Source organism: Balaenoptera borealis, assembly GCF_965194805.1.
Source record: "Balaenoptera borealis genome assembly, contig: HAP1_SCAFFOLD_477, whole genome shotgun sequence".
NCBI lineage: Eukaryota > Metazoa > Chordata > Mammalia > Artiodactyla > Balaenopteridae > Balaenoptera > Balaenoptera borealis.
Genome location: NW_028123720.1, coordinates 1 through 55559, shown reverse-complemented (window position 1 = coordinate 55559; position 55559 = coordinate 1). Strand labels below are relative to the sequence as shown.

At 47.5% G+C, this 55559-nt stretch overlaps 1 long non-coding RNA gene and 1 pseudogene across 2 annotated transcripts; one reads left to right on the top strand and one right to left on the bottom strand.

Moving 5' to 3' along the window:
- Positions 1-23923: 23923 nt before the first annotated feature.
- On the bottom strand, positions 23924-48938 carry LOC309621460 (thimet oligopeptidase-like; annotated as a pseudogene). Its single transcript has 8 exons — positions 48915-48938; positions 27209-27344; positions 26633-27008; positions 26358-26553; positions 25303-25360; positions 25068-25196; positions 24293-24431; positions 23924-24079 (listed from the first exon to the last, which is right to left on the bottom strand). The product of its transcript is annotated as a thimet oligopeptidase-like (transcript).
- A 1787-nt stretch (positions 48939-50725) lies between these two features.
- On the top strand, positions 50726-54837 carry LOC309621457. The gene is made up of 3 exons (XR_014240037.1): positions 50726-51364; positions 52138-52474; positions 53673-54837. It is a non-coding gene; the product is annotated as an uncharacterized lncRNA (long non-coding RNA).
- The last annotated feature ends 722 nt before the right edge of the window (positions 54838-55559 follow it).

Below are 55559 nucleotides of genomic sequence, written 5' to 3'. Positions count from 1 at the left end.
CCACTCCCCCCACCCCTCCAGTCACACGTTGCAAACCCCAGACCCGTTTTTTCCGTTGTGATTAAACCGTCACCTGAAGCCGCCTCCAGGAGCCTCTGATCTGAACCCCCTAGTGGCATTAACGTGGCCCTCGTGCTATTAACTTCAGCCTCACAGACTTTCCCCGCTGAGAACAGCTTTGCTGGGCACTGAGGGTCTGTGACTTTTATCTCAGTTAGGCCGTTAAAAAACTGAAACATGGTTTAGATAAATAAATAACTCCTCCTTCCCTTCCTCCTGACTCTGAGCTTGGAGCTGGTGAACTGTCTGGGGAGAAGGTCACGGGATGGGGGCTGGGGGATGGGGAGAGAGGACAAGGTAACCGTGCCTGACACGGATCTGTAACTACACGTGGACAGAGCTCTATACTGAACGTGTCTGGTCCCTCCTTTGCTCCGAGGCGTTCCCGTTTTCTGGTTGGTGTGAGGGGTGGGGCAGAGTGGAAGGTGGACCAAGGTTGCAGTAGCTTTGTCTGACTCTAGGTCTGTGACATCCCCCTTCAAGCACATCCCTCTTCCCCACTGTCTCCCCATCTCTTCCCTCCACCCCTTTCCGTGACTGTCTCCCTGTGTTTCCACCTTGTTGCTTTTCTGTGGTCCCTCTGTTTCTCTTTCACCCTCTACCTGTCTCCGCCTTTTGTCTCCTTCCGAACCTTCCAGCATCCCCTGTGCTGCGGTTGGCGCATGGTTTGGGGGATCGCCCTCCAACGCGGGCTGCAGGCGACTTGTCAGACTGCTTTGTGAAACCAAAAAATGTAGAAATCTTTCATTTCCTTGGCCTCTGAGGCTTCGCTGGGGTGGCGGGCAATTGGCAGGCCTGTCGGCTACACCCCACACTGGTCGTTGTTTCATATTCTTAGCTATAAAAGTGGGGATACAAATGGTACCTGCTTCATAAGGCCGTAGTGAGGATCCAGCAGGAAGTGGATGCGAAGCCCTGAGCACAGTGATTGATTCTCAGCAGATGCTCAATGAATGAAATCTCTTAAATGAAATCGTTTATTATAAAAATGTTTAGTCCGGGGTAAAAGTGGACCAGAACAATGAGCCCCCATGCATATACATCAGCCAGATTCGGTATGTTTCAACATTTTGTGTACCTGCTTTGTCCATCCCCTCTTCTTGTGGTTGCCGGAATATTTTAAAGCAATTAGCAAACCCCTCGTAGCATTTCAGCCCTATGTGCGTCTCTTAAAAATCTGAATGTTTTCTCATACAACCTTAAGACCTTTATGCCAACCAATGAAAATGATGATTCTTACTTTAATACTGAGTCCATATTCAGGTTTTTCTGATTAACTTTAAAATGTCCTTTTACTCTTGTGTTTTTTGAATCAGGATCCAAATATTGTTCTTGTATTGTAATTGGTAATAACATCCCATTAATCCAGAACAGCCCCCCACCCCACCCCCACCCCCACCCCCAGGTAATTGACGTATTGAAGAAACTGGGCCGGCTGTAGAGTGTTCCACATTCTGGATTTCTCTGTTTGCTTTTTCGTGGTGTCATTTAAATTGCACTTCTGCTTCCTAAATTTCCTATGAGCTGAAAGCCAGCTCCAACAGCTGGATTAGCCTGTTAGGTTCGGACTTTGTAGCAAGAGGCACATGACACGTAGGGGCCGCTCTGCCGTCCGTCACTTCTCTAAAGTGGGCTCAGGTGCGCTCAGCTCTCCTGCTCCTCATTCAGCTGTCATCTGCCATTCGTTTCATTTTCACTGACGATCTCTGCATAAATCGATTATTTTATTAGGAAGTTAGGAAGCGGTGAGTTTGCTAATCATGCCATTCCTTCCACGTTGACTGCTTTTTACTCATCCACTTGCGCTATATATTTGCCTGTAAAGACAGTCAGGTGCGGTTGGCAGATTTCTGCGACGTCTCCCGTGACTTTTAAAAGCCTCCAGGGGTTACTCCCAGGGGTAACCCGCTGAAAGAGATTTTGCAGATATAATTAAGGTTGTGTTCTGGGTGGGTTGAATTTGCTCACACCAGCCCTTTAAAAGCAGAGAATGTCCTCAGGCCGGCAGCAGAAGTCAGAGAGATTGAAGCAGGAGAAAGGTGGGACGCACCCTTGGCAACTTTGCAGGTGGAGGGGGCCCCATGAGAAGGATTGTGAGTGTGTCGAGGAGCTGAGGGTGACCCCTCCTCCTTGGCAGGCAGCAAGGGAACGGGGACCTCAGTCCTACAGCCCTCGGAACTGCATTCTGCCAACAGCATGAATGAGTTTGGGAGCAGATTCCTCCCTGGAGCCTCTAGATAAGAACCCAGGTTGCCAGCACCTTGATTCTGGCTTTGTGAGCCCCTAGGCAGAAAACCCAGCAGAGCCAGCCAGGACTTCTGACCTCCAGAACTGGGAGGTATTTATTAGCGGTGTTTTTAAGTCACTGAGTTTGTGGATGTTTGTTACACAGCAATAGAAGACTAATAGAGCAGGATCAATGCTTAACTTCTTTGTTTTTAATTGCCGGTTTCCAGAATAAAAAAGGTTAAGTAAATGACAGCTGCCTTTATCTTCCTCATCCTTACATAGAAACCATACGTCTTAACGGACATCAATGAAGTGGATTCCTAATTTGCTGTCAGTAAAACTTACTCATTTAGAGATTGACAAGTGTCCTGGGTTTGGCTCATTGAAAGAATGGTTTTAAAGGGATACTGGTTATCAAATAGACAGTAAAATCAATTTGTCGGTTAAAATCAATTTGTATGGTTAAGATGTTTTGCTACCATTTTCTTCTGTGATATACTGAAATAATTTCATCATATGCAAGTGGGGCACATAACATTTGATAAATTCCATCTGTCTGTTGACAATCTACTCACTTCTCTGACTGCATACCCTCTCCTGTTAGAGAAGGATGTTTCCGATTATAAGGAGACTCCAAAATAGATGCTTAATTCATAAAGTATGCAAATGTTACTCTCATATATAAAGAACATCATGGTTAAAGTACTATGACGTCACATCATTATTGCCATGGAAGACATTTCATTTTCTCACACTGACTTCAGAGCTTAATCCAGAGTCTGAATATTGATCTTTTTGAATTCGTGTGAGAATTGGTGTCTTTGAAACATGGTTTTGGTCAAAACAAAATTTTGCAACTTTTACTCTTTGAAAAACAGCTTTATCGAGGCATGCTATTACATGTTATAAAATTCACTCACTATGAGTGTAAATTTGATGAGTTTTAGTAAACTCTGAGTTGTGCAGCCAGCACCACAGTCTAATTTTAAAACATTTCCATGTGTCAAAGAGACCCCCTGTGCCCACTTGTAGTCACTTCCTGCTCCCATCCCCAGGCAACCAATAATCTGCTTTCTGTCTCTATAGTAATTTTCCTTTTCTGAACATTTCATATGAGTGGAATCTTACAGGTTGTAGACTGTTTGTCTTTTGCACATGGCTTCTTTCATTTAACACCAGGTTTTGGAGGTTGATCCACGTTGTGTGTTCCGGTCTCTCGTTCCCTTTTGTTGCTGAATAATATTCCATTACGTGGATAGACCACATTTTGTTTATCCCTTCGCCAGTTGATGGACATTTGAATTATTCCCACTTTTGGTCTATTACAAACGATGCTGCTGTGTTCACATTCACGTACAAGTGTGGATGTATGTTTTCATTTCTCCTGGGTATGTAACTAGGAGTGGAATTGCTGGGCTGTATGGTGAATTCATGTTTAACTTTCTAAGGAATCACTAGTTGCTTTCTAAATTATACTACATTTACATTCTCACCATCATTTTATGAGAGTTCCGGGTTTGCCATAGCCTCATCAACACTTGCTGTTGTCTTTGATTCTAGCCTTCCTAGTGGGTGTGAAGTGGTGCTTCATTGGGGTCTTGATTTGCATTTCCCTAACAGTTAGTGATATTGGACATGTTTGTGGTGATTAGCCATTCTTATATCTTCTTTGGTGAAATATCTATTTAAATCTTATGCCCATTTAAAAAATTGATTGTCTTTATTTATGTTATTTATCATGTGTATAATTCACAAATACTTCCTCCCAGTCAGTGGCTTCTTTTTCATTTTCTTCATAGTAACTTTTGAAGTACAGAAGGTTTTAATTTTGAAGTCCAGTTTACAACTGTTTGGAATGAATTTTAGTGTCTTATCTAAGAACTTTTTGCCTAACTGAATTCCCCAAAGATTTTTTTCTCTTTTTCTTCTAGAAGTGTTTTAGCATTTTAGCTCTTAGGTCTTTGTTTGATTTTTGAGTTGTCATGTATAACGTGAGGTAAGGGTCTAAATTCATCTTTTTTTGCATGTGGCTATCTAGTTGTCTGAAAAATGTTTGTTTTTTTGTTTGAAGATAAAAACGTTTTCTTCCCCCGTTGGATTGTCTTGGCACCTTTGTTGAAAATTGATTGACCATAAACTTAAGGACTTATTTCTGGACTCTTAGTTTTGTTCTGTTGATGTATATGTCTGTCCTTATGCTGGTCCCACAGTGTCTTGATTACTGTAGCTTTATAGTAAGTTTTGAAATCAGGAAATAAAAATCTTCTCACTTTATTCTTTTCTTTCTTTTTTTTTTTTCAAACTTGTGTTTGGCTCTTCTGGATCCTTTGCATTTCCATATGAATTTTAGCATCAGTTTTTCAATTTCTGCCCCCCCTCAAAAAAAAGCCTACTCAGATTTTGGTAGGGATTTTGTTGAATGTATAGATTTGGAGACAACTGTCATTTTAACAACATTAAGTCTTCCAATCCATGAATGAAATGTCTCTACAGTTGTTTACGTCGTCCCTAATTTCTCTCAGCAGTGCTTTGTAGTTTTCAGTCTTATGTGTCTTCTTAAATTTATTCACAAATATTTTAATGTTTTTGATGCTATTATGGATGAAATTGTTTCTTTAATTTCATTTTTGGTTGTTCATTGCTAGTACATGGAAATAGAATTGGATTTTGTATGGTGATCTTGTATCCTACAATCTTGCTGAACTAATTTATTAGTTCTAGTAGATTTGTGTATGTGTGTATGTGTGTGAGTTCTTCAGGATTTTCTACATGTAAGATCCTGTCTCTGAATAAAAACAAATGTACTCCTTTCTTTCCAGTCTGGTGCCTTTTCTTTTCGATTTTTCCTTTTCACTTTAATTTCTTAAATATTTATTAACGTTGGTCTCAAACATATTTAGCATGCTTTCAAAGAACATTCGGGTTGAAAGAATGCATAAATTATATTTGGCGTTTGGGGCTAAGGCATAAGAAATATACTTGCCATGGACTTTGAAAAAAAAATGTATGTTTCATTATAAAAAGGATACATTGGAAAGACAAATTGCTATCTTACAAAGTTCTTTTTTTTTAAATTATTATTTATTTATTTATTTATTTATTTATTTTTGGCTGTGTTGGGTCTTCGTTTCTGTGCGAGGGCTTCCTCTAGCTGCGGCAAGTGGGAGCCACTCTTCATCGCGGTGCGTGGGCCTCACTATCGTGGCCTTTCGTTGCGGAGCACGGGCTCCAGACGCGCAGGCTCAGTAGTTGTGGCTCACGGGCCTAGTTGCTCCGCGGCATGCGGGATCTTCCCAGACCAGGGCTCGAACCTGTGTCCCCTGCATTGGCAGGCAGAGTCTCAACCACTGCGCCACCAGGGAAGCCCCAAAGTTCTTTTTAAAAGGATTTTCTAAGCAGGCCTGTAGAAAGAAAGATGGACACAGACATGACCTAGAGACCTCTTTTTTTAATTTGGTAATTATATGCAAAATACAGGACCACAGAAGTACTGAAAAAAAAATAAGCGACACAGAGGAAAACATTTTAGGTTTACTTTTTTGTCAGTTTCAAGGAACAAAGTTACCAGCCTATTGTATGATTATAAAATTATTGCTCGAAGTGCTTTGTGCTTCAAAACATGGTAGGTGGCTAAAATCTGCAAATACTTAACCTCCGTGCAACTTCTGACTTGAAGAGCAGAGTTAAATGATAGAACATCGAGCCCTTTTGCTTGTGGTCGTAGAGAGGGAAATCTTAACCTGGGAACCCCCCTTCAGGCTTTGTTTTCTCTTTTGTTTCCACCTTTGTTTGGAAGAGTTTGTTTGTGTCCCTGTGCAGGGCCTTCCCCAGACAAACAGCCTCCCTGATTGACAGTCACAGATGGCCGCCGTCCCACCCTGTCTGACGTGTAAAACTTCCTCCAGCTGAGAGCCACCAGCCCCAAAAGGGAAGAAAACCTGAGGCCCCATTCAACCCTGCATCAATTATCCATGGCTTTGTGGAGACTTCTAGTGAGGGAAAGAGTTAAAGATCCATTTAAACTTTCAAACAGCAGAGGTAAACACTTGGCTAAGCACAGCTGATTGGATTTTCAATTGAAGAGGCCAGGCAGCCACAGGCAACGGGTGGTGAGGAACCCACAGAAATGATGGACACAGATTCTGCACTTTCAACTTGCATCTCTAGACAGAAATGCCGCCTAGAGAGGAAAGACACTGAAGAAGAGGGAAAGGCTGTGAGTCCAAACCCCACTGGTAGGCAGTCCTTTGGGCTGACTCCTTATCTGTGTTGGCTCCCACAAGCCTGGGTATTGGCGCCCCGGGTTGGAGACGCCACCTGCCCTGCCACGCAGCCTCTGCGGCTCTGAAAACTGGGGACATCTGAGAAAATTGTGGCAGCTTTCAAAGAGAGTAAAAAGGCTTAAACCAGTCCTATGAGAAATTTCGTTGTCTTTTTTGTTCGTTTATTTTAAACCAGTTTATTTGGGCCGGTTTTCCTCTTACAAGACATCATTCAGGTTCTAAGATCAGCCATGATTATCTCTTCCCAGAAAAATTCAGAAGAGCTACACTTCTGCTGGAATGGCACAATCCTTTAACATCTGCTAATCACTAGAACTATAGGAACCCTGGCATGTGACCACCAGACCCCTGATCTGCAGGCTGGCAACTCTCTCTCTGATCTTGTAGGTGGTTGCTATTTAATTTTCCCTGAGCTCTTCTGAGCCCGTGGTTGATGGGAATTACTGTTGGTTTAAGACAGTGATGGCCACCTGTGTACTAAACACAGCACTAGTATTTTCTATGCTAGTTAAAATAATGTGACCAAGTTTGCCCATCCCCCAAAAAGCAGAGCCTGAATAGGAGGTAGGCACTTCACAACTGCTATTTTCCGTCTGTCACCAGGAAAAGTTAGTGGGGAAATGAGCACGCCTCGGGGTTTTTTTTTTTATTTTATTTTTTTCTTTAAATTTATTTATTTATATTTATTTTTGGCTGTGTTGGGTCTTTGTTTCTACGCGAGGGCTTTTCTCCAGTTGCGGCAAGCGGGGGCCACTCTTCATCGCGGTGCGCCGGCCTCTCACTCTCGCGGCCTCTCTTGTTGCGGAGCACAGGCTCCAGACGCGCAGGCTCAGTAGTTGTGGCTCACGGGCCTAGTTGCTCCGCGGCATGTGGGATCTTCCCAGACCAGGGCTCGAACCCGTGTCCCCTGCATTGGCAGGCAGATTCTCAACCACTGCGCCACCAGGGAAGCCCTGGGTTTTTTTTTAATTGAAGTATAGTTGATAGAATGTTGTGTTAGTTTCAGGTGTACAGCAAAGTGATTCAGCTATACATATATATATTGTTTTTCAGATTCTTTTCCATTATAGGTTATTACAAGATACTGAATGTAGTTCCCTGTGCCATACAGTAGGTCCTTGTGTTTATCTATTTTATATATAATGGTGTGTATCTGTTAATCCCAAACTCCTAATTTATCCCTCCCCACGTTTCTCCTTCGGTAGCCATAAGTTTGTTTTCTATGTCTGTGAGTCTATTTCTGTTTTGTAAATCAGTTCATTTGTATCATTTTTTTAGATTCCATGTATAAGTGATACCATGTAATATTTGTCTTTCTCTGTCTGACTCACTTCACTTAGTATGATCATCTCTAGGTCCGTCCATGTTGCTGCAAATGGCATTATTTCATTCTTTTTTATGGCTGCATAATATACCATTGTGTATATATTGATATATACCACATCATCTTTATCCATTCATCTGTGGACGGACATTTAGGCTGCTTCCATGTCTTGGCTATTGTAAGTAGTGCTGGAGTTTGTTTTTTAAAAAAGCATATAAACTATACAATTCCTAGTTAATATATCATGATACTAAAATCCAGAATTTGGGGGCAGTGCACAGGTCTCTGCTTTATGTGCTTTGTTGAATGAGACATTGAGAATCTAATATATATTAAGTGCTCCACTGGAAATGTCTTATTAAACAAAACAGCACATAGGGGAGACTAGAACAGCGTCAGGCCACAGAGGACTTTCCACCTGCCACCAGCTCACTCTGCAAAAGGATGGATGTGAAACCCACAGACCTCTGGCATGCCAGTATCAGACAGCTGTAAGGAGTGTTTACTACTGCCCAGAAGTCTCCGAAATTCTTGGAAGGGGCTACTGGTGATGTTTCAGAGCCATGAGTTTAGATCCCACGGCAAGTGTGGGGAAACCACTCTTAGCCAAAAGGAAAGTCTAGCCAATCAGCCAACATCTGCAACTGACTCAACTTTGTAGCTGTCTCGTTGCCTGGGTCCACATAATTAAGGGAAAATGCTACATGCTCTAGCAATATTAGCAAAGCTGGGGTCTTAATATATATTCCTAGAGAGTTCTAAGGACCCAGGAAACATCACCTCTACTGGAAAAGTTGACCGTCAGCTTTTTGAACTGACAGTAGAGGGATGATTGGGCGGGTTTAGGACTTTAGGAGCCCCAAACGCCTGAAATTCCAGGTGGCAGTGCACTGTCATTAATATCCCCTGGTTTTAGCTCTTTGGGAGATACCTTTTCTGAGGGTTTTATACATTATTTTTGATTTATTTTAGTATTCCTACTTCTAGTCAAAGTCAAGACCAGGAAATGTAGAGATATGCTATGAGGTGGTTCTCGGGCTTTGTTTGAAATCTACTAAAAATTCCGTCCTTCGTTCAGTGACTTTCACTGTGTACCATGCATCCGTGAGTAGTACTGCTATGGGTGCCCCTATGGAGCTGACATTCTTTGTTTAATATACTTATTTAATTATTTATTTGGCTGCGCTGGGTCTTAGTTGTGGCACGTGGGATCTTTTAGTTGCAGCATGCGAACTCTTAGTTGTGGCATGTGGGATCTAGTGCCCTGACCAGGGATCGAACCCGGGCCCCCCTGCACTTAGCCACTGGACCACCAGGGAAGTCCCTGGAGCTAACATTCTACCGGGGGGTTGGGGGGGGGGCGGGAGACAGACCAACGAATACACACTGTCCGCACAGTAGTAAATGTTGTGGAGAATTGTAGAGGCCAGAGGGGGGCAGGGCTTGCCGGTATGTGCGGCAGTTTCAAAAGGGTGTTTGGAGAAGGCACCACTTATAAAGGGACGGTTGAACAGCGTCCTGGGGAGGTGTGAGGGCTGAGCCCCTGTGTACTGGGGGGAAGTGGGTCCAGGCAGAGGGCTCAGCAGGGCAGAGACCCTAAGACTGGAACCACGTGGTGGAGGAAGAGCAAGGTGGCTGCAGCCAAGGGGCTGAGTGCGAGGGACCGCGAGACAGGTGGGGGGTGGTTGGCGAGGCTTTTTAGGCAATCACGAGGATCTCCACTTTTACTGGTCCTGGGATGGGGCACAGGAAAGTTTGAGCACTGGGGCGGCACACCCTGACTCAAGTGCTCATGCAGCATCGTCTCGGTGCTGTGGAAGCAAGAAGCAGGAGATGCTGCAGCGCTCAGCAAGAGATGATCCCGGCTTTGGGACCAGCGGCCAGCAGTGGAGGTGGTGAGAAGTCATCTGAAGATGGGAGGATAGATTTGCAGTGAATTGTGCTGTGGTACAAAAGCGGGTGGGAGGCACAGGGGCTTGCAGGGTACCATGTGCTTGGGTTCAGCTGGGGTCAGAAGGTGAAAGAAAGGCTCAGGCAAGAGCCTGAGGGTGTAGGGCGATGACTGTGTTCATGCATCTCGGAATTAAGATGACTTGCTTGCTTTGCACAGTGGGCCGTCTGCTGAAGAGTATTGTCACACCCGCTCTGTGTTCTGCGTGATGCTTTTAGGTCAGCCTTAGAGTTCAGAGCTTTGTCCCAACTCTGCTCGCTGATGAACAGAGAAGATTCTTGTGATTTGGTGGTTTCCAAGAGAAATCCCAGCAAAGTGTGGATGGAGGTGGGGGCAGAGAGAATTGCTTTAGTCCCTCAAAGAGACTGTTTATAACAGTAGAACACAGTGAGAGCAACTAGGACAGCTTCTTCAAGAAGCACATATTCTTTCTTCCCTTGTAAGAGGCACTTACTCTCCAAAGAAATCTTTTTTTTTTTTCCTTACTGGAAATATTTCACTGCTTTGATTTTATTTTTTAATTCATTGTCTTCAAAGTTTGCTCTTTCAGAATTCATTTGCTTACCATATAATCTATGACTATTTCAGAAGATTGAAATTAGGTTTGTTTTGTGGCTTCTACTTTTAAACCAAGAAGTGGGTTCAGAATTGGTGATGGAAGAGAACTTGAAATAGGATAGCTTATTGGGAACATTGATTTGGGCCCTTTTCTTCTAGTGTTAACTTTTTAGCTTATCTCTTTCAGAATATGCCTGATTTCCTTCTCGTGAGATACCACATGTCTAAGGATCCAGTTGTTACTTAATTTTTCTTTGTTTACTGATAAATATGCTGTATGCTTTTGTTCTTTTAAAAAGCAATTTTATTGAGGTATAAAACACTCACAATAAAATACATCCAATTTAAGTATAGAGTTTGAGTTTTGACAAAAGTGTGCACCCGCGTACCTGTTACCACGATCCATATATGGACCATTTCCATCACTTTAAAAAGTACACTCTGGGCCCGTTTCTAAATAGCTCATCCCACCCAGCCCCAGGCAAACACTGATCTGCTTCTGCTTCCAGTCACAATAGATTATATTTGCCTTTTCTAGAACATCCTATCAATAGAATCAAATCCTATGCACTCTTTTGGGTCTGGCCCCTTTGCCTCAGCACCATGTTCTTCCTTGAGGTTCATTATCATGTTGCTTGTGTTGGGGTTTTTGTTTCTTTTATTGCTGAATAGTATTCCAATGTATGGACTTATTAACACACTTCACTTTTCATGGACATCGGGTTGTTTCCAGTTCAGGGAAATTATGAGTAAAGCTGCTATGGATATTTTTCATCAAGTCTTGTTGTGAACAAATGCTGTCATTTCTCTTTGGTAAGTGCCTAGGAGAGGCATTGTTGCATCTCCTGTGATAGGTACACACGGTATTTTTTTGTTTTTTGGTCGTACCATGCAGCTTGCGGGATCTTAGTCCCCCGACCAGAGATTGAACCTGTGCCCCCTGCAGTGGAAGCGTGGACCCCTAACCACTTACCGCCAGGGAATTCCCAGTACACACACATTATGATTGTTATGTCATCTTGATGAATCTACCACTTTTATCATGATGAGAAGTCTGTCCTGGTAATAATATATTTGTTCTGACGTCTACTTTGTCTAATATTGTTATAATCACTCGAGCTTTCTTGATATTGGTGTTTGCATGGTATGTCTGTTCTCTGACCTCTGCCTTGTAATTAGACTATTTAGACCATTTACACTTGAATAATTACCAGTTTAGTTGGATTTAAATCTCGTATGTATTATTTGTTTCCTTGTTGCTTTTTTCTTCTCCAGTCTTCTTTTGGATTGAGTATATCCTAGTAAGTTGTCATCACCACTGGCTTATAATAGCTATATAGCTCTTCATTTCATTTATTTTTCTGGTGTTTCCAGGCACCTCGTCTTCCGTGAACTCCTGGTGCCTTTGCCTCGGCAGGACCACCATGGTCTGCTTGGGTCCCCCTCCCAGCACCACATTTCAGAAAGTGCCTCCAGGCGAAGAGCTGACGCAGCCTGGGGTCCTCCTAGCTTGCTTCCCTTCTTTCAGGGACTCTAGCCCCTTCTGTGTCTGAAAACAGTTACTTCATATACTTTGTCCAGTTTTCTCGTTGTTATTGTGGGAGCTTAGGTTCGGCTCTGGTTACCATATTATGTTCTGAAGTGTAATTTTATTTTTGAAATAAAGTATTTGGTTCTTGGCAGGAGAATGTGTTAAATATGTGAAATTGGGACTGCCTGTAAAACCCTAGATGCATAACACCATTGTTATGACTTCACAAAGTGATGTAAAGATGGTGATGATCAGTTTCCGGCTTAGGCATAGCAGCACGTGTAAACCTCAGAAGCAGAAGCTTTGAAAAGTTCTGTATCAGTCCCGTTTGAATGATAACAGCCCATAATCGAGCCCTTAGGTGCTCAGTGTTCTACATACAGATCTTTTTTAAAAAAAAATCATCTTACGTGTGTGTTTTTTAAATTATTTATTTATTTATTTTTGGCTGCGTTGAGTCTTCGTTGCTGTGCACGGGTTTTCTCTAGTTGCGGCGAGCGGGGGCTGCTCTTCGTTGTGGTGTGAGGGCTTCTCACTGTGGTAGCTTCTCTTGTTGCAGAGCACGGGCTGTAGCACGCGGGCTTCAGTAGTTGTGGTGCGTGGGCTTCAGTAGTTGTGGCTCACCGGCTCTAGAGCGCAGGCTCAGTAGTTGTAGTGCACGGGCTTAGTTGCTCCGAGGCATGTGGGATCTTCCCGGACCAGGGCTTAAACCCGTGTCCCCTGCATTGACAGGCGGATTCTTAACCACTGTGCCACCAGGGAAGCCCCTGAGGTTTTAATTTAATTTTAATTCATTTAAATTGAAATAGCCCCATGTGGCTAGTGGCTGCCGTATTAGACAGCAAAACTCCAGGTAGCAAGGGAGCAGGGGTAGAAAGACAGCCCTGTGATGGAGCAGTCAGGGGAGCCTCCCAGCAAAAGACTGACCAGCCTCTTGCCTCACTGTGGCAGGGGAAGCCCCAGGCTGGAAATGGCAAATACTTGGCACAGGCACCACTCCGAACCATTCCTGCGCCCATGGCAGACACTGCTAGTCAATCACCACACACTTTCTTGCTAGTTCAGCCATAGCTCAGGATCCTTCTCAATACAACACTCCAGGCAGTCCCCAACTACAGATCAGTAGATGCTAGCATTTGAGAGAAATATTACTGGTCATCCCTAGGCCAGGAGGCCCATCTGGGAGGTCCAGGATCTCACCAGGCTGTAAGGTGGCTGGCAAGGGACGTGTGGCCAACCTGGGTCAGTGAGGCAACCACAAATATGGAGAGTGGAGAGGCAATGTGCTGGAGGAGCCAAGATTTTTCTATTTCTTCAAGAAACACTCAGAGCATGATTTAGGGAGAGAGGAAGGGGGTGGGGGGAGAGGTGAAGACTTGTCAAAGCCAGCTGATGTGCAAAGCATTTGGAGATTTTTATTGAGCTGGGTGCAATATTGTGATTTATGAAGAAAAATACATATTTGGTCATTCAGACCAAAAATATATATTTGGCCATCTCCCACGTGGCCCAAACCTTAAAATATTTACATTTTCGCCCTTTTTGGAAAAAAAAAATTTGCGGACCCTTATTCTAGAGAGGGTTCTGAATTGCCCACAAAAGTGGACTTGCTGGATTAAAGGAAATATGCATTGAAAATTTCAGCAGATGCTGCCCTTCATACTTGCACTAGCAGTGTATGAGATTGCCTGTTCCCCAGTATCCTCACCAACACAGAGTAATATCAGACTTTTCCATGTGGCCAATTTGATAGGTGAAAATGGTATTTCACTATCGTTTTAATTGTACTTACCTTATTAGCAGTAAGATTTAGTATTAGGCAGTAGGTATAATAAAATATATATTTGGTCTTTGTCCCTCATTCCTGGCACAAAACTTCTAAACCCCGTGTAATTTCCAGATAGGAGTGTCTTTTGATATTCATAACAAAACCCTTTCAACCACACCTGAGTTTGTGTTAATGAGGTGACTTTTGGAAAGCCCCTAAGGAAGGGGCTGGTTGCCAGGGGAACCAACCAGAATTAGAGGATTGGAACTTTCAGTCTCTTCCACCCTCCCCCCCACCCCCTTGAAGGGGAGAGGGGCTTGAGGTTGAATCAGTTAATCCTGTCTACATAACGAAGCTTCAGTGAAATTAAAAGAATGGAGTTTGGGGCTTCCCTGGTGGCGCAGTGGTTGAGAGTCTGCCTGCCAATGCAGGGGACGCGGGCTCGAGCCCTGGTCTGGGAAGATCCCACATGACACGGAGCAAGTGGGCCCGTGAGCCACAACTGCTGAGCCTGTGCGTCTGGAGCCTGTGCTCCGCAACAAGAGAGGCCGCGATGGTGAGAGACCCGCGCATCGCGATGAAGAGTGGCCCCCGCTTGCCACAACTAGAGAAAGCCCTTGCACAGAAACGAAGACCCAACGCAACTAAAATAAATAAATAAATAAATAATTTTAAAAAAACGTTCTTCAAAATTATTAAAAAAAAAAAAAAAAAAAAGAATGGAGTTTGGAGAGCTTCTGGATTGGTGTACCCAGGGAGGTGCCAGGTGGGACAGCATGGAAGCTTTGCACCCCTTTCCCCATACCTTGCCCTGTGCGTCTCTTCCATATGGCTGTTCCTGAGTTAGATCTTTTTATAATAAACTGGTAATCTAGAAAGGAAAAAAAAATATTATATATATATATATATATATATATATTTGGTCATCTCATATATATTTGGCTTTCCAAAAGTCACCTCATTAACATAACAAAAGGCACCTTTTTTAAAAAATTAATTTTATTTGAGCGTAGTTCTGCTGTACAGCAAAGTGAATCAGCTATACATATACATATATCCCCTCTTTTTTGGATTTCCTTCCCATTTAGGTCACCACAGAGCATTGAGTAGAGTTCCCTGTGCTATACAGTAGGTTCTCATTAGCCTGGAAGGGCGACGCTGCACTCTCCCCTCCGTTGCCAGGCAGGCTGTGCTTCTGTTACTGCAGCCCAAGGCCCCGAGAGCCTGCTCTGGTTCCTTAGGGGCCCCTGGGAGGGGTGTTTGTCACAGGTCTCTCCGCAAGCCCAGTTCTCTCGACCGTGACTGTCCTCGATTGCGGCGTCTGCTACACGGCCTGGGTCAAAGAGCCTAAAAGTGCGGGGATTGGGACCCAACCTGGTAGGAGGAACTTGAGTCCCGTGATCCCCCTAAGCCCCTGTAACCCTGCGGTGGGCGTGGGTCCCCCTCAAGTCACGCTGCCTCCCACACCCACAGCTTCCTTCTGTCTTTGGCTGAGTCCCCTCTGGTTCCTCAAATGGCCACCAGGTGGGAGCAGAGACCTGCGGTGAGGCTGGGACTGAGGCCTCCTTGAAGATGGGCTAGGAGGGCTCCAGGCAGGGCTGGGGGCCTCTCTCACTGGGGGTCTGGGCTTGCCGGGTGGCTGGGAGCTGGGTGCGTGCCTGGGGGTGCAGGCCTCTTTTGGGGTGAGTGTGCTGTGACTGCGTGGGGTGTAGATGGGCACACCTGTGTGCAGAGGCCTCTGCAGCTGTTGGGTGCGTGTGCCCTTGAGCATGCCCGTGTGCAAGCATGCAGGGGGTACCTGTGTGTGACTGTGGGGCCTGGGTCTGCAGAATCCTCCCTGTTCCCCTGCAGGCCTGAGAAGGCTGACGATTGGGATAGCCTGGCCCTTGAACTTTATGTTTCCAAAGCGGCAGGTGGCTCCGAGGCTCGGACCTCAGGACCCCCTGCCCGCTGCGTTCCCTTAGGCTGTGTCCAGCCAGTGTGGCGGCTTGTCCTACTTTGCCAGGTTTGGGGTCCTGCTGAGCCTTTTTTATTTATTTATTTTAACATCTTTATTGGCGTATACTTGCTTTACAATGGTGTGTTAGTTTCTGCTGTGTAACAAAGTGAATCAGTTATACATATACGTATGTTCCCATATCTCTTCCCTCTTGCATCTCCCTCCCTCCCACCCTCCCTATCCCACCCCTCTAGGTGGTCACAAAGCACCAAGCTGATCTCCCTGTGCTCTGCGGCTGCTTCCCACTAGCTCTCTGTTTGACGTTTGATAGTGTATATATGTCCATGCCACTGTCTCACTTTGTCACATCTTACCCTTCCCCCTCCCCATATCCTCAGGTCCATTCTCTAGTAGGTCTGTGAGCCTTTTGATTTGTGTCAGGATGGGGACTCATTGCTGTTCCTGGGGGCCTCGGGGTAGGAAAGGCCAACAGTGCACTGGGGGTGCTCCTTAGCCCCAGGCTGGGGGTTCGGGGAGGGGGAGGGCCGCCACACCGGAGTTTGTGCCCCTGGTCCTGCCAAGCCACTGGGAGGGTGGATGCTAGCCCACTTGTCACCCGCTTAGCATCCTGGGCTTCCAAGGTCCTCCTCCAGCCAGGCCCGTTTCCCTGCTCCCTTTGGTGCCTTTCTACTGCCCTCACTACCTCCACCGCCCTCTTCCGTTCTCCCTGAAAACCACGCTAAGCAGACATTTGTCAAGGTCACAGTGACCTCCATGCTGCCAAGCCCAGTGGACAATTCTCCGGCCTCCTCTGACTTGACCCTCAGCAGCACTTCAGGGGCTGGTCCTTCCCTCCTCCTGCCATCACTCCCTTCCGCAGCTCAGGAATTCCGCTCTCCTGGTTTTCCTTCTGTCCCGCTGGCCCTCCCTCTCAGCCTCCTTTGCTGGTCCCTGATCTCTCCAAGTCTGGGTGCCCCATCCCTACACCTCTTCTGTCTCCCTCTTTAAACGCCCACTTCCTTGGTGATCTCATCCAAGCTCATGGCTTTCAAATGACTCCCGTTGAGTATAATTTAATTAGTTGGTTTTTTATCATCTGTCTTCTCCCAAAGGAAAGCAAGCTCTACAGGCAGGGCTTTTTTTGTCTTAAGTCAGGTTTATTAAGGTATAATTTACATACAGTTAATGTCACCCTTTTTAGTGTTCACTTCTGTAAGTTTTTGACAAACACGTATAGTTGTGAAACTGTCTCTGCCATCAATTACAGGACAGTTCCCATCACCCCCAAAAGTTCTCCATACCCTTGTGGTCATCCCCTCCCCCATGTCCCGCCCTGGGCAGCCACTAATCTGTTCTTTTGTCCCTTTTCCCTAGTTGTGCCTTTTCTGAAAAGTCATATAAATGGGATTGTACTGCGTGTAACCTTTGGAATCGGCTTCTTCCACTTATCACAATGCACAGCGCATTTGAGATTCACCCATATTGTTGCAGCTGTGAGCCGTTAGTTCTTTTATTCTATTGTATTTTATTGCACAGCTTTGTTTATCTGTTCGGAGGGGGACCAGTTGTCCTGGTTTCCGTGGGAGGGAATGGTTTTTCTGGGACATGGGACTTTCAGTGCTAAAACCAGGGTGGTTGGTTATCTTAGTTCTTTAGTTGAGGGACATTTGGGTTGTTTCTAGGTTGTTGATGATTTTGAATACCTACTCAATATAACCAGTGACAGAGGGTTTTTTGGTGAACACAAATGTCCATTTCTCTTGGGTAAATACCTAGGAGTGGGGTTGCTCAGTTGGATGACGAGTGTACGTATCACTGTAAAAGAGGCTGCCAAGCTGTTCTCCAGAGTGGCTGTATTGTGTAGCATTGTGGGAGAATTCCACTTGCTCTGCATCTTAACCAGAACTTGGTAGTGTGTCAAAAAAAATTAAAAACCGGTTTTTTAGCCATCTTAATAGGTGTATAATGATATCTCCTCACGGTTGGCAGAGATTTCCTTTATTCGCCTTGAGTAGTGTTGTGCCCCCAGTGCCTGGGTTAGTGCCTGCTATGTAGTAGACACTCAATGAATTTTTTTTTTTTTACTGTGTGAATGAATGTATGGATGGATGAATGAATGAAGTCAAAGGGGCTTCCGGTATCTAAATCTGTTATAGCAAATACATAGCACACGTACCGCCAATTCCCCCATGCCCCATTCTGTTTCCATGGCAGACGTCACTCATCAATTGAGCCATTTTATCCACCTGCTTCATTTCAGACAGGTACGATCCAGTCCTTTGTGTAGCAAGTGAGATGAGCCCCATGAGCTAATGCAGCTTTAGTTCAAGCCTCTCATTGGCTGAAGAAGAGGCCAGGCTCAGAGCAGGGTCCAAGGCTGCCCAAGGACTCACAGCGAGCCAGTGGCAGGACTAGATCTCCAGGCTGGGCTCTCCCCAGAAAAATGCACGACGTCTCTGACAAGGCTGGAGTAGGATGGGAGGCATGGACGTGGATCTGGGCTTGAGGCCGGGTTGGAGCATTGTGGAGTGCTCCCTGGGCCCCGGCCGGGTGGGAAGGCTGATGCCGGCGCTCTTCCTGCAGGTGCCCAGGAGCTGCTGGGATGGCCTACCCGCCCACGTTGGCTCCCTGGCCCAGCGGGCGTACTGGGCTCTGCTGAGCCAGCAGAGGGACCAGAGCATCGTGGCCCTGGGCCAGAGCGGTGCTGGCAAGACCACCTGCTGCGAGCAGGTCCTGGAGCACCTGGTGGGGATGGCAGGCAGTGTGGATGGCAGGGTCTCAGGTACAGTGGTCTCCAGGTGACGTGCAGCTGGGACGTGGTGGGGGCGGTGGCGTGGGGGAAGGGAAGGGAGAGTCAGAGGGGGTGCTGGGCGGCTCTTTCTTATATCTGCTCAGCTAGCGTTCACTGAGCACCTGTGTGCAGACCCTGTGCTGGCTTCTGGGCAGGGCCACCCCTAGTCTGTTGGGTACTTTTGTGTGAATTAGAAACAGGTACTCCTTGCCTAAGACACTCACTGCCACATGTGGAACCGTCGTCACGCATTGACATTGTTAGAACCAAACACTTGACCACCACGTTCTGGGCCATCATCCTAATAAGTATACAGGCCTATGGCTATCTGATATAAATGCTGTGCCCTTAGGTGTGGTGTCCTTGTGCAGCGCACAGCCCACTGGACTGTGCAGAGGACCCGATAAGTAAAAACAAAGACAAGGAGGCACTGACAGCCGGAAGGGAGACTCAGCTGCACATCTGTGCCAGACTCCAGTGCTCTGCACCGCTTGCTGGCCGAGCTGGGGAGGGGAGAGGCGGAGGGAGCACAGAGAAGGGGCCGGGGGGCTTCCTTGAGGAAATGATGTTTGAGCTGGGCATTAAAGAAAGAGTTTCAACATTGTAAATCAACTATACTTCAATAAAAAATAGTGTCAGTTGGTGATAATAATTACAATATTGATGGGGATCGTGGTAAATGCTTGCTGAGGACTTACGCGCCAGGCTCTATTCCAAGCAGGTTAACTTATTTATTATTTAAAACATCCCTATAAGGTAGACATTATTATTATTTGAATTTTATAGATGAGGCCATTAAAACGCAGGGAGGTTAACCAGCTTGCCCAAGGCCACACAGCTCATACATCCTAGCACCGAGATTCAAACACAGACAGTTTGGCTCCAGAGCTGTTACCCCTGGGCCAGTGTCCTCAATGTATTGTTGCCCCTCTGAGGAGCCTTTTTAGTTGTTCTTTCTCCTAATCGTCTCCCACCGTGAAAAGTTAATGCCATAGATTCACCATATATTTGTTTATGCAGTGTGTGTGTATGTGTGTATATATATACAGACACACACAGACATGTGTGTGTGTGTGTGTGTGTATCTGTGCTCTATTCTATACATAAGAAAGGAAAACTGCCCCCATCCTCAAGAATCAGTTTCTGCCCTCTTGGGGGCAGTATTCCCCCTGCTGAGAATATATGGCCCAGGCAGTATTGCTTTTCTAATAATAACAAACAATACTAACACCACCACATTTGGAGCATGTTCTGAGCACTTTACATTATTAAAGCTTTTAGTCTTTGTGGCAACCACATGAGGTAAGTAAGTACTATTATTACCCCCATCTTATAGATGGGGTATCTGAGGCACAGGGGGGTTAATTTATTCGCTCCAAATCAGGTGACTAACAACGGGGAGAGGCCATATTCAAGCTTGTTTAACCATTGTACTATCCTGCTTCTCCACTGGGCTTATTCCAATGCTTTATTGATCACCTGTTCTGCACCTGGCCCAGGTTAGAGCCCTGTGAGGAGCTGGGGATACAGCAAGGAGAGGCCCTCCCAGAATGTAGATCTGCTGAAAGTGTGTGTTGGGGGAGTGGGAGTCAGGCTAGGCTGTATCCAGGTGCCTAGCACATAGTGGGTGCTTGTTAAATAGTTATGTTAAAAAGCTTGGGACTGCTGGGCTTTTTGAGCTGGCTGTGATGGGCGTTTCCCGAGAGCAGGTCGAAGAATGTTAATGCTCTGCCCTCCTCCTAGACTCCACCAGGCCCAGGAGGCCCTAGGGCAGCCCTTGTCACTCAGATCGTACCAATCCTAGGTGTGTGTATCTCCCCTTCTGGGCTCACTCTTGCTCACCCCGCGCCCCTGCTTGCAGCACAGGGCCAGCCCAGCAGCGGAAGAGGTGTGGCTTAGAGCTGAGTTGGGGGAGTGGAGGGGCCCCTGCTGGGGCCTGGGGCCAGAATGGGGTCCTGTGAGAGGTGGGGGTGGCAGCACCTGGGCCACGGGTGATGCCCTGTCTGTGCCCCACCAGTGGAGAAGATTCGAGCCACCTTCACTGTCCTCCGGGCCTTTGGCTCCGTGTTCACCGGCCACAGCCGCCATGCCACCCGGTGCTCCATGGTGATGTCACTGGACTTGAACGCCACAGGCCGAGTCACGGCCGCCCAGCTCCAGGTGAGGCCTCTGGGTGGGAGGGAGAGGGGGCTCTTTAGGGCTGCAGTAGCCTCAGCCCCACTCAGCAGGGCCCACGCCTCCAGCTGGGACCCTGGAATGTGTCTAAATGGTCATCGCTCCCCAGGCCAAGGCCAGCTCCTCCCCACCTCACTCAGTGCCCAGACATCTCCTCCTGGAGCAGGCCAGCTCGTCTGTGCCTCGGAGTATCACAGGGATGAAATATTCATGAGTAGATACATAATTCAGCCGCTCATTAGCTGGGTCTTAAAAGCGTAAGCTGAAATTAAACAGGCGCTCGCTGGCCTTCTGCGGCAGCCCGTGTGTGACAGGCACATGGCCTGTTTGTTCCTCTCTCTGAAATCACCTGGCTCCTCCCCTTCCCCCCCCCCCGCCCCCACCAACATTCTGTTTGAACAGAAAACAGGATTAGGTTATTAGAAGGGTTGTTTGTATGTGGAGCTAGGAGAATACCCAGACTCGCTGGTGCACGATAAATCCCTTTCTGTCCCGGCCCTGAAAGTCTACCGTGCATCACCATGTGGGTCAAGTTATTAAGGGCTTCGGTTGCATAAGAGTGTGTTGGAGGGCGGCTCTGGGTTAATTGTTAGTACCCTTGGATTCCTTCATCGGAATGAGCCCGTTGCATTCGTTGATTGCCTGCGTGGACTCTGAATCAGTGAGACAAAGGCCTGGCACGTTTTGATTTGGAGGCGTCCAGCCAAGTTGGGGCCTGAGGTGCTGCCTCGAAGAGTGGGCCTGGGGGTTGGTGGGGGTGTGCGGGCAGCCTAGCGGGGCCTCGTGCTGACCGGCGCCTGTCCTCTCCCCTGGCAGACGATGCTGTTGGAGAAGAGCCACGTGGCCCCGCAGCTGGAAGGGGAAGGCAATTTCGAGGTTTTCTCCCAGATGCTATCCGGATTGGACCTGGCTCTCAGGTGAGCGACTGGGCTGAGCAGGGACAGCCGAGGGCAGTGAGACAAAGGGCCTCCGCTCTCCAGGGCCCCAGCCCTGCCTCTGCCCAGAGGTGAGAGGCAGTGGAGCCCAGTGGTTAGGAATCTGGCCTCTGATTCTTGCTGCCTGGTACTGCTCCTGGGCTGGGTGAACCTGGCCAGGTGTCACCTGCTCTGAACCTCCGTTTCTTCCTCTGTAAAGTGGAAATAGTACCTTGACTGCTGACCTTACAGGATTAAGTGAGATAATTCACATATGGCTCTTTATACACGCTGGGGGGTGGTGGTGGGTGTCTGCTGTGACGGTGACATTTTGGTACAGGTTCTGACAGCAGCGTGGGAGGTGGGCAAGGAACAGCAGACCCCAAATCTTCCAGAAGCTCCTAAACTCTGTGAGAGCCTTGGGTGCACCTGAGGTAGCTCAGGGCGAGGAGGCACCAGGTGGAACAGCAGAGAAGCCACAAGACTCATCTGGGAGGGCCTTCTGGGGGAGGTGGCCCAGGGAGTCATCTCTGCCCCTCGCTGACTCCTGGGAATTCTTGGACATGTGGCTCCCTGTCTCTGAGCCTTGGTTTCCTCATCTGTTGAACGAATGAGTAAGGTTCTATCTAGTGAAGCTCCAGGGAGTGCTCACCCCAGGCGAGGGGTGATAATTTTCAATTTGCCTCTGCGTCCCCCATCATTTGTCTCCTGCCTTCCACCCCCGTCTGAAGGGCAGGCCCAACCTGTCCTGAGCCTCTTGGCTAAGGCCAGAGGGGCACCTTACCCTTTGGAGAGAGGGCAGATTAGGGAGGAAACTCCCAGTTTTCAGAGCAGGGTAACTGAGGAGTAAGGAAGCTTCTGGAAGGCCTTCACTTAAGAAGGGCCCATTGAGGGCAGCAAGTGAGGAATATTCGGGAGGCAGGGCCAGGGCCTGAGGCAGACCCCGGGGCCACCTGGGGCACTCTGTGGAGCCCCGTGCCATGATGCCCACCTGCCCTGCCAGGCCACTGGTGTGGGTGGGTCCTCCCTTACTTCTGGTCCCTTCTCTGTTTCCAGGACAGAACTGTACCTGCACCAGCTGGCAGACAGCAGCTCCTTCGGCATGGGCGTGTGGCCTAAGGTAAAGAGGAGGTCCTTCTGGGTGTGAGTGGGTGTCTGTGTCCCCATGGCCAAGATGGGCGGGTCCCCTGTGTGGCTCGTCCCTCTGCCACTGGGGTAAGTAGTTGGCAAGGGCTGGTCACGTGGGGGAGGCAGGGTTGCCTTTATGGGGCCTGGGCTTGTCAGGGAAATGAGTCTTGTGCTAATAAAGGGAACCAGGAGGTGGTTTGTGTAGAGGTAAGGGCGCGGTCTCCGGGACAGGCTGGGTTCAAACCCCGGCTCTGACACTTACTGGATATGAGACCTCAGGCATGGACCCTAGCCTCTCTGAATGTCTGTGTCCTCTTCGGTAAAATAACAACAGAACGGGCGGGCAGGCTGAGGGGAGGACAGAGCGTGGCACGGCCTGCCCGCCTGGGCCACGGGGAGAAGGTCGGGGCGCCGCCCGCGCCCTCGTTCCGCTGCCTGGCGTCCTTTGTGGAGGCAGGGCTCCCAAGGAGCTCAAAGGCCAGGGAAGGACACACGGGACGGTCCAGAGCCACCCTACCGCTCCAGTGGTGCAGCACCCTCTCTGAATTCCTACTGCCACCAAAACACATCCCTAAGGCCTTTGGGAAGAATTGCTAGGACCCAGGAAGGCGGCCCCTTGCTGTGGTCCAGACTTCAGCAGCTGCCGATGACCAGAGGGAGCCAGCCGGCCGGCCGTGAGCAGGAGGACAGGACACGGGGACAGGGACAGCCACAGCCGGGCTTCCCGCAGCTGTGCCCACCGCCAGAACCAGCTCCAGCCAGTCACAGCCCCCGAGATGCCAAACAGTGACGGGCGAGAGGCCGGCAGGAAACTGACACCCCCTCACTGGAGAGCCTGCCCGGTCGGGGTGCGGGGCACCATCCCCGTCTGAACTCACCCCACAGCTCAGCCGTCTCCCAGTGACCCAGACGCGTCACCACGGCCCCAGGGCTGATCCCCGACCAAGGTCAGAACTCCCCCCAGTGTGACGGCCCCCATGCCACTCCTGTGGTGGAAGGGACGGCAGGCAGAGACCAGGAGTAGAGTCTTTTTTATTAATGGCTGCGTTTTCAAAGAACCGTTTTGTTACCAGGAAAGCTCCCCAGGAAGGGATTGCATTAGTGCAACAAGGGGGAGCCTTGATGCCAGGCTTTCCAGACACTTCCAGGTGGAGACTTTTGGCCTAGGCCGGCCGCCGGGGACTCGGGGGCTGGGAGGACACACGGCCCCTCCCCCGCCCCGACGGGGCGCTAAGGCACCCGGCCCGCCTGGGGGGGCAAAACCCCGTGCCGTCAGCAGGCCGGCGGCTTGCAGCCCTCAACCTGCAGCCCTTTGCTCAGGAGGAAGGCGTCCTGCATGGGGTCACAACCCAGGAAGAGCTTCACCATGCCCTTGGCATCCTCGGAGCCCCCTGGCCTCAGAATGCAGCTTCTGTAGTCCATGGCAACCTGAGGAGAGGGGGCGGGGCTGCAGGAGGGTGGAGCACCCCCTTCACAGAGGGTGTGGGTGTGGCCACCTCTGCTGTGACTCAACAAAGGGCAGGGGAGCAGGGGGTTCTGGGCAGGGCCCTCAGAGCCTGGCAGGCCCAGGCGGGCGGCACAAGCATCTAGGCCCAGGCCAAGGACCTCCGTGTTGGTCTGCACGGCAGGCCGGCCTCTCACCTTGCCACTCAGGACGCCCTCCTGCTTGAAACGAGTGTGTGGACCGTGTCCGCGGAGTACACCTCGCTGCACAGGTAGCCATAGGACTGGGCGTCGTAGCTTCCTGCCAGGTGGCCGAAAGTCGCAGGCAGGTGGGTCCCTGGGACACACGCGGAGAGGCTCCTGCCCGGCCCCCTGGCCGCTCCGTGCCCCTTCCCCAGAGCCCAGAGCTTGGGGCCTCAAAGCAGCCCTGTCTGAGTCCCCTGCCACTAGAGGGAGTATTGGCCCAACACTTCTAGAAAACGGGGACCTTGCTGGCAACTCAGTGGAGGGACACAATTCAATCTTTGCCGACTTTCTGCTGAAGCTCACGAGGGTTCACCCCTAAGCCTCTTACAGGGACAGCTGCCCGAGGCTCCGAGGGATGAGTCAGGGCTCGCCCTCCAGCACGGGGAGAGCGCGGGTTAAAGCGCTCACGAGGGAGTGAACTGCGTCTCCGCACCGACACGCACGGGCAAACCTCGTCGACGCGTTCCGTCCGGGGTATGAAGCCCTCTCCTGCCTCTTCCAGGCTCTCCAGAAAGCACGTGCAGATAGGCCCAGCCCACCCTCGGACTCCGCGGGCCACAGCTGGAGGGACCAGCCCAGGAACCCAGGCAGGAAGAGGCCAGAGGTCAGCGGGCCTCGACCAGAGCCCGTCAGTCGGTCCCCCTTCACACACCACCAGAGGATCCTCTTGAACTGGGCAGTAGCCGCCAACCGACCGCTAAGGTGGGCCCGGCGTGTGCTTGGCTACCTGGCGTGGCTGGGACCCTGAGGATCTCCTGGCAGAGGCGGGCATTGTCCTAGGCCGGGTCCGAGGGCGTCTGCATGTGCAGGGCCTGGTCCACCTTGGCCAGGACGATCTGGCGCAGGTTGAAGAGGCCTGGAGGGCGGGAGGAAGGAGACGGGGGCGCTGGCACTGTGTCCAGGCCGTGCTTTCCAGCCGGGCGGTCCGGGAGCCCCTTTCCTTTCCCTCGGCCCGGCCGCACGGGGGTTGGCCAGCCGGGACTTGATGAGCTTGTCCAGCAGCTCCTGGGGGACGGCGCTGCCCGTGCCCCGCCGAGACTGGCAGCAGCGCCAGGGCTTCACAGGGCGCGGCGCTCCCGGCCCCAGAGCCTACCCTCTGGTTCTCATCCCCGGCTGTCACCAGAGTCGCAGGCAACGTGCCCTTCTTTTCGTTTGTCTTTTTTCCGGCCCGCAGCCACGCAAAGCTGTGAAGCCCTGCCACTCGCTGCCACGTGGATGCACCCTGAGAACACGATGCTCAGCGAGAGAAGTCAGACACAGAAGGACACACAGGGTGTGACCCCACTGAGGGGAAACGTCCAGAACAGGTAGATCCACAGAGTCAGAGTGGGTTCCTGGTTGTCAGGGACAGGGGAGGGGAGGGAATGATAACTAAGGGCGTGAGGGACCTTTTTGGGGTGAGGGAAATGTTCCAGAACAGGGCAGTAGTGACGGCTGCACAGCTCAGTAAAGTGTCCCCACGCGCTCCGGTTGCAGTCTGTGAGAGCATCGCTCTCAGGACGAAGGGCTGACTGCAGGAAGACTGAACGAGCACTGGGTCCTGGGCCCAGACGCTCATCTGGGGACCCCCCCCACATTGGGAAGTCACTGGGACTTGCTGAGCCTCCACCGAGACTGGCAGCAGCCCCAGGGCCTCACAGGGCGTGGTGCTCCCGGCCCCAGAGCCTAACCTCTGGTTCTCATCACTGCCTGTCACCAGCCTTGCATGCAACGTTCCTTTCTTCTATTTTGTCTTTTTTAAAGGCAACTCTTGAATACCTGTATTTAACATGCAGGGAACCAGTCCTGACTCCTTGATCTGGGACTTCCAGCCTCCAGAGTCTCGAGGACATCCACTTCCGTTGTTTACGCGCCCAGTGCGTGGGGTTTGATGATGGAAACTGACACCGAGAGCGTCTCCTCGTGCGGGGTGACATCAGCGGAAGAATCCCGTGGCGAGGGCCTGCCTGAGGACCACGGGAGAGCCCGGGCCCTCCCCGCCCCCTGCCTTCAGCCCCTCGCCCGCACCCTCCTGGGAGCGGAGCTGGTGCATCGCTTGCCAGAACTCATGGAAGTAGGTCTCCAGCTCATCATGCTGCAACAGGGAGGGCGGGTTGGGCGTAGGCTTGGTGAAGTTGGCCACCATGGCCGCGATGGCAATCTGGCGCCTCCCGTCCTGCTGCAGGCAGCCCGGCTGCAGGCCAAAGCAGGCCATGTGCCCGGACTTCCCTTCCCTGGGGAGGGACGCGGGTGAGGCCCCGCTACCACAGAGGAGCCCCGGCCCACGGCCGACAGGTTCCCCCACGCATGCACCGAGGGTAGAGGTCCAGGTAGAACTTGCTGATGGATGACCTTGCCCGAGGCCGCGTCCCGGACCGTGTAGAGCCTCACATCTTCATCTTCGTGACGCATGTTGGCGCCTTCCTCCAGGTCGAAGGTCAGCCCCAGCAGCTCCTGGGAGATGCCCAGCCGCCCGCGCGTGACCACCTGCATGGGGAAGGACTCATTGAGCAGGTACTGGTCCACGTGGTAGCGCGTCTCCTCCCCCTGGTTCATGTAGTAGCGCAGGTCCTAGACGTTGATGGGCCCGTCAAAGTGCAGGCCCCGCCTCTGGCACTCAGCCTTCTTTAGCTCCAGGATCACGGCCGCTCCTGCTCCCCGAGGGGCTTCAGCTTCTGGGCCAGCTCATCTGCGGGCGGAGGGGAGAGGCTCAGCTATGTCCCTGTGGCAGCCGCCCAGCCGCCCCCCACCCCACGCCCCTCGAGGCAGAATGAAGGGTTGGGGAAGGCGACCCCCAAGGGCTGACACAGTGGGGTCTCAGGCAGCACCACGTCCAGTCAAGGTCCACCTGACCCCCGTCCCCACTGGGACTCAGGGAGGCGGGGTTACCTAGGAAAGTGGCCACCACCTGGCTGGTCTTGGCCATGTTCATCTCCAGCACAGAGTCGGCTCGCGTGCTGAATCCCAGCAGGCGGGACTTCTGAGCCTGCAGCCTTACCAGCTCCCCGAGGATCGCGCAGTTCTCCTGGAACCCAGAGACAGCCAGCGCTGGGGACCGTGGGCCACGCCCTCCCCACAGGCCCCGGGCCAGGTCTCTGTGGGTGGGAGGGCTCTCAGGCCACTGGCGGGCACAGCCAAACCCCCTCCCTCCTCCTCCTGGCCTGGATTTCTAGACACTTTGGTGCTGTCCTAACATGTGGTCTTTATGAACACAGGTCCTTTTGGAACCAGAAACGGCGTGAACCATGATGAGCTCTAAGGCCAAGGGCAGGAAGAAATGTGACCAGGCTCTCCAGGAGCCACCCAGGGGCCTCCCCGGGCTCAACAATACAAACTTGGCTGCCGTGCAGACAGCAGCTCATCCCCACGGCGCCCGAACACCCAGCCCCTGGACGGCGAGAGACCTGTTGCTGCAGGTGCCCCGTGGTTGGCTGGTGAGGCCTGGCCCCAGGCGTACGCCACCTTCTCTGGGGCCACCTCTCTGGGTCTGCGGTGGGGTTCTCCTGGGAGCCCCCAGTCACCACAGGACCAACGTGGCCTGTCTGCAGCCCAAGAAGGTGGGGACACAGGTCTGTCCCCCGTGGACATCACCCGCGAGGCCGAGCAAGCACCAGTGGTGTCTGCGGGGAAGATGAAGGGCTCATGCACAGCCCCCATCTACTGAAGATGCTAAACGGGAGAAGCACAGACTGCAGCCACATGCGGTATGGACCAAACGCAAGTGTCCTTGCAGGAACCGATGTCTGAATGTCGAGGCTGTTCCCGGGCCACAGTGAGAAGGCCCAGGCCCCACGCAAGGCACAGAGAGGGGATGGGGGGAACATCTGCGAATCTGAGCTCATCGGGCATCACCCCAGAAGGAGAGGGAGAGAGCCAGAAGGAGATACGGAGGGAGAGGGAGAGAGAGGGAGGTACAGACGTCTCTCCTTTCCCTGGGGGTTCTCTAGTGCAGCCAAGCCTGAAAACCACTGCATTTCGGGAGATGGGTCCTCGTGGAAAAGTTAAATAGTAGCTCATGGCATTATCGACACATATTAAAATGGCCCCAAATCTTGGGGAGTCAGGGAGGGGAGCTGGCGGCTGCCTCGTAAACGAGGAGAGATTGGGCGTCAGAGGAGGTGCCTGCCTCCACCACCTCCGCCGCCGCTGCCCCCCCCCCAGGGCCCCGCAGACTTCATCTCCCAGCTGTGGTCCTGGGCTGGAAGGCAGCGGGGAGGTCAGGCCGTCCCAAGCATCAACGTTGACTTCAGGGCTGATCTGAAAGGCGCCTGGTGTTTGTTGAAGCAGAAAAAAGAGAAAGCAGTGGGCAGAGGATGGGAGGGGGAGGGAGCCCCCATCAGCCCTTCTCCCTGTCTCCCTCTCTGTCTCCCTCCCTCCCTCCCTCCCTCTACCTCCCTGCCTCTCACTCTCCCTCCATCTCTCCCTCTGCCTCTCTCCCTCCCTCTCTCCCTCCCTCTCTCCCTGTCCCTCTTGCCCTGTCCTGTCCCTCTCTCCCTCCCTCCATCCCTGTCTCTCTTTCCCTGTCCCTCTCTCCCTCTCCCTCTATCCGTCCCCCCTCCCTTTCCCCGTTTCCATCTCCCTCTCTGCCGCCCTCTTTCCCTGTCCCTGTTTCCCTGCTCTGCTCTCCCTCTCCCTCTCCCTCTTTCCCTCTCCCTCTCTCCCTGTCCCCCTTTCCCTGTCCCTGTTTCCCTGTTCCGCTCTTCCTATACCTCTTTCCCTCTCCCTCTCTCCCTCTCCTGCTCCCTCTCCCTCACCCTCTCCCTCCACCTCCTTCCCTCTCCAGAGAGGGAAGGAGGTGGAGGGAGAGGGACAGGGAGCAGGAGAGGGAGGGGGGAGAGGGAGAGAGGGATAGAGGGAGGGAGAGGGACAGGGAGCAGGAGAGGGAGGGGGGAGAGGGAGAGAGGGATAGAGGGAGGGAGGGAAAGACAAAGACATCTTTCCCTCCCTCCCTCTATCCCTCTCTCCCTCCCTCTCTCCCTCCCTCCCTCCCTCTCTCCCTCTTCCTCGCTCCCTCTCCTCCCTCTCCCTCCGTCTCTCCATCTCCCTCACTCCCTCCCAGAGACAGAGAGACGAAGAGGCAGAGACAAGGGAGAGGGAGAGGGAGAGAGAGGGAGAGAGAGGGAGAGACGGAGAGAGGGAGAGAGAGAGAGGTCTATTCCTCCCTTTCCCTCTCTCCTCCTTCTCTCCCTCTCTCCCCCCTCCCTCTCTCCCCCCTCCCTCTCTCCCTCTCCCCCTCTCCCTCGTCTCTCCCTCTCCCTCCATCTCTCCCCCTCTGGGAGGGAGTGAGGGAGAGGGAGAGACAGAGGGAGGGAGAGGGTGAGACAGAGGGAGGGAGAGGGAGAGAGGAAGGGAAAGGGCGAGGGAGGGAGAGGGAAGGAGGGCGACACGTCTCTCCCTCTCCGTCTCCCTCCCCCTCCCTCTCTCCCTCTCCCTCCCTTCCTCTCCCTCTCCCTCTCCTAGAGGGAGGGAGGGAGAGGGAGAGACAGAGGGAGAGGAGAGGGGGAGTCGGAGAAGGAGGTAGGGAGAGGGAGAAGGCGAGAGGGTGCCTGCTTCCCTCTCTGTCTCCCTCCCTCCCTCCCTCCCTCCCTCCCTCTCCGTGTCCCTGTCTCCCCCCTCTCCCTCTCCCTCTGTCTCTCCCTCTCTGGGAGGGAGAGAGGGAGAGGGAGAAGGAGGGAAAGTGATGGAGGGAGGTAGAGGGAGAGAGGGTGAGGGAGAGAGGGAGAGAAGGAGGAGAGAGGGAGAGGAAGGGAGGAAGAGAGCTCTCCCTCTCTCCCCCCTCTCTCTCCCCCTCCCTCTCTCCCTCTCCCCCTCTCTCTTGTCTTTGCCTCTCCCTCCGTCTCTCCCTCTCTGAGAGGGAGTGAGGGAGACGGAGAGACGGAGGGAGAGGGAAAGGGAGGAGAGGGAGGGAGGGAGGGAGAGACGTTTCCTCCCTCCCTTTCCTCCCTCTTCTCCCTCTCCCTCTCCCTCTCCGTCTAACTCTCCCGCTCCCTCCATCTCTCCATCTCCCTCACTCCCTCCCAGAGGGAGAGGGGAGGGAGAGAAGGAGAGGGAAAGAGGAGAGGGAAGAGGGAGAGGAAAGAGGCAGAGGAAATAGGCAGAGGGAAGAGGGAGAGAGGGAAGAGGGAGAGAGGGAGAGGGAGAGAGGGAGAGGAAAGAGGGAGAGGGAGGGAGAGGGAGAGAGGGAGGGATAGAGGAAGAGACAGAGAGGGAGAGAGAGGGGGAGTGGGAAAGAGGTAGAGGGAGAGCGGAACAGGGAAAGAGGTACAGGGAGAGAGGGAGGCAGAGAGGGAGGAGAGGAAGCAGGGAGAAAAGAGAGAAAGAACACACCGTCTACATTTCTGTCAAATGACACCGGGGATCCTTACACAACCAGGAGAAAGTAACACAGGGAGGCTCTTTCTCAGCTGGAGCTGGAACTGCAGACGGGGCCAAACACCACCAGGCTGGCCACACGCATCCAGCCACCGCTCCAGCCCCATCAGCCGTGAGTCCGGTCACCAGGGCTCTGAGTGTCTGCTCCAGGGAGCTGGGGTTCACCCTCTCACCCGGGAGGCCGGGCCAAGACAGCAGGGCCCCGGGCTGGACACATAGGGGGAAACGCATCCCCACAGGACAGCTTGTGCGAGCAGATTCAGCTACCAGATTCTAGAGGCCCGGGACCACCCTGTGGCCCGTGAAACCCAGGAGCCACGAGAGTCTTGCAACGTGATTCCTGTCCGTTGGACTGTAAAGTTTATGTAGGGAATCTTGGAAACAGTGGTAACAAGGCTGAATTGGAACGAGCTTTAGGCTATTATGGACCACTCTGAAGTGTGTGGGTTGCTAAAAACCCTCCCGGCTTCGCTCTCGTTGAATGTGAAGATCCCCGAGATGCAGCCGATGCTGTCCGAGAACTAGATGGGAGAACACTATGTGGCTGCCGAGTAAGAGTGGACCTGTCGAATGGGAAAAGAGAAGTCGAAATCGTGACTGCCTCCTTCTTGGGGTCGTCGCCCTCGAGATGATTATGGGAGGAGGAGTCCTCCACCTCCCACACATCTCCAAGATGGAGAGCCTTCTCCGTCAGCCAGAGCAGGTCCCTTTCTAGATATAGGAGAAGAGAGAGATCCCTGTCCCAAGAGAGAAATCACAAGCCGTCCTGATCTTTCTCTAGGTCTCCTAGCCGATCTAGGTCAGATGAAAGGAAATAGAAGACCACTTTGCAAGAGGAGTGGTGTACAGGCAATAACTTCATTTGGCAGGAGTATGTACAGAAAATTCAAGTTTTGTTTGAGACTTCCGAAGCTTGGTGCACTTTTTAAATGTTTTAGTTGTTCACATTTGTTTGTCTCTTGGGACAGTGACACATAAAGGTGTCATTCTCTATGGTTTGAAATGGGTCCTGTGAGGCATGTAATATGAAGAATTGTTACCTTACAATGTTCCCTTAAGCAAAATTGAACTTGCTTTGAATTTTTGGTCTTGCCTAGACTGATAATAAAACTCTAACTCCTGCCCACCTAAAGTGTGATGTTTACTATTATGGAAACAACACTGGCAAACATTGAAAAGACTTTCTGTAGCTGGGATATGGTATGCAGCTGTAGTTAAGCAAGCAGTCTTTAAAAGGTGCTGTGAACCCAAGCCAGCAGGTAAAAATGAAAGCCGCACCCTTACCCTAGATTAGAGGTTTAAAAATTCCACTAGTCTTCACACCGGACAAGAGGTTGTCCAGGGAGTTTAAAATCTAAGAAGTTTCAAGGAAGTTAGTTTACCTTTGAGTTAGGTCATACGTCCCCTCTGTGATTGCTGTACATGAATACATAGCTCTTTGTAATATTTTTTGGAAATTTGAGATTATCAAGATACCAATGTCCTGCCAGATTAAGAGTATATTGTAGAGCTGAACTTTGAGTTACTGTGCAATTTTTTTTTTCATGCTGTCATTTGTAATATGTTTTGTGAGAATCCTTGGGATTAAAGTTTTGGTTGCAAAAGAAAAAAAGAAAAGAAAAGAATCCGCCTGCCAATGCAGGGGACACAGGTTCAAGCCCTGGTCCGGGAAGATCCCAGGTGCCGCAGATCAACTAAGCCCGTGGGCCACAACTACTGAGCCTGCACTCTAGATCCTGGGAGCCAGAACTACTGGAGCCCACACGCAACGAAGACCCAACGCAGCAAGAAAAAAAAGACGATACTGGCCAGGTGATCAAGGGTAAAATCGTTTGTCATAAGTCCCGTTGATGGTGTGTATCCTTGATGTGACCTGAGGAGAATGGCATTTTTATCTCTGTCTGGGTCTTCCGCCCCAAACCCCATAACTCCAGACCAACCATAAGAAAACACCAGAAAACAAACAGACAAACAAATTGAGGGACAAAACACCTGACCAGTCCTCAAAACTTTCAAGGTATCAAAACCCAGCGACGTCTGAGAAATGTCACAGCCCAGAGGAGACTGGGACAGAAAAAGGATGTTAGGGGAACACTAGGGAAATTCTAATAAAATGTGGACTTTAGTTAATAACAATGTATCCATCTTGGTTCCTTAGTTGGATAAACATCTCGTACTAAGGTACTAACGAGTTGGAAATAGGGGTACTGGGTCAGGGTCCACGGCACTCTGTACAGATCTTTGCAACTTTTTTGTAACTCTAAGCTCTTGTAAAATTAAGCGAGTACTGAACAGAGCTAAGAATGTTATTTCCCTGATTTGAACATGCCTGAGTTTCTTTTCATGGTCACATTTTTGCTATTTGGATGTGTCTTGGAATCAGTAGCAAAGGAGAGTTGCCAGCCGCTGGGAAGATGTGGGTGGTTCGCAGGTGGCTTGCTCTGGAGCTGAAGACCACGGTGGGAAGTCTGCAGCCTCGGGCTGCACTTAGAACCATGGGAGGTGATGGGCCAGCTCAGTTAGGGATGGAACCTATAAATAAAACTTTTTTCTTTTCCGTTATGGCTTATCACAGGATACTGAATATAGTTCCCTGTGCTAGACAGTAGGACGTTGTAGTTTATCCATCCTATATTTAATAGTTTGCATCTGCTAACCCCAAACTCCCAATCCAACCCTCCCTCACTGTTTCTCCCCCTTGGCAACCACAAGTCTGTTCTCTATGTCTGTGAGTCTGTTTTTGTTTTGTAGACGAGTTCATTTGTGTCGTATTTTAGATTTCACATATAAGTGAGATCATATGATATTTGTCTTTCTCTTCTGACTTACTTCACTTAGTATGATAATCTCTAGGTCCATCCACGTTGCTGCAAATAGCATTATTTCATTCTTTTTATGGCTGAATAATATTCCATTGTATATATGTACCACATCTTCTTTATCCATTCATCCATCAGTGGACATTTAGGTAGCTTCCATGTCTTGGCTACTGTAAATAGTGCTGCAATGAACGTTGGGGTGCATGTATCTTTCTTTCTTCTTTCCTTCTTCCTTTCTTCCTTTCTCTCTCTCTCTTTTTCTTTCTTTCTTTCTTTCTCTCTCTTTCTCTCTTTCTCTCTTTCTTTCTTTCTTTTTTCTTTCTTCTTTTATTGTCACACGGCATGTGAGATCTTAGTTCCCTGACCAGAGATGGAACCCACGCCCCCTGCACTGGAAGCGTGGATTCTTAACCACTGGACCACCAGGGAAATGCCAGGGGTGTATGTATAGTTTTGAATTAGAGTTTTCTCCGGATCTATGCCCGGGAGTGGAATTGTGGGACCCTATGGCAGCTGTATCTGTTCCTGCACGCCTCACATCAACCACCTGCACTCCAATCCTTGCTCTCAACGTCATCTTCGGGGAACCCAACCTGCGACAGGGACCTTGACAAGAAGAAATGGCTCAGGGAAAAGCTACCTGCACGGGGAGGAGATAGAGACCATCGCCCCTGGGGTGCGGAGGGGAGAGTGGGTGCAGAGGTTTGTCATTTCACCCCTGATACTCATCTCAGCCCTCGTGGCTGCCCCACTCTAGGTCACCTCGGGATACAGAGGTGAGCCGGTTAGAGTCCCTGCCTGTGCAGGAATCGGGGCACCAGCGGGTCTGAATAATATTAGTGCAGGGTCTCCCCCGTGGCACTGGGGTTATTCGGGGCGGGTCATCCTCTGCTGAGGGCCCCTCCTGGGCACTGTGTGGGGTTTAGCAGCATCCCTGGCCTCACCCATTTGATTCCAGGGGCCCTCCCTCCCAGTTGTGACAACCACAGATTTTCCCCACACATCACGGAAGAACTGGGTGAGGCGGGGGCAGGATGGCTCTGGGCGAGGACAGCTGTGTTGAAGCAACCAGCCTGGCCCAGGGCAAGGTCTGCCCCAATCCCGTCAGCGCCTGCATTTAGAACTGCCCCTTTCCTCTCCCACCTCCCCTGCCCTGCAGTGGTCTCCGAGACATCATCCCCATGTAATAAATCACACCTTCTCAGTTTACTGTTTGCTGCCCTCGCTAGAACGTGAGCTGTTTGAGGACAGGGATGCTGTTATGTCCCCAGCACCTAGAAGAGTGTCTGCTGTGTAGTAGATGCTTCATAAATACTTGCTGAATAAAGGAGTTGAATAAAGGGATGAGTGGATGAATGAATGAAGGTTACAATGGAAGGAGGGGGGAGATTCCCTTTCTGGCTCTCGGGGGTTGGGAGATCAAGTGAAAGATCTGTCCTAAATAGGCTGACCAGCCTTCTGGGGTTCCCCGGGACTGAGAGTTTCCCCAGAGTTCCAGCGCTCAAACCTGAGCGGTCCTGGGCAAACTGGGGGCGGGTGTTGGTCACCCTATCTAAACACAGTAACAATTCCAGCTGCAATAGCAATGGCCAATGACCTCTACGGTCTTATTGACCATGCACAGTTCTCTACCTGGCGGGGAAGGGTGGGCCGGGATTGGAATTCTGGTGATCCAGGGCGGGTGAGGGCACACCCCGGGCTTGTGGAGGGGAGTCCAGGAAGGTTCTGGAGGAAGTGACAGTGACACAGGAGGGAGGGAGGAGTCTAAGGAAGAACATCCCACATGACAACCTGTGCCAATGGCCCTGGGCCCAAGGTCACACCTGACCAGGGCTTGCTTTTTTTTTTTCTAATTTACTTTTCCCCACATGGATATGCAATTGTCCTAATGCCATTTATTGAAAACTCCTTAATTTCCCCACTTTCTATCATATCAAGTTCTCATATATCTGTTTCTGGACCTTTTTTCTATACCATAGAGCTATACGTCCCATCCTTGCACCACTAGGGCTGTTTCATCACTATAACTTTATTTATTCATTTTGTTTTGGCCGTGCTGTGTGGCATGTGGGATCTTATGTCCCTGACCAGGGATCGAACCCGCGTCCCCTGCAGTGGAAGCTCGGAGTCTTAATCACTGGACCTCCAGGGAAGTCCCCAGGGCTTGCTTTGACATCCATGGAATGGTGGCAGGTGGGCACGGGGAGCAGCTGTCTGTGAGCCATCCTGGGTAGAAATGCAGGGTGGAGGGGAGGACAGATGGAGCTGGAGGGGAAGAAGCGGAGGAGGGAGGGAGGAAGGGAGGGAGGCCGGGGGAGAGACAGACAGAGAGTTTCCGGAGACAATAGCTCTGGCCGTGTCCTAGGGCATGAAAGCTGAAAATAGCTCCTAGTGCCGGGAGCCTTGGAGCCGGAGGCTGGGAGCCAGGGTGACTGGCTCTCCTCCCTGGTGTGTGTGTGTTGCGGGGGGGTGGGTGGCTCTGGGCTTCTCAGGCTGGGAATGGGGTGCACAGAGCAGGAACGGAGCAGGGACCCTTCTCTCTGGAACCTCGTGGGCCATCCTCAGCTCACAAAGCTGAGCCACTCCTTGCCCTACGAGTGGGGGGCTTATCCTCCCTGTCCCCTGGATCATACCCCCTCACACACAACTTCCCCGTGTGTGTTCCCAGCAACCAAGAGAATCTGTTTTTAAAAGATTTGGGGGAGGGGGGTAACCATACAAACAAGAGCAGAATGGATACTTTTTCAGGATATGAATGGCTCTGTGTAAGCCCACCCCCAGGGTAACCACAGTCCTGACCTCTAACACTCTTGACGAGTCAGCCTTGGTCTGGGCTTGCGGACCCACGGAAGCTTCCTCATTCCCTCCTTCAGGTCCCGACTCTCCCTCGGCGTCTTTGTGAGAAGCACCCGGGGAAGTGGGACTGCTAGGCTGTACTGCTGCTAGAACTCCACCTGGGCTCCACCAGGCTCCAGCCCCCCGCCCTGTCCACCTAACTGACCCTGAGGCACCTCAACTGGTAGGAGCAGCATCACCTTCCCTCCTGGGACTCGTGATACTTAAGGGAGACACCAAAAGACAAGCCTTTGGCTCCCTGGCTGGCAAAGAGCAGGTACTCAATTGTCATAAGTGTCCGTATCAGTGAGGGTTCTCCAGACAAACAGAATCCATATGGGGTGTGTGTGTATATACACACACATGTACATATGTACAAGCATACAAAAATATACAGCTGTGTACACATGCAGTATGCGTACACACATATACACATATAGTATATACAATACACACATACATATATACACACATACAAAGATATTTAGGTGTGCATATAGACAGTATACATACATACACATATAATATATGCAATACATACACGTACATACATATAGACACACATATACACCTACATATAAAAGCATATAGCATAAAAATATATATGTACTGTATATAGAAATTCATCGTATATATACATACATATATCATATATATAAGATATATACACATACATATATACAATGTGTACACACACACACCTATATGTAAATATGCGCATGTACATACACATATAAATTCATACGCAAGTGTGTATATAATAATATATTCATATATACATATAATACCTAGAAACATATTGGGGGGGAGGTGTCATGGTACGTCAAGGGGGGAAGTCGAACCCGCCACCCCAGGCCCGGAGGGGTCTCCCCGGGTCTCCACTTCGGGCCGGTGGGTGTGGCCGGGGGGCAGCTGAAGACGTGCGTGCATGCTTGCGTGCGTACGTGCGTGCGTTCGTGCGTGCGTGCGTGGGGGCGGGTCCACGGGGCGGGAGGCGCTCGCCGCGTGTGAGTGGTTCAGCTGGGCCCCGGCTCATTGTGCTTGCCTCACGCCGGCCCCAGTTGGCAGCAGCGCTGGAGGCCCCGGGCCTGTGACCACAAAGAGGGAGCCGGGGGCTGGACGGGAGCAGGCCGGCGGCGGCGGCGGCGGCGCCGGCTGAGGCCCAGGCCAGGCTCCCTCCCCTCAGCCTCCCGCCCGCCCGCCTGTCCCGCCCCCGCCGGCGGCGCCCCGCCCCTCCCCCAACCGCCAGACTAGCCTGGTGCGGGGGCCGCGCGCGAAAACGTGGGGGAGAAGCTGAGGCTGGAGTCGCCCGTGGTGGCCGAGCCCGCCGTCTACCCATGGCTGCTGCTGGTCTACGTGAGTGCCGCCCGTCCCCTCTTCCCGGACCTCCACCTCTCTTCCCCCACGGCGCGCGCTGAGCCCACCGAGTAACGGAGCGACTCGAGTCGCCAGACCCTCTTTGGAGCCCCCCTTCCCGCCCTGCCTGGTTCTCCGCGGCCGTTTCCAGCCCCCGCGCGCAGGGTGGGCAGAGGGGAGCCGGGGCCGGCCGGGGGCACAGACTCGGCCGCGGGGACCCCGCGCTTCCGAGGGGCGCCCGAGCCGGTCTGCCGTTGGCCCTGTAGGGCTGGGGACCCAGTCCCCCCCTCCCCCGGCCTGGACTGCCGGCGGGCTTGCCCTTCCGTACTTTATGATCTGACATGTCGGGTTTCTTTTTCCTGGCCAGCTTTACCATTACCTGACCAGCTTTCCCAGCATCCCCTGATAATGTGTTAGATATTCAAGTTTTAGGGCCTGGTCCCAGCCCTATGGAATCAGCAACTCTGGTGGGGCTCAGTGATCTCTGTTACAACAGGCCCTCCAGATGATTTTTATTCACCTTAAAGTTTGAAAATATCTGCATTGTCAGCTGGCCGAAGCGTCCACCAGCAGGTGAAGGGGAGTGGCGCCTGGAAAAGATAGGGACTAGCCAAGGTAAGTACAGTAGCATTTGCCATGGTAGTAATGGAGAATGCCTTTTCTCCACTGGTTGGCACAGACTAGTATCTGGGAGCAGTGGCAGGGTTATTTAGGATGCTTTACATTGCAGTGTAGAGTGACCGCTGTCCTGGTTTGCCAGGGACTTCCCCTGTGTGAGCGCTTAAAATCTCATCCTGGCAAACCCCTTAGCCTTGGGTTTGAAAAACTTAGGGAATAACATGAAATTTAGGGGAAACATGATCTAGGTTTTGGGCAAGTCACAAGTGCTAATTAAAGCTAAGCAAGTATGGACAACATCTAGCCTTCTTTACCCCTTTGCGGGGAGGTAAATCTTGATTGGGTGAGAGGACTTATTGTTAAGAAATCTTTGTAGAAACATCCCCTTCTGCTTAGTCCGCTGGTTCTCCGTTCTGGCTAGACATTGGCATCGTCTGAGGAGAGTTAAAAGGATTGTATTGGTCTAGCATGACCAACCGTCGGTGTGAGGGTTTTTAAAAAGTGCTTCAGAGGATTCTAATGTGCAGCCAAATTTAGGTGCCACTGCTTAAGCTTTTGAACCGCTGCTATGTATTTTCACCTCATCTTGCTGTGAGAATATCCAACTGTAGTTGAGGTTTGTTGTTTTTCTTTTTCTTTTTTTAACTGTCTTATTATAAGATTTACTGTCTTAAATAAGATTGAATGGACAGAAAATCCTGCTAGTCCATCTGGTATAGCTGGATACCCAGAGTAATATCGTTAAGATATGTACCATTTAAGTATTGTGACTGGCCTTTTAAAAATTAACATATGCATTAAATTAGTATTGATAGTATAGATCTCTTTCGAAGTTGTCATGTTGGGGAGCTATACCTCTAATCTGCTGCCATTGCTAAATATCTGGACACCTCTTATTAGGAATTGCTTTTAAAAATCTTTAGGGATTAAAACCAAGATTGCTGTATTATTTGTACTGGGACCACAAAAACCTCACAAAGTTCCCCCGCTGTACCTTCTACCCCCATCTCTAACCCTTGGCAACTTCTAATCTGTTCTCCATCTCCACAGTTTTGTTATTTTAAGAATAATATGTAAACATAATCATGAATTACTTAATCTTCGGAGATTGGCTTTTAAAAACTTTTCCCTCGGCATCATTCCCTTGAAGTTCATTTCAATTTTTGCATATATTAATAATTTGTTCCTTGTTGCTCGGTAGTATTCTATCATAAGATTTTATCACAATTTGTTTCAACATTCACCCATTGAAAGACATTTGGGGAGTTGCCAGTTTGTGGCTATTAGAAATAAAACTGCTATGAACATTTATGTGTAAGTTTCTGTGGGAACTTCATTAAGTTTTTGTTTCTTTTGGATAAATGCTCAAGAGTACAATTACTGCATTGTAGGGTGAATCTACTTTTAGGATTAAAAGAGACTGTCAAGCTGTTTCTCAGAGTGGCTAAACCATTTTATTTTCCCACCAGTGATGTGATATAATTTTTCTACGTACTCGCTAGCATTTGATGTTGTCACTATACTTTAATTTTAGTTATTCTCTGATATCTCATTATGGTCTTAATTTGCATTTCCCTGATGGCTAACGATGTTGAACATCTTTTCATGTGCTTCTTTGCCATGTGTATATTCTCTTCCATGAAATGTCTGTTCCTGTCTTCTGCCTATTCTCTAGTTGGATTTTTTAAAGTTGTTTGGAGAGTTCTTTGTATATTATAGATACAAGTCATTTGTCTCCTATGGGATTTTCAAATATGTTTTCCCACTGTGTAATTTGAGTTTTCATCCACTTAAAAGGATCTTCTATGAAGCATTTTTAACTCATTTTGATGAGATCCAATTGATCAGTTTTTGCTTTTATTGATCATACTTTCGGTGTCAAGTCTAAGAATTATTCACCTAGTTGTAGATGCCAAAGATTTTCTCCTATTTTTTTTCTCTAAAAATGTCCTGCTTTTACATTTAAGATTATGATCCACTTTGATTTAATTTTTGTGTAAGATGTGTAAGGTTTAGGTTAAGGTTCATTGTTTGTTTGTTTGTTTTTGTCGAGGGATGTCCAACTGTTTCAGTACCATTTTTTGAAAAGTCTATTCTTCCTTGATAGCTTTTGCACTGCTGTCAAAACCAAGTTAAATGTATTTGTGTCAGTCTATTGCTGGGTTCTCTGTTCTATTCCATTGATCTATGTATCTACCCTCCATCATTACTGCGAAATCTTGAAATTGGGTAGATTAATTCCTCCCATTTTAATCTTCCTTTACAAATTGTTTTAGCTGTTCTTCAGCCTCTTCCTACCATATAAATCTTAGAATAAGCTTGTCTATATCCACAAAAACCTTGAGGGCATTTTAAGAGTAATTGTGTTAAGCCTCTTAACTTGGGGAGAATTGACAGCTTTATTATGTTGTGTTTTCTAATCTATGAACAAGGTATGTCTCCCTATTTGTTTGGGACTTTTAAAATTTTCTTCATCAGCATTTTGTAATTTTCAGTATAGAGGTCCTATAAATGTCTTATTGGGCTTCTATTTAAGTATTTATTTAGGTCAGTTGTAAATGGCATCACATATTTTTATTTAAGCTTCTACACATTTGTTATTAATATATAATTTGATAAAATTGTGTGGATCTTGTACTCTAAAACATTTAGAAACTAATATTATTTCTCAAGCTTTATGTGGATTCCTTGGTATTTTCTCCATTTAGATTATCATCTCATCTTCAGATACAGACAGTTTTAGTTTTCCTTATTCAATATAATAGGATATATTACTATTCAACATTCAGGAGGATATATTCCTTCCTATTCAACATAGTAGGAATAGTTCTTTCATCTTTTAAATAAACTTTTTAAAAATTTAACTTTTAAATTTATCTGTTTATTTATTTTTGCTTTATTTTCTTACTAGAACCTCCAGTAATATATTTAATAAAAGTGGTGAGAGCAGATATCGGTGCCTTGTTTCTGATCTTACAGAGAAAGCGTTCAGTCTTTCACAGTTAAATATAATGTCTGTATAGGTTGTTTGTAGATCATCTTTATGAGTTTCAGTATGTTCCTTTTCTATTCCTAGTTTGCTTGGAGTTTCTTTTCTTCTTTTTTTAAAATCATGAATGGGATTGGATTTTGTCAAATGCTTTCTCTGCATTAATGATTAGGATCACATGACTTTTCCCCCTTAGTCTATTGGATATGGTAGATTACATTGTTTGATTTTCAAATATTTAACCAACTTTGCATAACTGGAATAAATACCACTTGGTCATGGTATATTATTCTTTTTATATATTTCTGGAGTTAATTTGCTAATATTTGGCTGAGGATTTTTACAGCCAATTTCATAAAAAATACTGGCCTGTAGTTTTCTTCTTTCTATACTATCCCAGTCTGGTTTTGGTATCAAGGTAATACTGGCTTCATAAAATTAATTAGGAACTGTTCCCTCTACTTCTGTTTCTTATCAAGTCATGTAAAATTGGTGTTAATTCTTTAAGTCTTGGGTAAAAGTGAAACATCTAAGCCTGAATATTTCTTTTGGGAGTTTTTAAATGAAAAATCAGTGTTTCTCATAGTTACAGGAAAATTGAGATTGTCTCTTTCATCTTGGCTGAGTTTTGGTAGTTTTGGGTGTAGACGCATTGGTCCATTTCATCCACATTTTTGAATTTATAGTGTAGACTTGTTCATAATAACTTGTCCCTTATTAACCTGCAGGATATGTCATGGTATCCCTGGTTGCATTTCTGATATCTGTGATTTGTGCCATCTCTCTTTTTATCTTGATCAGTCTTGCTACATCTTTCTTGATGAGATTGTTTATTTTGAAGAACCAGCCTTTTGTTTCATTGATTTCCTCCCCCCCCATTTTCCTGTTTTCAGTTTCATGGATTTTTGTTTCATCTTTATTATTTCCTTCTTTCTGCTTGTTTAGTGTTTTTTCCTCTTCCGTTTTTACTATTTTAATATAGAAAATTAGACTATTTCTTTGAAATATTTTCTTTCCCAATTTAGTGCTATAAACTTCCCTTTCAGCATTGCTTTCACTTTATTCCACAAATGTTGATCTGTTATATCTCCATTTTCTTTTATTCTATGCATTTAAAAATTTTTCCTTGACTTTTTACCCATGAGTTATTTGGAATTGTGATGTTTAGTTTTCATGTGATTGAAGATTTTCCTGTTGTCTTTCTGTTATTGATTTCTAGTCTGGTTCCATTATGGCTAGAGAATATACTCTCTATGATTTTAATTCTTTTAAATCTGCTAATGTTTTTTTTTTATCACCCAGTGTATGGTATATGAGTGAATGTTCCATGGACACTTGAATATGTATTCTGCTTTTATTGAGTGTGTTCTTTAAATGTCAGTTATATCCTGTTGATTGATGATGTTTTCAGTTCTTCCATACCCTTGCTGATTTTTCTCTCTGGGAGTTCTATAAATTGCTGTGTTGAAGTCTCAAATAATAATTGTGGATTTGAAATTCTCTCCTTTTACCTTTTTCAGTGTTTGCTTCATGTGTTTTGAAGTTCTGTTGTTTGGTGCACACACATTTAGTATCACTAGGTCATCTAGGTGGATTATTCCTGTTATCTTTATGTAATGACCCTCTTTGCCCCTAATAATTTCCTTTGCTCTGAAATCTACTTTATCTGATATTAATATAGCCATTCCTGCTTTTTCTGATGAATGTTCACATGATATACCTTTTTCATCCTTTTACCTTGAACTACCTATATCATGATGTTTAAAGTAAGCTTCTTATAGACAGTATAGAGTTGGATCATGCTTGTGATTTTTTCATCTACTCTTTCAATCTCTGTCTTTGACTTGGTTATTTAGATCATTTACAGTTAATGTAATTATTGCTATGTTAAAGATTAGGTCTACCATTTTATTTTTTGTTTTGTCTTTTACCTTAGTTTCTCAATCCTGTGTTTCTCTTATTTTGCCTTCTTGTGGGTTACTTAAACATTTTTTGGTAAGTCCATTTTAATCTAATTTATTTATAATCATTTGTGTATACTGTTTGTATAGTTTTCTTAGTGGTTGCTTTTGGCCTTACACTATACATATGTAACTTATCATAGCCTACTGGAATCTGTCTTTTATTACTTCAAGTGAAGTTTCAAAATTTTACTTCCATTTAGGTCTCTTAATAGTCCCCAGTTTTAAAGTATGATTTTCTGTAGTATTTCCTCTATATACATTGAGAACCACATCAGATGGTGTCATAATTTTTGCTTTGACCATCATAGGGAATTTAAGAAACTCATGAGACTAATGATAGTCTCTTATATTTATCCCACTTGTTTTCACCCATTCCATTGTTCCCCTTTTCTTTCTGAAGTTGCCAGTCTTCTGTTATTGTTTTTTTTTTATGTTTTCATAACACTAGGTGATATCTGGGCTTTCCAGTGCCATTGGATATGAGTTTCAGGAAACACTGAGCCTGGCTCACTTAATGCTACTGAGTTGGAGGGTTTGTATACGTTGGGCCTGTTGGCACAGCAGATGCTAGCAGATTAGACTAATGCTGATGGGACTAGTGCCACAGGAGGATGCATTCCCATTCAGGCTATGCTGCTGCTACAGTAGATCAAATCCCCCTCTACCCCAAGTGTGGGGCAGTGACCTGCTGCTGTCACTGCTTCTTTATTAGGCTGCTTTCGCCTCAGGTGTGTGGTGGGATCCCTTGGAAGCTGCTGCTGCTGTGAATCACAGGGTTAAATTCATTTTAGAAATACTTAAATATAAATATATAGCCTGGCTCTTGTAGGACCTCTGTATTTGTTTTTTATTGCTTTCATACGAATTACCACAAATTGAGTGACTCAAAACATCGTAAATTTATTACCTTACAAGTCTGACATTGGTCTCAGTTGAGTAAAGTAAAAGTGTTGGCAGGATCGACAGATGAATGGATAAAGCTGTGGCACATATATACAATGGACTATTACTCAGCCATAAAAAGAAATGAAATTGAGTTATTTGTAGTGAGGTGGATTGACCTAGAGACTGTCATACAGAGTGAAGTAAGTCAGAAAGAGAAAAACAAATACCGTATGCTAACACATATATATGGAATCTAAAAAAAAAGAAAAAATGGTTATGAAGAACCTAGGGGCAGGACAGGAATAAAGACTCAGCCATAGAGAATGGACTTGAGGACACAGGGAGGGGGAAGGGTAATCTGGGATGAAGTGAGAGAGTGGCATGGACATATATACACTACCAAATGTAAACTAGATAGTTAGTGGGAAGCAGCCACAAAGCACAGGGAGTGGAATCCTGCAGTGTTTGCTGATGGGTCATTTTGGAAGAGCTGACTTTCAGTCTGAAGCTCTGCCTGTTTGCATCTGAAGAATCTGCATTTAAGGAGAGGGTGTATGAGGAAGGGGGTGTATGGGACAAAGGTGTCCTGGGTGCAGATGAGCCAGGACCTGACCAGCTGCCTTTTGTGTCCTCTGGTCCCATCTCTTGGTCTGTGCCTCATCTGCATCATCACTGTCCCCGCTGGCACCCCTGGGGTGTTGTTGTCTGAGTGAGATTCCCCTGGTGCCCCTGCTCTCCTCCCCTCCTCCTGCTGGTTGGGGAGGGAACTGCTTATTGTGTGGTCTGTACTCCTGAGGCACGAAGGACCCTGTAGCATGGACCTGCAGAGTGTGGGATGTGGTCCCAAGAGCATGGGGCCCACATAGGACACAACATCGGGGCATGACCAGTATTAGGGCTGCCTCATCACTGACAGGGAATGTTGTCCAGATCCTGCTCGGGAGGGTGTGGTGGGTGGCCTGGGACCCTAGAGGCCCCATTCCTATCCTGGAGCTTGGAAAGTGCATCCCCATGGGCTCCAGATTCACCCCATATCTCAGCCATATCCCTCTGTCCTGTCTTTGAACTCAGGAAAACGAGCTCTCTTGTCCACAACATAGGCCTGGTCCTGTTGGTATTAGGATTCTTTAAGTTAGGCATCCTGGGATAGCTCTTTTTAGGCCTGAGAAGGAACAACTCAGGAGTGTACAACAATTTCAGATGAAACTGATATTCAATGACTATCTCTAACTACTCGGTTGTTGACTTCTATTAGTCATTATTCTCCTGGTTTTAGCTCTGATGTGGGGATTACAGAGGAGTCAACATTTAAATCTTCATAATCTGTGTATTTGTAGCTTCAGTATCATTACTGACCCATAGTTTTTATGGTTTGGGAAGAGTTATTGATTTCATGTGTCATGTAAAGGATTCACAATGATGATAGGGCAATTAAGATTACAATAATGGCTAGTAAATTGTTCACATTTTCTCTACCTGTGCATCTATTCTATGCATATGAGTTAGTTTAGATGTCAATATTAGTGAAATGATATAGAGGACTAGAGAACTTATTTTAAAAATCACTATTAATGTGTGATGATGAAAATGTAAAAGTCCTTCCGTAATCGGTGATGTTGTATCTTGAGAGCCTAGATGAAACTGATATGCCTTAGTGATATACAGGATTTTAGCCTATGATTTAACTTTGACAAAGCTACATCACTTTTTACTTTTATCTCATTTATTGAGAAAGACATAATTGTTATGGTGTTGGCTTGAAACTGGTTGAGAAGGACTTGAGTCCTTCCTTATTTTACATTTACATAGGTAGGATCTTGAAACATAGGATATGGTGGAGGGCATTCGTGTAACCATTCTAGGTTAGGAGTAGCAATTTCCACTGCTAAGACTTCTTGTTTAGACGCAAATGCTTTTCAAAGTATGAAGATTATTAGCATTACTGCTGCTACTGAGATGAATGAGCCTAAAGATAAAATATTTCATGTTGTGTGTGCCTCAGGGTACTCAGACTAATGTAGTGACATCCCTGAGAGGCCAAGAAAGTGCTGCAGGAAGTCATATTTACTACTACAAATATACTTGTGAAGTGAATTTTTGCTCATGCTGAGTTAACTGTATAACCTGAGAATAGTGGGAATCAGTGTAGGAAGCCTCCTATAATAGTGAAGACTGCTCCCATGGACATTAGGTCATGGAAGTGTGCTACTACATAGTATGTATCCTGGAGGACAATGTCTGGGGATGAGTTGGCTAAGATGATTCCTGTCAAACCACCTACTGTAAAAAGAAAAACTAAAGCCTAAAACTCATAGTATAGTGGGAGGTCATATAATATTACCTCCGTGAACAGTTGCTAACCAGGGACTTCCCTGGTGACACAGTGGTTAAGAATTCGCCTGCCAATGCAGGGGACATGGGTTCGAGCCCTCGTCTGGGAAGATTCCGCATGCCGCGGAGCAAAAAGCCCGTGCACCACAACTACTGAGCTGCCCTCTAGAGCCCGCAAGCCACAACTACTGAAGCCCACGCGCCTAGAGGCTGTGCTCTGCAACAAGAGACGCCACTGCAATGAAAAGGCCGTGCACCGCAACCAGAGAAAGCCCACGTGCAGCAACCAAGACCCAACGCAGCCAAAAAAAAAAGAAACGAGAAAGAAAACTTAAATAAAGAGTTGCTAATCAGCTAGATACTTTTACTCCTGTAGGGATAGAAGTAATTACGGTAGCTGATGCAAAGTATGCTCCTGAGTCAACAGCTATCCCTATGGTAAACATATGATGGGCCCACAAGAGAAATCCTAAAAAGCCAGTGGACATGACTCATACTAGTCCCAAATAGCTGAAAGGCACTTTTTGTCCTAAATAGTATGTAATGATATGTGAGATTATAACAAAGCCTGGTAGGCCATGAATACAGACTTCAGGGTGACCAAAGAGTCAAAATAGCTGTTGGTATAGGATTCAGTCTCCTCCTGCAGGGTCAAAGAAAGTAGTGTTTAGATTTCTATCTCTTAACAATATGGCAATTCTGGCTGCTCAGACTGAGAGTGGTAATTATGTAATATGTCTATAGTTGGGAAAGATTAAACAAATACTGGTGTTTGGTATTGGGATATGACTGCTAGTTTTGTATTAAAGACTATAGTAATAAAAGTAATAGCACCAAGAATTGAAGAGACACCTGCTAAATGTAAGGAGAAAATGGTTAGGTCGACAGAGGCTCCTTCATGGGCCAGATTGCAGGCTAGAGCTGAATATAGGGTTCCACTTGTACCAGAACCAGCTTCTACTATTGGTGATATGAGTAGGAGTAAGAATGATGGGGGAAGTAGTCAAAAGTTTATATGATATATTGGGGGAAATGCTACCTCAGGTGCCCCAGTTATTAGTGGCCCAAGTCAGTTTTCAAACCCTGAAATCATAATGGGTACAACTATAAAGAAAATTATTACAAGTGCAGGGACTGTTATGACTACCTTACAGATTTGGGCATCTCCAAGTAGCGCTCCAGGTTAGCATAGCTCAGCCAGGATTAATATACTTAAGGCGCTGCCTGCTACTCCAGCTCAAGCACCAAATAGTAAAGATAAAATGCCGATATCTTTGTGATTTATTGAAGATAATCAGCAGTGTATGAACAGAGGTAAAATGACTGAGCTAGCATTCGACTGTAAATCTAAAGACAGAGATTGAGCCCTCTTTCTGGCAAACCCTGTGGTGAATCAACAGATTGAATTGTAACTTGAGAGAAGCAGCTTCAATTCTGCTGGTGATTTTCCTGCCTTTTTTTTTCTTCTTTTTTCTTTCTCAAAGGCAGGAGAAGTAGATTGAAGCCAGTTGACTAGAGGATTTGCCTGTTAACTAAAATTTCCTGGGGTTAAAACTCATCAATCTCGTAAGGATTTGGCTTAATTACAGTGTTTGCTTTGCATTCAATTGATATAGGAGAAAGTCCTGCAGTCCTTATTTTTAGAAATTAAGTAAATTGTACTTGTTTAGGGTTTTGAAAGCTCTTGGTCTAAACTAACCTAAATTCCTAGTCCAGCACTGATAGGATGGGTGTTATGGGTAGTAACCGTGTGGCTATTATGATGAGTAATGATAGGAAAGTTATTTGTTTTGTATGTTCAAATTGTTGTACTTTTGTGTTGTTTAATGAAGGGAATATAGTTAGTGATGTGGAGTATGTTAGCTGCAAGTAGAAATATATGCTGAGGACTGCTGTGATGGCTATTAGTGTTGGTAGAATGATGTTATCATTTTTGTTATCTCTTGGATAATTATTCATTTGGGTCAAAACCCTGATAATGGTGGGCGACCTCCTAATGACACTATAATGCTGAGGATAAGGATCCTGATGGGAGGTGTTTTATCTCATGTGTGTGATAATGATACCCTTGTAGTACATGATCTGGGTATAAATAGGAAGAAGATAGTGTTGTTATGATATAAATTAGTATGTTTAGGATTGTTATACTTGGAATATACATTATAATAGCTGTTATTCATCCTATATGGGCAACTGATGAGGAGGCTGTAATTTTTTCCAGGTGAGTATGGCTAAGTCTGCCTCAGCGTCCAACTATGATTTATAATATCACTATGATTAACAGTATGTTTAGGTTGATGGATGGTGACATGTGGTATAAAACTGATAGGGGTGCAATTTTGTCATGTTGATAGCATCAGGCCTGCTGTTCATGGAATGCCTTGAGTTACTTCGGGCACTCAGAAGTGAAATGGGGAATGTCCTACTTTTGTGACAAGGACGATTGTCATGATAGTGGATGCTGCTGGATTAAAGATTTTTGTAATTCATTGTGTTCTTTGACCAGAGTATATTAGATTAATGATAATAGCCATTATAAGTAGTATTGATGTGGTGGATTGTTTTAGAAAATATTTGTTGGATGCTTCTGTAGCTTATGGGTTCATGTTTTTTATTAGAATGGGGATACCATTAACCAGTGTGAGCTTGTTACTACAATTATATTTCCTGAAATAATGGTCAGTAGAATGATAGTAAAAACAATGAGAGTTTATTAGTACAGGAAGGATATACAACAATATTTTGGGGGTATGGGCCTTGAAGCTTTCTTAGAGAACCTTACTATATAGCATTGTGGTGTAATGTGGTAGCATGGAGAATGTAAAATTCTTAGAAATAAGTTCAATTCCAGGAATAAGCGCATTTAAACCTCTATCATTTACTTTATCAAAGTAACTCTTTAGTCAAACATAATTCTTAAGTTTGCTGTGGGTTGCCTGGTATGATGACAGGTAGTGAAAACTCTCATATACATAGGGCTAATGTTAGTAGTAAAAAATATTTTTATAAGAGATGTATACGTTGATCATATCAAAATTGTGGGTAGGATGCTTGAATTCATAGAAAGGAGATTGTTAGATGTGTTTTAATGATGACTTGGGCTGTATATAATTCTGGCACGTAGGGATTGTCAAATGCTCCTAAAAATAGAATGTTGTGAAAATGTTTATTATAAGGAAATTGACATATTCTCTAGGAAGGACGGGGTGAATGGGCCTGCTACATTTTCTACATTGAAGACATATACAGGTTTTGATTCTACTTCTGTTAAATCAAGTGGGGCTTCATTGGATTTCTGCTACTGCGGAGATAATCAAATTCTGGGTAAGGGTCAGGAGAAAATTAGTCATAGGTGTTCTTGTGTAATAATTACTGTTGAAAGTGTAAATGATCCATTTAGCATTAGGACTGAGAATAGAATAACTGCCAGCAAGACTTCATATGAGATTGTCTGTGCTACTGTCCGTAGAGCTCCAGTGAGTGAGTATTTTGAATCTGAAGCTCGACCAGATCAGAGGATGGAATAAATGGCTAGGCTTGATATGGCTAACATAAATAGTATGCCTACATTTATATTAATTAGTGGATAAGATATGGGAAGAGGAATTCATGTTGTGAGAGCCATGGTTAAGGCTAGCATTGGGGCAATAATATATAAATTGATGATGTTGATGGTCATGGTGGTTCTTTAAGAAATAATTTGAATGTCTCAGTAATGGGTTGTAATAATCCATAGGGGCTGATGACTTTTGGCCCTTTCTGGATTTGTATATAGCCTAGGATTCTCCATTTAGTTAATATGAGGACTGCTATGGTGAATTAAATTGGGTACTTTGTGAAAGAATGTTGATTATAAACATATTCTTAGGAAGAGAACTTGAACCACTGCAGATAAATGTTTCAGTTTTACCTAATTACCGGGCTCTGCCACCGTAACAAACCCTGTTCTACAGTAGGGTATGTATAAATTAACTGAATGTAGATTATATCATCATTTGGTTTGAAGACATTTTGTAAAGTAAGCCGTATTGCTCTTGTCCTTTCATACTGGAAGAAATCTGCAATAGACAGAAACCAACCAGGATGACTCCAGTCTGAACTCAGATCACGTGAGACTTTAATCGTTGAACAAACAGACAGTTAATAGCAGTTATGCCATTGAAATGTCGTGATCCAGCATCAAGGTCATAAAACATATTGCCGATATGAACTCCAGAATACAATTACTCTATTATCCCTAGTAAAACTTGTTCCGTTGATCAGTGGTTTAGAAGAACAGGTGATAAAGCATTTTGACTAGCTGGTCTAGATTTTAATCACTCAGAGGCAGTTTTATTCTCCAAAAAATAAATGGCGCACGGGCTCAAGGCACACCATCTTCAGTACTTGTGGCACGCAGGCTCAGTAGTTGTGGCCCACTGGCTTAGTTGCTCCGTGGCACGTGGGAAATTCCCAGACCAGGGATCGAACCGGGTCCCCTGCATTGGCAGGCGAATTCTTAACCACTGCATCACCAGGGAAGTCCCAGAATCGCAGTCTCCCTTTTAATATACCTTAAGCCCAAAGAATCCATGGAAAATTGTTACAGAAAATAAGACAAAAAAATATTGTAAGGACTATAACAGAAGCATATAATACACAGTTCATATAGACACATCCCAAGCAGTTACAAAGTATATTAAAAGGGAGACTGCGATTTTAAAAAAATAAGATAAATTATACCCACAAACTCCTAGTCTTTCCTGAAACATTGCAATCTGAAACCCTATTGTAGGAAGCAGAAGATTCCAGGAGACATTCTACAAATGAAGGACTCTAAACCCTGTGGTTGGAAAAGGAATTCTGGAAGGAAGGTATCCTCACCCAAGGAGAGCAGGTTCCTATACTTCTCTAACATCACACCCCTGTACAATTCCCATTGATCTTGGTCCAGGCATTGTCACTCCTCTTGAGAGAAATCTATGGCCACATCCTGGAATGGCAGCAGTCCCTGAAATTAAAAGTACACATGCCATGTGGCCACGGGAAGAGTTCATAATGTGACCCAAGAAGAAAACAGCAAGTTAAGAGAAGTGCTTTTAATTTAGAAGACTGTCTTCAATTATCCACTAATATATATATATTTACAAAGTAACTTTCTCTACCTTATTTGTAACTACAAGAAAAGAGTATGGCATGTGATCCACAAAACCAGTGTAGAGACTATACTTATCTGGAAAAGAAATGATAAAATGATGGTTTCAACACAGGCATATGCATTTTTGAGTGTTTTATTTATATCAAACTGGATAAAATGTGTGTATTTCTCAGACAGAAAAGACATGTCGAGGTAGAAATGTACCTTTCAACTATTCATGGGTACCCAAGTACACTGGGGAGATTGTAAAAGTGCAGATCGTGATTCAGTAGGTCTGGTGGGCCTGAGTTCTATTTTTTCCTCAAGCTCATTTTTAACTAGTGATGCCACAGTCTCTGATTCATTAACCACAGTTGGGAATAGCAGAGACATAATTAGAAAGGTAAAAATTCGTATTTAACTTTGAACTTAAAGTGTTTTATGGATTTTACACCTTTAATAGAATAGTAAGCACAGCAGCAACAATCATTTGTGAATATTTACTATAGACTGTATCTTTCTTTCTTGTGTAGGATTCCAGGAAAAAGGCCTGGGCTGCGGCCACAGTGGGCGGGGCCCCCAGGCCGGGCCGCCCCTCCAGGACCCCCGGAAGGGCTCCTGGAGGCTCCAGGCGGCTCCTCCCCCGGCGCCGCCCTCCCTCCCGGAAGGCCTGGGGGCAGAGCGGTCCCACCTCCTCGCCCAGAACGATCCCGCGTTTCCGCAGAGCTGGAACTCCCGGCTCGGGGTCTCTTGCCTCCGCCGTCACTAAAGTGCCCCGGAGCCCGAGGGGAGGGCGGCCTCACTGAGGCTGCCGGCTCTGGAGGGGCCCCGGCCGCCAAAGCCGCGACAGTCCTGGGGACCGCGGGCCGGGTAAGTGGGCGCCAACCCTCCTCCTGGTCTGGTGCCCGGGCGTCAGTGCAAGACCAGCTTCTGAGGGGCAGGGGTTCGCTGCCACCCACCGCTGCTGTGCAGAAAGAGCAGCCCCTAGCGTTCTGGTCCCGGGGAATGTCGGTCCCTTCTCTCGCCCCTGCCCTCGGCCTGGCTCGCGGGGCCTGGTGGGCGTGGGGAGTGGGTCGGCCTGAGCGTCCTGAGGGGAAACGGGGAAAGGGAGGCCCAGGGTCCGGTTGGAGCGTCAGCGCCCCTCCTCCTGACTGCGGGGAAAGCGGCTGAAAACGCATCCCCAGGCTCGGAGGTCCCTTGTTCAGCCGAGTCTCTCTGCGCTCCTTCCTCCCTGAGCTAAAGTACTGGGGGGAGGGGACAGGGGAGGGGAATGGCGCAGGTAATGGGGAACATCAAAAGGTGATTGTTAACTAAGGAAAACCAGCTCTCCCAAGGTGAGGAATGTAGCGCTTTTCTTTGTATGGGAAGATGCAAGCGTCTGGGCTCACTGAAATCCTTCCTTTGATATGCACCTCAGCTCTCTGGGGCCAGCATTCTGTATTTGCATATCCTGAGTTCCTCAGGGCCCACCGGCTCACATTGGAGGGCTGCAAGTGCTGATGACTGTGACATCCTTTTTTTACTGATATGGCAAGAAATATTCCATTTCTTACAGGCTTGAGGGGCAGAGAGTGAAAAAGAGTAGGAGAATCTCACTCAGCATGTAATTTGGCATATATATATATATATATATATATATATATATATATATATATATATATATATATATAAATATTTATATTTAACTGTGCTAATAGAGGCTCTCAATTCCAATCAATTTGTACTACTGCCCTCTATGTATTAATTTCATCAATATCATATGATAAATGCCTATAAAGTTGACGTAATCCATTTAAACAGGATAATGATTTTTAAAGGAAACATAATAGAAATATAACAACAAAACCCTTACCACCAAAGGCTGTGTGTGGAACAACCTAAATACATGTTCCATTGTTAAAATATTGAAAGATGTATTCAGTAGAAATATCAACAAAATGAAAAATAATAAGGGCAACGGAATGCTGAAATGTTGTATCTTTATCATTAAAGTGGCAGAAAATCATTTATTAGTAGGCAGTGAGGGCAGAGGATGCCTGATTTTTATATCTTTTTCATATTTGTGCAGTTGTTTCAGCAAGTAACTTAAAGACAAAATGGAAAAACAAGGAGGTTTGTGCCTGAGATCATGTTGATGTGAAACCAGGGATGGCCACCTTGTGCCAGGTGCGTGAAGTTTACCTGGCCAGGTAGACCGCAGAGCTCCTGAGAAGCCAGGGTTGGAATTCTTCTGCTGGGTGCCCCTTAGCTTCTGTGACTTGATTGATTTTGAGTCATGTTGGGGGATAGACCTGATCACAGGAAATGGGTGGAAATAGAGTGATTTGGGGAGCAGCTAACGACATTCATCACAGCTCATGGCCTGATTGAATTTTAAAGAAACAGGAAAACAAATGCTTCTTATGGAATCAGAGAATGTGAGGGCTGGACAATCCCAGAAAATGAGAAACACCCATCCCATTTTCCAGATGAGAAAACAGAGGCCCAGCAAGGTGAAATCCCTCACCTAAGTTGCACCTGTCTCTCCTCCCCACTACATGGTTCATGAAAGTAGGACTCTTCCTGTCTTGATCACTGCTGAACTCCAAACAGGGCCAGGCATCTAGCAGCTGCTTCAAAAATTTTGGTTGGGCTTCCCTGGTGGTGCGGTGGTTGAGAATCTGCCTGCCAATGCAGGGGACGCGGGTTCGAGCCCTGGTCTGGGAAGATCCCACATGCCGCGGAGCAACTCGGCCTGTGAGCCACAATTACTGAGCCTGCATGTCTGGAGCCTGTGCTTGGCAACGAGAGGCCACGATCGTGAGAGGCCCGCGCACAGCGATGAAGAGTGGCCCACGCTTGCCACAACTAGAGAAAGCCCTCGCACAGAAACGAGGACCCAACACAGCCATACATACATACATACATACATACATAAAAAGAATGTAAGCAGACAAGAATAGCATTAAAAAAATAAAAAATAAAAAAAAAATTTTGGTTGACTGGATGAACAACGCTATTTCTTTCTTTCTCACTCTTATTCAGGACTGTGCCAAGAACTCCCCAGGTTGCAATGTAATTTGATAAATGTAAATATTAATTGAGTTTTGTTGTGATGAGGGCTTAGGCTTTGAAGGTTACAGACTTGGTTCAGATCCTGGTTCTGCCACTCAATAGCTGTTTGGCTTTGGGAAAATTACTAAACCTCTCTGAGCTTACTTCCTCCTTTGTAAAGTGGGGATAAAACTATCTGAGCCAGCAGAGCACCTGCATCAGGGATGTGTACTAAGTATTGGTCTTTCTCACTCTCCCACTCCTTCCCTCTGTTCTTCCCCAAGAAGATGTATAGAAGGATATAGTAGTTTTTTAAAAAAATTAATTATTTTTGGCTGCGTTTGGTCTTCGTTGCTGCGTGTGGGCTTTCTCTAGTTGCAGTGAGCGGGGGTTACTGTTTGTTGCGGTGCGCGGGCTTCTCATTGTGGTGGATTCTCTTGTTGCGCTTGTTGTGGAGCACCGGCTTTAGGCGCGCAGGCTTCAGTAGTTGTGGCCTCCAGGCTCAGTAGTTGTGGCACATGGGCTTAGCTGCTCCGCAGCATTTGGGATCTTCCCTGACCAGGACTCGAGCCCAGGTCCCCTGCCTTGGCAGGCAGATTCTTAACCACTGCGCCACCAGGGAAGTCCAATATAGTACTTTTTAAAAAGGGGTTTTAATTTATTTCAGAAAATATACATTTTTCTTGTAGAAAAGTTTATTCCCCTATAGAAACATAAACACGCAAACCACTCCAAATGCTGTATTCTATGGGTTAGATATTGTCAGTCACATTTTATAAGTAATTGGGCAAATGCCAAAGCACTAGCTACTGGGGAGTAAGAAGACTCAAATCTGGGGTGCCCCCCACCCCAATTTCAAGAGCATGGTGTGTTTTTCAAATCCATGTTTCATCTGGTCTTTGTTTCTCATCCATATTCTGTG